This window comes from Cricetulus griseus, chromosome 2 (genome assembly GCF_003668045.3).
Source record: "Cricetulus griseus strain 17A/GY chromosome 2, alternate assembly CriGri-PICRH-1.0, whole genome shotgun sequence".
In the NCBI taxonomy this organism is placed as follows: Eukaryota; Metazoa; Chordata; class Mammalia; order Rodentia; family Cricetidae; genus Cricetulus; species Cricetulus griseus.
Genome location: NC_048595.1, coordinates 399493555 through 399563120, shown reverse-complemented (window position 1 = coordinate 399563120; position 69566 = coordinate 399493555). Strand labels below are relative to the sequence as shown.

General features: G+C 50.8%; 1 protein-coding gene and 1 long non-coding RNA gene across 11 annotated transcripts; one reads left to right on the top strand and one right to left on the bottom strand.

Moving 5' to 3' along the window:
• The first annotated feature begins 15689 nt into the window (after nt 1–15689).
• Nucleotides 15690–30494, top strand: Smug1 (single-strand-selective monofunctional uracil-DNA glycosylase 1). 10 transcript variants are annotated; one of them, XM_027396763.2, is made up of 10 exons: nt 15690–16108; nt 16544–16620; nt 18049–18135; nt 19458–19539; nt 20874–21051; nt 21209–21377; nt 23702–23801; nt 26182–26457; nt 26966–27267; nt 28232–30494. In XM_027396763.2, the coding sequence occupies exons 8-10, from the start codon at nt 26436–26438 to the stop codon at nt 28784–28786; spliced, it is 879 nt and encodes a 292-aa protein (XP_027252564.1). In that variant the 5' UTR covers nt 15690–16108; nt 16544–16620; nt 18049–18135; nt 19458–19539; nt 20874–21051; nt 21209–21377; nt 23702–23801; nt 26182–26435; the 3' UTR covers nt 28787–30494. The 10 variants fall into 10 exon arrangements, with proteins under 10 accessions (XP_027252564.1, XP_027252570.1, XP_027252571.1 ...); XM_027396766.2 differs by lacking the exon at nt 16544–16620 and having other exon boundaries at nt 15694–15832; nt 15966–16108; XM_027396769.2 differs by lacking the exon at nt 16544–16620 and having other exon boundaries at nt 26182–26272.
• A 2329-nt stretch (nt 30495–32823) lies between these two features.
• Nucleotides 32824–40732, bottom strand: LOC118237926. The gene is made up of 3 exons (XR_004768650.1): nt 39156–40732; nt 35637–35739; nt 32824–32932 (listed from the first exon to the last, which is right to left on the bottom strand). It is a non-coding gene; the product is annotated as an uncharacterized LOC118237926 (long non-coding RNA).
• Between the last annotated feature and the right edge of the window lie 28834 nt (nt 40733–69566).

Here is a 69566-nt window from a genome sequence, read left to right as displayed (position 1 = left end):
TGCTTTGGATTTCTGATCCTTTTGTTTCACTCCTCAAGCAGCTGGGATTGCAGGCCTATACTACCAACTCTGTTAGATCAAGAGACAAGAGGGCAGAAGTGCAGTCCAGGCAGGCGGCAGCTCCTGAGCTGAGGAAGGCCGGCAATCCAAGGAGTGCAGGGAGCCTGCGGTCCCCTGACAGAAGGTCAGTGCGCACAAATGAAAAAGCTGCACAGGGCTGCTAGCAGAAGGCGAAGGATGTCTTCAGCCAGAGCAGACACCATAATCTTTGTTCGAAATTCTGGGTAGTCCCTGGAGTTTGGGGGTTACCCCAAACGCATGCACCCCATTTCAGTAGGATAACCATCTACGAGATTGCACCAGTCCTTCAGAGCGAGCACAGGCTATCTTGAAAGACTCAGTGGTGGCTTAGATGTCGTCGGCCTGCGGCTGGGTGAGGCAGACAGATGCCCAGAAGGTGGCGCGAGCCGGTGGGGGCGGCGGCAGTCGGGGCAGACGAAGCCTGCCCCGTGGGGTGCTCATTCGCCCTGCCGGCTCTGCCACCCGCCTACCACGAATTGATGGCCCGCAGCGGAAGGCAGCTGTGCACAGCTGGGTATGCAAATGTATGCAAATGGCACGACGACAGGGCTGAGTCAAAGGATGGGGGATGGAGAGTCGTTGTCACCGCTCTTGCTTGGAAAAGTTAGGGTGTGTGTGTGGAGGGGGGGAGGGTGCATGGTCCCAGTCCTGTTTATCGGGTGACCGTTCCCAGTGACCTGGGCTCGCTCCCACACACTCCAGGCAAAGAGCAGGTCCCGGCCATGGAGGAATGTCCCCACCGCCTGTTAGCTGAGCCTGTTCCTGCTGTACAAGCAGGTGGGGCACGCTAGGCCAGGCCGTAGCAGTCTATTGACAGACCCACACTCTTCCCAGCCCCAGAACCCCCTCTTCCCAGGACCAGGAGATGTCCAGACTGAAGGTCTTTCCTCCTCCACCCCTCCTTCATTGAGACCTATCTCCTGCCTCCCTATCTGAAGTCCTTCCCAAAGTCTAACCACAATCACACTTGCTGTTCCTACTTTATTTCTCCTTGTCATTTGGTGACAAAATCATCCCGCAAGTTCAGGTGGTTGTGTGTTGAGTGTGTGTGAACAGGCTTAAGGCTTCCGGGGTGCAGTGACCTGCTGAGGACGTCGGGGAGTGAGTCCGTATCCCGGGAGAGGACCCCGAATCGCGTCTGGCTCCTTGCGGCTCTCCCTGGTCTGCGCCTCCCACAACGGCCACACGGGGTCTTCCTTGCGCAAGGAATGGGAATTCGCTCGCCCTGCGCCGGTGCGGGGGCCGGGTGCGGGACTCGCAGCCACCCCCCGTCCCCCCCCCTGCGCCCGCCCGCCGTGGCGCAGGCAGCCCGCGGCGCCCCTCCCTCCCCGCTCGCCCGCCGCTGCGCCCAGCCGCCCACGACCTTCAGCTCCCCTACCCGCGTCGTGGGAGCTGCGGGTTCCCTGAGCCTGAGGACGCGGGAGGAAGCCACTGGGAAACTGAGGCTATCCACGCGCCCAGCTTCGTGGGCGAGCAGAAGCAGCGTTGGGTGGCCCGGATGACAAAAGTCGAAGGAATCCAAGATGGGGAGGTGGAGGCCTTTTTCAGGAGGGCAATGGAGTTGTGACCATGGGAAAGGGAGCGTGGGAAGAAAACTGAGGCAGCCACTTTCTCCAGTGAGGCTATAGCTTTTAAGATTTGGCTGCAGCTGCAATAAGAGGAATGGTGGTTAGACACCGGGAAGAACTTCCCCAACGGAGTCAACCCTGGATGCTCAGGGTGAAGGGCTGAAGATGAGATTGGCTGTAACCTGAAACCCCCTTATAATGGAAACTGGTGGAGGAAGGAGAGGTGGGAAACACTGCCAAGGGCGAGGTAGTAGGAGGAAGCTCAGGTGAAGAGGGTCGCCCTTCCCCCACGGAAGGAAACCAGGTGCTCACACGGTGGACGCCCACTGGGACGCCTGGGTGGCCCTGCGCCCAGGCCCGGCTCCAGGCTGGGCGCCTTGGGTGGTCGCACTTCAGAAGCAGGTAGTAGCGTCTGCACGCTCCGCGCTTTTGACCACTCCAGGCGGGTGACGGGCGCAGGTGTCCGGCAGGGGGCGCCCGTGAGTGGGAGGCCTTGCTGTTGACGGCGGTCTTCAGGGCGCCCTCTGCTGGCTGCAGCTCCTCCGCCACTGCAGGCCGCCGGTGCACCCTGATCGTCCGCTGCCTGGCTCCTCTCCATCCATCAGAGGTGTGGGAAGATTTAAGAACAGAGCTCCCGCCCAGTTCCTTCTTCAGCCGTTGGAGACCAGGAGAGTGGGGACCCCCAGCAGCTTGACGCCGAGGCTTCCTGTCCACTGTGGAGGCTTGGAGTCCAATGGACCAGCTAGCTCTCTTCCCCATTTGCTAAGATGCCTTCCACAAACCAGTGAGCATCTCTCCCACTTTCACACTGCCCACGGGAAAGGACAGCACTCTGGCCACGTCGGGCTTGCCTGAGTCCACTCGGCTACCTCTCATGCACATTTTCCCACTTGTCCTGTTCGTCAGCAGCCTAGGCCATGGCTTGGAGTCTGCACTAGTAGATTCCTGTCATTTCTTAAAGGCCACTTCAAAGGTCCACTCTGGAGGGTTTCGTCCCATGGAGTCAGTCCACCGTGACGTCTAACTTGTAGCCCAGTCTGGCTTTGAACTGATCCTCTGCCTCCAACTCTCTGGTGTTGCAACACCACCACAGGCTACACAAATTTTAGAAGCATCTCTGTTTTTGGAGGCTTTTACCCTAGGCTTTCCTGCTTCCATCTAGAACAAGATGGAGTTCTTTTATACACTTAGCATTGCTGGGAGTCCACCTAAGCTCTCTTGCTAAAGCACCCAAGGGGACCACATGGCTCGTGTGTGGTCTCTAGGCCTAGAGTGTGGCCTCTACCTGCCTATAAGACAATGAGACAAATCACTCCTGAAGTAGGCTCTGTCTCCATCTTCACCTCCCAAAATATTGGCAGTCCTATTTCTCTGGTTTTACTGGAAACCCAAATCTAAGGGTCCTGCAGAGCCCAGCTGCAGATGGACAGGGGCCTTGCTCTCTGCAGAGTCCAGAAGTCTCCCTGGTAGTTCTTGGGTCCCACCTAGTCCTCACTCATGTAGGCTGAGGCTTGGGGGCAGAATCATAAATTTGGTAGACAAAAGGAGAGATAAAGATCATATGTTGAAAATGGTCTCATCAATCACGTGCTAGAGAGAATACATACAAGAATTCCCCAAGCCTGGGTGCTCAGAGGCAGGGCTCTTGGCCCTCTTGAAGGCCCTCACCTACAAGTCAATTCCCTCCCTGGCTTGAGGTTGCTGTAGTTTCATCTCTATCCTCTGTCTGTATTCTCAGAGCCCTTTAGCCCTTTCCTCATCCACCTGGGAAGAGTCTTGTGATTTGAGCGAGACATCCCCACCACCAGCCATCCTGTTAAAGATTGTTTTTGAAAGAGCCCGGAGGGGAGATTCCCAAACTCCTAGTTTCTGAGTTTCAGGTTGAGGACAGCCAGATAAATAATGGCTTGCCAAATTAATTAATTATTTTATTAGCCTGAGTAATTATTAATCAGGCCATTAATCACCCAGCTGTGTCCCATGAATAGCAATTAGTCGGGGGATGGGGGTAGTGGAGAATCAGGCCATGGCTGTAAGGTCTGCCTGCCTCCTTACCTTCTCCAGTCCTAGGAGATTTGGGGAGATTCCTATTGCCCCATCTCTCTCTCCTCTTACCCTCACATCCAGGCATGGACTTGGACACTAGAATGGGGTCTGCTTGGATCCCTTGGCTTTCTGAGGTCACATGGGGGCAGGACCGCATACACAAGTGAAAGGAAGCGAAACCTGGGTATGGAGATAGGGCTGGGCATGTGCGAGATGTCGTCCTGACCGATCATGGACTTGTGGAATGGATGATTGTATTGGCTCCAAGTTTTGACCTTAAACCAATGCTCTGAGTGGGGGATGGAGCAATAGCTCAGTGGATAAGAACACTTGCTGTTTTCTAGACGATCCAGGTTCAATTCCCGGCACATAGTGGCTCTCGACGATCTGTAACTCCAGTCCCCGGGGAATCCAATGCCCTCCTCTGGCTTCTGAGAGCACCAGGTGTGCATGAAGTGCAAAAACATGCATGCAGGTAAAAACACTCACATGCATAAGAGAGTGAAATAGTTTTTAAAAACCCGATGTGTTGGAAGCATGGAGATGCTAGGCAAAGATGAGAGACGATGAAGGGTACAGCGAGGAGAGGCTGGGTGGGATGGGACAAAGGGAGGGAGGAGGTGCTCCAAACAGACTGGCTTTTCACCTTGGAGTTGAGAGCCTGCCCCTCCGGAATGGATAGGCTAGACACTCTTTTTCACTTTCTGCTCCCAGGACCTCTGTCCTGACATTAGCAATGGGACCCAGCTCTTGACTCTTACTCCCTTGATACTTCCTGGGGCTCTGTCACTCACCGCCCCATGGGGTTGGAGTGTGTCAGATGATGGACAGTTGGTGAGGTGATGGCCTGGACAGTCACTGCTATGTCACCCCCATCTCTCCTGCACTTCAGGCCCTATGGTGCTTCCTTTTCCTGCACCAGGTGCCTCTTCTGGGGCCGCTCTCCCTTTCTGTTTATGGAGGTTCCTGCTTTGTATTTATAGTAGACCTGCTTGGTTTACAACCTGCCCAGGGCAGCAGTACTGGGTGGGGGTGGGGGGGTGGGGGGCCTCAGGCTCTGTCCCTTGAACTGTGTTTACTTATGAGTGAAGGAGGCTGTTCTGACAGGCCAGACTGCAGCTCAGGGAGGTGGATGGGCTATGGAGGGGGCAGCTGGGACACAGGCACACTGAGAAGCAGAAGGACACCTCCAACCCGCTTGCTCCCCAGTTAGCTGGAAAAGAGGTTGGCATGCCAGGCTGACCTGTTTGGGTCTCAGGCGAATAACGGAGAAACAGTTTGCCTGCAGCCTCAGACGGGGAGGGCCTGTCCACCCATCCCTGCTCAATGTTTCTTCTAGCAGAGCCCTGGGGGTAGAGCCGGGGGTCAGAGGTGGGCAGTTTCTGGCGGGACAGAGCTTGCCATGACATAAACAGGGCCTGGATCCCAGCCTCTTGTTTGGAATTCTTGGTAGCTGGAGTGGTGGTGTGGGAGGGGATGGTTGGGCAGTTGGTGGGAAAGGGAGTGGAGAGGGCAGGGCAGACATCAGGGAGGGTGGGGGTGGGGTGGGGCACAGGTCCATAGACTCTGACATTACTGAAGGATATATGGACCTTGGCTTTCAAGAAAGGTCTACCACCGGAAGTCCCTTGAGCTTGCATGACACCCCCTTTTCTGGAATCACCCAGTGTCTCCTCTGAGCAGGCACATGCTAGCTTGGGTGGGAAATAGGAGGAAAGAGGGGTTCCAAGGTTTAGGGCCTGGGGAAACAGCCCACTGTCCAACATAAACAGTGCTTCCTGCCCTGTGCCTCTGCCCTGGCTTGCAGGGTGGGCGGGAAGGCACAGAGTGGGCAGTGTTGAAGGCCAGGTTGGCCCACTCTGGCATTCACTTCCAGCTGGGAGATGCTGTCTTCAGAGACAGAGCTATACCAAAAGGACTCGGGTGGTTGCTGCTTGGAGAGTCCTGCCCTTGCTAATAGGCAGGTTCTCTACATCTTCCCATCCCTACCTACTGTGTGCACTGGGGATGTGGGCGGGGAGTGGGGTGAGAGGTGCATAGAGGGGTAGGGCTTGCTTTACATCTCTGGTGACCCTGTCCCTAGGACCCCAGGTCCCCAGGTCCCCAGATCCCCAGGTCTCCAGTGGTGTCACAGACCTTCCTGTAGCTACAGTTGTCATTGATCCAGGTTCTTCCTTAGTCAGGGGCCGTCTCAGGAAAAACCCATGCCATCTTGCTCTTGCTTCCTCTGCTGAGCTACCGAGCTATTTGGTGCTCTTGCAGCCCTTCCCCAAGGGCGCTGCTCCACCTGTCCAAGATTTTCCCTAGAACCTGACTACGACACCCAAACCTCGCTTGTCTGCATGTTTGTGACTCTTTTGCAGATTCCAGGGCACCCGGGAACGTGGAGAGGAACCCCCTTCCAGCCCGGGGTTCCCAGACTGTCCGTGGCAGAGCGCAGTTCTCCGCATTGCCAGCAGAGGGCAACACGCACGCAAGTGCGGGCGGAGGGTGCCGTGGGGAGCTTGAGGTTCTCCTCAGTAGACTAACGAGCTTGGCAGTAGGGTCAGCAGAACGTTTGTAGGGCTGCCGAATGCGGAGGGAATCTATGGGTCTTTGCCTTATTTACAGACTCCATAAAGTTAATCATATCAGCTATAATTTGAGGCAGGAAGTTTGTACCTGACGTGTCACAGTCTCAAAAGAACCGTGAGGAGCTATGATTTCCTTTCTCGGAAGAATGAGCTAAAGCCAGGGAAGGTTAAACCACGCGCCCAAGGTCACACAGCGGAGCTAGCAGGGGCTCTCAGGTGGTGCTAGGTGGCCCTGCATGGGGGGTCCTGCCCCTCCAGCTCAGTGTGCAGCCTGCAGGCCCCACGTCCCAGCCTCTTCCTTCCGGCGCCCAGCAGGGTTCAAAGGAGAACTGGGCGGGGACCCCCCACCCCCAAGCCTCCTAGCTTGGCCAGATGCCTTTGGGGCCTGGAGACAAGGGCTGGAGAATGGGGCAGCCATAAACAGCGTCCTGGCTGCGGGTGGCTGTAAAACTAGCCGGGGCCGAGGCTGGAATGCGCAGGGATCCTGGAAGGATTTTCCGCGGGGTCTGGCTGATAACATCTTTGGGGCCCTGGGGTCAAAGGGGAGCCCGCCCTCCTTCCCTCCCCCAGCCTGCAGCCCTCCAGACAGTAGTCTGGAGATGTCGGTCACGTGTCTGTCTCCCAGCCCCTTCGTGCTCTTTCCCAGGGGTAAGGTCCCCATTTGAGCCTGCTGGCTGTGGAGCTTCGGGATTCTCCGCCTTTCGCCCCTTCCCTGTGAAACCGGGACCACTGCGCCCACATCCCTTAGGTCTGCAAAGCACGCAGGACAGGGCCTTGCTCACATTTCAATTGTTTATTCGTTTTTAAATACCACTGATTCCCTGATTTCGTTTCTGTAGAGATGAGGGTCAGTGGAGGAGCGCCGTCTTCGGTCTTCTCAGCCCTTCTGGTACCCAGGAAGGAAGCAGTTGGATAGGGTGAGAGCCTAAGGACCTGGTATGAAGCTCGACAACCTACCTGCCACCAGGCCAGACCCTCAGCCTAGCTCCCCAGGAGAGGCTGCCACGCCGCATTTGGCCAGCAGGGGGCAGAAGACGCCCGGCCTATGGCACCCAGAACCGGTGTCAGCTAACCTGGCGTTGCGTGGCAAGATTGAGTAGAGCAAGGGGGAGACCAGGGCGTTCGAACGGCAAGGTCAGGTTAATAATCTTACCTCCGAACCTCTGTGTGTACAAATGTGAGGTAGGAAAGAGTGCTTTTCTCCACTATGGCCCAGGCGACAAGCCCAGAGGTCGTGTGTGTGTCTTAGGTCGCGTGTGTGCCAACCACCAAGTTAACATCCTACTATGGTCAGAGGTTGTCTGGTCCAATCCCTTAATCTTGAGATGAGGTAGCTGAGGCTGGGAGAAGTCAAGCCGCTTGCTCTTCCAGGCTTGCAGCAGTCTGTGTGTCCATTTCCACTGCGGTTACTGCTGTGGTCGGTGCATCAGTAAGAAGTATCTGTGCACGCCTCCTGCAGCTCAAACTGGGAGCCCACTCCAGAGTGTCTGCTGAGGGTGCCCCTGCTGTCCTACCAGCTCTAACAAACTCTCCTGCCTCTGTCCTGGCCTTTTCCTTATGGCCCAAGTGGCCTGCTTCGTGAAGACAGAGCACTTTCTTCCCTAGGTTCCATCCAGGTGTTTGCAGCAGGGCAGGATATTTGGTAATAAAACTACAAACCTCATTGCAAGTAGTGGCGCATGCCTTTAATCCTAACACTTGGGAGGCAGAGGCAGGTGGATCTCTGTGAGTTCCAAGCCAGCCTGGTCTACAGAGTGTTCCAGGACAGCCAGGGCCACATAATGAGAACCAGTTTTGAAAAAACCAAAGAAGAAAAAAACTAAATAAACTTTTTTTTTTTTTAAATCGGAAGCTCATGATATAGACTAGCTCAAATTCACTGTAGAACTGAAGATGACCTATGTCCTGGGACATTTGACTCTGAATTTCTGGTCCTTCTGCTTTCAGGTCTCCTGCCTCCGCCACCCCAAGTGCTGGTATCACCTATGTGGTATTACCCACTATGCCTATGGTAGAATCTATGCCTAGGATAGAATCTAGGAATTCATACAGGCCAGGCAAGCACTGTACTTATCCTCAGCCTAAAAGCCACCATTATTCCTACCATTATTACAGCTGACATTTGTATAGAGATTATTGCCACACAGTCAGATCATTTAATTACTCTATCCCTCAATAGCCCCACAAGGGAGGCATTTTGACCACTCACCCTCTATACATGAGACATCGAGGCTCAGAAGGGTCAAGGGTCTAGCCTGAAATCACACAGCCGTTCAGTAACCAGGCTGCCCTAACTGAGCACCAAGTTCCAACTATAGTGTGTCCTACACAGCGATGCCATCAACTTAGCAACTGACCCAGGTACCCTCTAGAATGCTTATCGGGTGCCTATCACTTCTCACTCATTATTGCTAAAGCATGTGAAGCATTTTGCAGAGGGATGAATGAATGGAACCTTCAATCAGTAAGCAGAGGGAATGGGGTCAGGGCAGGGATAGGGCCAAATCTCCCAACCTGGTTGTCTGACTCCAAGTTACTCCACAGTCTGTCTATACGAAAGTCACAGGCCACAGTGAAATAGACTCAAAAATGAAACCTGGATTCCTAGAACTGGTCTTCCAGAGGACCCAGGTTCAATTCTTAGCACTCACATGGCTGCTCACACCATCTGTAACTCCAGTTACAGGGGATCTGACACCCTTTTCTGGCCCCCATAAGGTGGTACACAGAGTCACATGTAGGCAACCCATAGTCAGATAGACAGACAGACAGTCAGTCAGACAGGCAGGCAGACACATGCCTGTGTGCGCGCACACACCACACTCCACACACACACACATACACGGGATTCTGGGACTCAGCCCAGTACTCTCTGTTTTTCTTGGGTGGTCCCTGGTATTCTGGGAAGGTAGGCTCCTAGGTGAGGTTGGACACTGAGGTCACTGGAAGCATATTGTCCTCCTTCCATTCTCTTGGGTCTTGGTTTCTCCCTCTGTTTCTTCCACCTTTTCTGAAGCTTGTTGTCTGTCCTCTTTAAGCTTGGGCATCTCCTCTCATCCCTCAGCTTCCCAGCTGGGCTCTAGGCCACCTGTTGCCAGCCTGCCTGCCTGGACCGGCTGTAGGTGTGGCTCTGAATGGCATTGGGCAGTCTTCACGGAAGCACCGCCCAGGCCCTCCTGCTGACCCTGACCAAAATGATGTGTGCACCAGCGTCCTGCAGGAGAGCTGCAGCTGCCAGGCTGAGGAGGCATCTCTCAGGGAGGGAGGGATTACACCAAGGCTGGGAAGGGAATAAAGCAATCAGGCCATGCTGACTGCTCCCTGACTTGGCTGGGGTGCCACCGCCCGACTCCCCAGGGCTCTCCCTGCCCTGCTCCTCACCCCCCAGTGCAGCTTCAGCATCTATCATTCACTAGCCTCCCATGCAGCTGGCCAGTTAACTTTGAAAGCTACAGTGCAGAATTGACCAGTCCAGCTGAGGGAGAACTGAGACCCAGGATGGCCTCCGACCTCTGGAAGCCAACAGATGTCCCCTGGCTTTTCCATGTCCTGATGACATTCCATCCCAGTGTCTGGGAGCCCTTCCTGTACTGCAGATGCCTGGCTGGACTCAGACAGGGCCAAACCTCTGTTTCTGTTACTGAAAGGAGGGAGCTGGACAGGGGCCCCATGATCAGAACTATGAGCAAGATCAGGGTCTCTGGAGCAGGACACTGGGAGACAGGACAGTGAATGTTCCCTCTTTGGCAGGTGGAGGCCAGCTTGGGGACCTGGCCATGTTTCCCTTCCTGTGTCAGTTCAAGGCCACGTGAGTGGTCTAGGGTGACATAATCAGGTGGGAGACATTAAGATCTCGATCCTGGGGGTTCTGAGGGGTAGCACAGGGAGGCAGAGGCCTCTGGATCCCCTAATGCCTGAGGTAGCAAAGGCACCTTCAGCACTGATGCTCAGGTCAGTCCATGTGGGGAAGCCAGTGTGGGTGCTTTTAGGCTATATCACCTCAGGACAGTCAGGGGCCATCCCTAGCCGTTTCCAACTGAGGTACGGCCATGGCTTGTCTATGGCCTTCTCTCTGCTGTGTGTGTTCATTTCTCTTTTTCTGATGAACACAACTCTTCCTTTCCTATCTCCTGTCTTCTTTGTCACGGTCATGTTCAGTTTTTAATTAGCTAATGTATTTTCAGAGAATGTCATCATGAGCCCTTTCTGGGAAGTCCTTTCTGTGGTCTGTCTCAAGTCTCTCTTCCAAAGCAGCCCACATCCGGATTCATCCCTCAAAGGGGAAGAAGACAGCCACGGGTGTCTCCCTGACTGTCACAGTTCTGTCTGGTGCCACCCTGTCTCTCTCCCTCTCCTAGTGTTTACCTCTCTTTCCTCTTCAGAGTTCCAAAATGGTTTCTATGGCTTAATAAAAGTAAAATAATCTCCACAGTGAAGCCCTCTAGGTTAGATATCTGGAAGAATTTCCACATAGCCCAGGAGAGTAGTCCTAAAGAGTGTGGCTCCAGGAGGAAACTGGTCTCTGGGTTAAAGCACCATCCCCCAGTTCCTTCTTGTCACTCACTTTCCACACTCACTGTACGGATCCTTGGCTTCCATCATAAGAGCTGGCAAGTGGTCAAAGCTAATGATCTCCTCAGTGCCCCACCAATGCTGCAGGCAGCCTGCCTTTACCCTTTGTCTCTCTCTGTCCTATGACTTGCATGCTCTCCACCATCACCTCAGAACTATGGAGTGTCTGGGAGAGTCACATGTGTGGGGAGACTTGAGTGTGGGGATGTGCCTGTGGATTCCATAGTGTGGGAGGCTGAGCATGCCTGAGAGGTTCTCACCCAGGCTTCAGCCTCTGGGCTCTGTTCCACCTTGACCCTAGGCGTGGCTGAGTGTGTGGAGAGACAGCATTTGGTGATGTGTCAAGGGGGTGCTAGCTCTTGAGGGTTCCCTGGTTTTCTTCCGTGCTCTTGTGGTCCCAGGCCAGCCTGACTGACCACCAACACACCCACGTGGTGCTGAGCAGACCACTTACAGACCACCCTGCCTTGAAGGCATTGCAGGAGGACTTGAGTCTTCAGGGTCTCTTTGTAATTCCCTCTAAGGGCTCCTGGGACCCTGCAAAGGTCTCAGCAGGGGAGAGGTATAGAGGGGTAGAGTCCATTGCACCCCTGTGGCCAGTAGCTGAGCCCTTACCCTCAACACATGTCAAAGCCTTTTTGTTGTTGTTGTTTGTTCTGTTTTTTGAGACAGTTTTTCTGCTTAGCCCTGATGTTTTGGAACTTGCTCTGTAGACCAGGCCAGCCTCTGCCTCCCAAGTGCTGGGATTAAAGGCGTGCACCACCACCGACCGCCTGGCCCACATGCTGAAGTCTTAACACAGTAGGCCAGATATGGTAGTTTCAGTTGATCATCTCATCAGTTGACGAAAACAGGAGGATTGCAACGAATCTGAGGCCAGTGGCTTCCCCAGCCTCAGTCTCTCCCCCTAGGGCTGGGGTCACGGGGTCCTCCAATGTGGGAATCATTCAAAATCAATTTGATCTCTTTGGATGGAAGAGGAAATTGAAGCCCAACGGAAGATGTGCCAAGGTCTGGTAGCTATGAGAACCCAAGGCGTTAAGCTGTGTCCTCCTTTTTGAGGCTGACCAGACGCGGGGCTTACACCGCAGCAGCCTCTCTGGCAGCTGCCCAGGCCTCACAGCCAGTCTGAGTCAGGCAGCACCATGCGTCCTGTCTTGAGTGGCCACAAGGGGGCTCTGGGGCCAGGCTTTTTCCTTCTCTTGACGGTGCTGTGAGGACCCCTGCGATGCCTGCACGCAGAGCTTCTTTGCACCTCGGGTCACCCCAACTCTTGCCCCTACAGCTGCCACCGAGGGGTCCGCATCAACTCGGATGCTGCCAGACCCATGCAGACTTTGATTTCATTTTCCTATCCCAGAATTCCTCCCATGTCTCAGTCAGTAAGTCCTTCCAGTTGTCTACCCTCCATTTCAACTGCAAAGGAGGGAGAGAGGAGGTGGTGGATGCTGCTTCCTCATCCCTGCCTTACTGGTGCTCCCCTCCTTGTCCTTAGCCGGGCCTTCCTTTTCCTCCTCTCTTCTCGTCTGTTCCCACATCCACTCCCCCCAGCCAAGATTAACAGCTATTCTCTTGCCCACCATCCCTCAGAGCACCAGAGCTCTGCTCTGCTTTGTCACTACTGGGCTTCGAAAACAGAGTATCAAGAAAGATGTAAGCTAGGTACCAGGAGGGACTTCCTCACAGGGCCACGAGCTACAGGGTTTGGCGAATGCAGGAAAGCGGCTTGTCCCTCCGGAGCTAGGCTCTGGTTCTGCAGGGTCAGGGAGAGTATTCTGTGACCCACAGGCCCCCCACCTAAACCCCCACGGCAAGCGGAGGGGCAGTGGCAGGTAGTGGCAGTCCAGTTACCTGCACTGACTGCGTTTCTTTGAGCAAAGGACGACCATGGACACGCCGGCGCCATGAGCACCTGAGCCCTCTGCCAGGGTCAGGGGAAGGAATCAGCTTTCGCAGTCACTCGGTGTGCGCTGGAGGCCCACACGGTCAGATAGAGGCCGGCAGTCAGCCGGGGTGAGGGCTACAAAGCCACGCAGCCGGCCAGCGCACTCAGTTGTCCCGGTGGGCAGGTGACCACCCTCTGTTGCCCCATCTTCCTTCCAAGGTCGGGGATAGGGCAGGAGGGAGATGCATCCATTTCTCAGGCAGAAAAACTGTGTGGTGGTTTGTGCCTGGAGGATCACTGCAAGTTCCAGGACAGCTGAGGTCACACTGGACAACCCCATCAAATAAAGCCCAGACCAAACCAAACTGAACCGAAAAACCAAGGCAGGAGAGACCAGGCCCAGTTGGAACTAAGCCAGCCAGGGTCAAGGCTCACTCCCCCTGACTCCGCCCTCCACCGACCCAGCCCCCAGGGCTCCGCCCTCCCGCCCGGCTCGCCTCTTCTCTTCTTGCTTTGGGTTCTCTGCTCCTCTTCATTTCCTCCCCGACCCACTCTCCCCACGCAGCCCCAGTTTTTCTTTCTTTCCCCCCACCTGGCCCTGCCCTTCCATGCTTCCTCGTGAGAAGGGACCATTCAGGAAACCAGAAAGCGTCCCCCGCGCACCCGGGACCCCAGCCTGGTCCTGGCTCGCTTGGTTGCTATTCCTTCCAGACCTCCTCTGGGGTGTTCCCCTACTTGGTGGCTTGGCACGCTAAGGAGATGTGAGCTGCATCTCTAAGAGGTGTGTTCCGGGAAGGTTGCCCAGGGTGTGCGGCCCCTGCCTGGTGCTGGAGGTAGTGGTGTGTTTAGGAGGAACGTCAGGAAAGGCTTCCCAGGGGAAGTGACTGTTGATTGGGTTTTGAGGGATGCGCTGGAGTTTACCAGGTTCCATAGGAGGCGTGCGGGGAAGACCGTCCTACTTGAGAGACTACCATAGGTCTATAAGTTGTGTAAGCTTTGTGCCATCCTTTGGTGACAGGCCAGACCAGGACACTTTTAGAAGGGCCTTTCAGCATGGAGTGGTCAGCACCTGGGGCTTGTGTAGCCAGAGACAGCTTCATGGAGGCGGCTGACTTCAGTTGGGCTATACTGTGTGTGGGGAGCCAGAGACTGTCACAGAGGACCTGAGACGGTGCAGCCAGGGCTCCCGGGCGGGGGTGGGGGTGAGCTTGTGCTGTAGTGAGCAGTGACTCCCCCAGGCTCCATTAGGCATTTTGCTCCCGCCTGCCCTTCCTCACCTCTCCACGGCCACCCGGGCCTTGCTGAAGTCCAAGGCGGGGGTGGGGGGTGGGGGGTGGACTGCAGAGTCCGAGGGGAGGAATGGGAACTCACACATGCAAATGAGATGCAAATGCGCCCCGACCACACCCACCCTCTGGGCCTGGATGAGCCCATACCCGCGCTTCCCAGCCCTGAGCCTGGCTGGACCTGGGCGCAGTCGAGCTGCCCTTGGCCTTCTCTGGCGGAGTCCGGGGGATGTCTGCTTCCCTGAGTCAGGGCGAAGGGCAGGCCATGAGGTGCGGGGACTGGGCCAGGGTCACAGATAGGGGAGACAGGAGGGCAGGCACGGTGAGCTAGGGGGCTGGGGAAGGACCCGCAGGAAAATGACCAAGATGCAGACTCAAGAGCCGTAGCACCCCAGGGACCCCGGCCACATTCCTGCAGAGCCTTGAGTGACATGGACAGGCGGGAGGGCTCGCTCACGTGCCCGCCGGCGGACGCGCAGCTGTCTCGGCTTCTCGGCTGTCTGCCTGTCCCCAGCCACAGTCCCTTTGCCTGTCCAGCGCTTTGTGTGCTTCTCTTTGTCTGCCCGCCTCTCTCCCATCCCCCTTCCTTCCTACTCTGCCCGCTGTCTGTTGGTCCAGACCTAGCTGTCTGTCACTGCGTTCTGCCTCGGGGGCCCTGTGTCCTGGCTTCGTTTCTTGTTGAGTCTGGGTCTCCATTTCCCCTTTTCTAGTGGCCTAGCCTTCTATCACGTTCGTAAAACTCAAGAGTGTGGGCAGGTGGCTGTAATTGGACTATTAGGGGTTTGTAACAAAGGATTTAAAGCATGTGAGAGGCGACATGGCTCTCTTATCTTCCAAGAACAAAACAAGATGATGCAGCATGAGGCACAATGGTTAGATATTCAGAAGGACTTCCCAGAAAGGGGTGTGTGTGCAGCAAATATTAGAAGAGGTCCACAGAAAGGTTAAACGACCATTATACTTTTCATCAGGAGAATGGGCAACAAAACCTAGCCGCCCTAAGAAAAGACAGCAGGCACTTGTACAGGGCACACCCCCTGTTAGACTGCCACCTGCACAAGCTCTCAGGTGGGGAAGGGGTGTGCGGGCAGCGGCGGTTCCCCACCTCCACCCGGCTTCCTCGCATCTTCAGCTCAAGACCCCAGTCGTCCCCCCCACTTCCCCCCCCCGCCGCTCGCTGCGAGATGGCTGCTGGGGACGGAGTGATGTATGGAACACAGATAAAATGTCAGCAGTTCTAAATGGGTCCGGAGATGCAGCCGTGGGGGGCGCGCGGGGTCCCGCCCCCCCCTCCTTGCGAGCCCCGCGGCCGGAGCCCAAATGAGGTTTTGAAGAGGAGCCGGCGGGCGGGGCGGCGGCCGGGCGGGGCGGCGGGCGCTGATGTATGGCGGTTTCATAACTTCCTCGGTATTAAAGGCGGGTTCACACGGAGGGCAGCGCCATCAATCAGCGGCCTCAATGGGCTGGGATCCTCCGCGAGGCTCGCGGCTGCGCGGCCCGGCCAGCGCGGGGGGCGCGGGGACCCTGGCCGCACCCAGGAGGATGTGCGGGGAGGCCCGCCCGCATGGGGAGAGGGCCAGGCTTTGAACATGAAGTTGATCACATGCAAATAGCATGCAAATATATGCAAGCTGGCTTGGGCTGCGGGGCCCACCTCTCTGCCGTCCTCCCTCCTGGGTGAGGGCTGGGGCGGGTTTGCATCCGGTTCCGCTTGGTGCCTAGGGTGCCTGGGCTCTACTTCAACCTGCCAGTAACGGAGTGAGGGTGGGGCAGTTCTCCACACCACCCTGCCCAAGAGATGTGACCTAAGAGGACATGGAGGTACTGGGTGGCAGGAGAGGCGGCTGACCCGCTGAGCAAGGAGTCCCTGTGGCTTGTGATTTGTGCCTGGTGTCCTCACGAAAAGGTGAAGGAGTGTGTGCCCAGGATTCTGACATTCCCTCCTCCCCTGAAGGCTGGGGAGCAGCTGAACACACGTGGCAGACAGGACTCCCAGACCTGGCACGTTGTTTTCGACACAATGTCTCATAAATAACAACTCACTGTGTAGCTGAGGATGACCTTGACTGCCTCCACCACTCAAGTGCTGGATTTCAGGTGTGTGCCACTATGCCCACTCTGCTATTTTCTTCCTTTCTTGCTGGGGGTAGAACCCAGGACCTGGGATCTGCTAAGTCAGGACTCCCCTCAGGGTACCATCCCAGCCCTGCACAGGGATTCACTGAGCATATACTAGGCAAAAGGCCTGGCTGTGCCCTGAGAGAAGCAAGTGCCAACATCCAGGAACACACGGGGTGGCAAAGCCATGAGCCCTAAAGCACCAACAGACACACTGAACTATGGGTTGGTTCCAGCCTCGTACAGGCAAAGAACCTTCCAATAGGGGAGAATTGGGCATTGGGGTTTGGGGCATGGGAAGAATTCCAGGCAAGGGACAAGAGTGGTGTGGCACTGGGCCATGAGAAAGAAAGGCCAAGGTGGGGAGGGCTGAGAGGGAGGTGAGTCCTGCTGGAAGCACTTTTGTGGTATCAGGTGTGGGAGGAGACTCAACAGTGATTAGCTACTGTTGCTGGCTTCCTGAAGACTGTTCTGTACGCTGTGGAATAGAGGTGAGGAGTGGAGGGGTGGGGGTGGGGGTGGGGCTGGAGGACACCACACAGGACTGGGGCCTATGGGCAGAAAAGGGAAGATAGGCCCAGGGAGGCTGTGGGAGAAGGCAGGTGACAGACAGGGTTAAGTGTGGTCTTCAAGAACCACAGGAGGCCTCAAGTCTTCCTTTGTGACTTGCTGGCTGTGGACACAGGCGGCTGTGGGGGGTGGGACTTAGCGGGGAGGGGGTGGTATACATGTTGGGTCTCACCCTTCCTCTTGGCTTTGTGGCCTCGCTCCCCGGTTTATCATCTTTCTTTCTCTTCCTAGTTGCTCAGCTCAGTGGCAGGAGACATTCTCAGTCTGCAAAATCGAAATCTAACATCCATTTTTCTCACTCCAAGACCTGGGGGTCAGTTCCCCCCACCCCAAATGCTGTCTGTCTGATTTCTGTGTGGTCCCCTCGGGGTAACTGCTCTGGACAACTCTAACACCACTCAGACAGATTGCCCAGCCTCCTAGCCCCGACATCTCCCACCACTGCATCAAGCCAAATTACTCAGCACCCCTCCCCCCAGCCCGGGGCCCTGATGAAATCCGATTAGTGAGAAGAGAGCCTCAGCGAGCTGACGGCTCCTCTGATAGATAATTGCTTCCTAAGCAAGCAAAGCAGCCCACCCCTCTCCTGGGTACCCCAGGCATCTAGAGCCAGGAGCAGAGGACACCAGAGCTGGAAGGCTAGGAAACTGCCACCTGCCTCCAGTTAAGTGGGTTTCAACCCCAAAAGTTGACCTCTGTGGTCTTGGGTTTAAGCCTTAGTCCATGGATGCTCATATTCCTACCTCCTCACACCTTGGGGAAATCTACATACCCATTTCTCTGCAGATAGAGGAAGGCAGACACAGAGAACAGAGACAAGGAAATGGCTTGATAAGACCTCAGCTCCCTGCTTCCCCGGTTCTGGGAGGAGGGTGGGAATGGGGCCTGAGGACCTGCAGGCAGCTTCCTCTATTATAGTAGCCTACCCACCTGGCAAGCTATAGAAGGCTAAATTCCTGCAGAACTGGAGGTACTTAACCTTTGAGCTTTCTCAGTCAGAGACAAGGACAGGTTGCTGGGATGCAGTCCCCCCCCTCAGACCCCACCCTTGGGTCCCCTCCCTGGTCCCCTCCTCTTCACAATGGGCCTGCCCTCCTCTTCCCTAAAGCAGGGCCTTTTGTGGGTTGGTGTTTGACATTTATTTATTTATGAGTGTGTGCTCATGTGCCATCAGGAAGGTAGAGCCCAAAAGACAGCTTGCAGGAAGTCAGTTCTCTCCTTCTATCATGTGGATTCTGGGGATTGAATTTAGGTTGTCAGACTTGGTGGCAGTTACCTTTACCTGCTGAGCCATCTCACCACCAGCCCCCTTTACTGGCTTTTTTTTTTTTTTTTTTTTTAAATGACAGGGTCTATAGGTCAGGCTGGTGCCATACTTGTGACCCTCTTGCCTCAGTCTCCCGAGTGCTGATATTATAGGTGCATCAACCCATACGGTAAGGGGGGGCATTTTATGTGCCTGATAATTCTTCCTTATTGCCTCTGTCTCTCTTTCTGTCATCTCTGTCTGTCTGTCTGCCTGCCTGCATGTGTGCGTGTGTGCGTGCGTGTGTGCGTGCATGCATTCGTGAGTGTGTGTGTGTGTGTGTGTGTGTGTGTGTGTGTGTGTGTGTGTGTACACTAACATGGAATCCAGGACTTTGTGCATGCTAATTTGCAGTTAACCACTGAGCTATACCCTGCCCTCCTTCATCTTTACTGCGAGCCCTTCTTTTTTCTGATCTTTCATCCAATCTTCTCCTGACCTTTGATGACTGAAAGGCACTTTGCAGCCCAGACTCCGAGTCCCAAATCTTACCAGGCAGGCTGTGGTCTCTGATGAACTCTCCAGGGATGAGTTGGTTAGTATTATTGTGTGCTCAGCCCCAGCATCTGCCTATAGGCCTGCCTGTAGCCATAGCAACAATGACTAACCCTCCAGCCCCTCTGAGCCAGGTCTTAATAAAACACCGTGTTGGTTAATTTATCACGAAAGAGATAAATTTCAAGGATTGTCCCATTTTACAGCTGGGGTAACCGAGGCATAGAGATGTGAAGTAACATGCTTGAGGTCCCATTAGTAAACGGAGAATGTGACTGCAGATCTAGCCCTGGCTTGGGGCCATCATCTTTCATTCTGTTTGTTCATGTACTACCCGGCTGGGAGAGAGGGGCTCAGAGCGTGGACAGAAGCTCTAGGAAGTCCTTTGGAGTTCCACAGGGAAGTGGCCAGGTGACACCTGGTACCCAGTAGGCAAAAAACGAGGCCTGCAATCTTAGCTTTGTGCAGCCTGAGGTCCTTGGCAGGGGAAGGGCTTGCTTGGCTTGGAAATCTTAGCAAGGCGAAACTAGCTCATCCAGAGGCCGATAGATGGCGCTCGTGGCCCAACACAGCCCCTGCACCCTGCTGAAACCTGAAAGAAACAAGAAAGCAAGTTAACCCTTCAGAACACAGGAGGGCAGAGTAGCTGCTGCTAGGCCTCAGAGGCGGCTCCACAGCCCAGGGCTAGAGCTATCCCTTGGCCACAGCCAGGATCTTCTGTCTCCCCTGCCTCACAAGACCATCAAGCACTGTCAGCCTGTCCGTTGAAGGCTTCTGGAGGGCACGGCAACTAGGGAAGGGCTTTGCCCATCTTTCATCTCAGGGTCTCATTTCTAAATGCCTTTAGCAGAGCTCCAAGCCCACAGTTTTTGAAAGATAAGAGGGTTGGGGGGATGGCCAGAGGCCATCAGGGTCAGCCTTAGCAGTTCACCAGTACCTCTGTTCCTCTTTTCCTAGGGACTCGCTCTGAGCTTCCAGGGGTCAGTGGACTCATAGGGACAGAGGAGTTACTCAGTTCTACAGAAGTTGGCATTAGGTGGTGAGCATCTTTTTTTTTTTTTCTTTTTTGTCTTTGTTTTTGAGAGAGGGTCTCACTATTTACTCCAGGCTGGAACTCACAGGGATGCTTTCCCCCACCTGCAGGATGCTGGCATTAAAGGCAAGAGTCACCACACCAGGCAAGTAGGGGGACATTTTGTAGGATCTCTGTCTCCCAGATACTCACTTTACTCATAGCTGCTCTGCCCGAGGCCAACTTGGGGTTCTTTTTTTTTTTTTGGTTTTTCGAGACAGGGTTTCTCTGTATTGCTTTGGAGCCTGTCCTGGAACTGCTCCGTAGACCAGGCTGGCTTCAAACTCAGAGATCCACCTGCCTCTGCCTCCCGAGTGATGGACTGGGGGTGGTGGCCCATGTGGGCCTTTAATCCCACTCAGGAGACAGAGTCAGGCAGATTTGGTCTAGAGACCAGGTCAGTCTGGTTTACATAGTGAATTCCAAGACAGCAAAGATGAGAGGAGACCCTTTTTCTAAACAATAACACCCTTCCCTGAAACAGGAACAGAAACCCAGGTGGAAGAGCTGGGCAAGCCAAACAATTGTCGGGGAGAGGGGTACCTGAAAGAGTGGTGGAGCCTATAATCAATTCCTTCCATCAACACCTTTTCTCTTCCTTTTTGGACAAGATTTCACTTTGCTCAGGCTAGTGTCAGACATGATATTTGGCAGAGGATAACCTTGAACTTCTGATACTTCTGGTCCCTCACACTGCAAATTGGGGGCGGGAGGAGAGGTGGAAAACTGCCAAAGGTGAGGCAGTGGGAAGAATCTTAGGTGGAGTGGGTAGCTCTTCCCCCAGGTGCAGCAGACCAGGTGCTCGCATAGTGGCCACCTGCTAGAACACCCTGGTGATCCTTGCCCTGCTCCTCCACACTCCAGGCTGGGGTGAGGGGACTCTGCGGGAGTTACCCTGGGTGGCCGCACTTTTGGAAGCACATAGAGTCTACCCAGGCTGGCCTTCAACTGATGGTCCTTTTGCTTCAGCAACCCAAGTGGTTGGATTACAGATATGTGCGGCCACACCAGCCATACTATCTTCCAATTCTGCCTCTTTGCAAACTGAGGCATCCATCTCTGCAAATTGGGGGCGGGACACCATGGAGACTGGTTTACGGGCCTTGGTTCTCAGATTTTCCATCTCTAAGGCTTCTATCAGAAGCTTCTCTGTAGAACCATTTCAGGTTCGGACTGAACTACAGAGGGCTTTCCTGGTTCTCCAGGCTATAGACAGCAGGTTCCATATGACTTCAAGCATATTTCCACAATACATCTCCTCACATACGTAGAGAAATGATTTTGGTTCTGCTTCTCTGGAGAATTCCAATCTAGGATATAGGCTGGCAGATGTCAAGGCAAAAGAAGGAGCCAGGTCAAAATGGTGAAAAGCTGTGGATTTGGACGCTAATGGTAATGGGATGTTCATTGTCAAAGAGTGGAGGATGAGAGAAACGGCTCCTTGGATGTTATGCACACAGCTCGTACAGGGCTGCAAAGGTGAGGTCTCATAACTAGAGCAGCGGGGTCATTGGGAAGGGTCTATAGTGGATGAGGGATTAGTGATGGCTGGAGAGTCCAGATTGTTATGAATGAACTGGCCTCTAACTTCCAAGACATCATATTTTAAATCATATTGTTAAACTACAATCCCCAGAGACCCGTGGAGTTCGCTTATCGAGCTTTCCGGGGACTTGGACATTTCCGGCGGAAGCGGACGCTGCTAGCCATTCTTCTAATTTAAAATGCTGTTGACTACGACTTCCAGTGTCCTTTGCGCCGGGATGAAGAAAGGAAGCGGAAGCTGCATGGAGAGCTTGCTGCAGGTGAGGGAGTAGGGGGCTGGATCGCAGCGTAGGGGGCTCGCTGGGCTCGGGAGGGGTGACGGCGCTATGACGTGGAGGCCCAAAGGGGCATCTATGATCCCGCTGCGCTGCTGATTTTGGTTTAAATCCTGTGGATTCATGGAGAGCCTACACGGAGCAGGGCTAGCTAGTGGCATGGATTCTTGTTTTTATTTTAGGTTTATTTACTTATGGGTGTTTTGTTTGCATGTACGTCTGCATACCAGAAGAGGGTATTGGATCCCATAGCCTCAGTTAAACTGTTGTGAGCCGCTTTTTGGGTGCTGGGAATTAAGCTTGAGACGTTTGGAAGAGCAGCCAGTGCTCTTACCTGCTGAGCCACCTCTCCAGCCCAGTGTGACTTGGATTCTATTAAACTTCTTGGGGTTAATTTCAGATAGGTCGGTTACGAGTATGAAGTCCAGCCTCGACCACACGTATCTCAGGGTCGCCCTTTGCTTTTAAATATAATCTCAAATGTGTGACACGTTTCTCAAGCATCTGGGTTTTTGCTTTTTGAGAAAAAAAAATCGCATGTAGTCCAAATTGACCTCACCCTTGCTATGGGAGGAATGCTCTTGATCTGATCTTTCTGCCTCTACCTCCTGAGTGCAGGGCCTATAGGCATGTAGGGGATTGAACTCCAAGGCTCCGCTGACTTGCAGCATCTGCCCATTAAGCAAATGGTTGTTGGTGACTTTAGGTAGGACTGCTAGGCTTCCCTTAGTGCTCCTTTAATGTTCTGTCTGGGATAGTAAAGCTCCGATTACACTGTATTTCAGCTTGTTTGTCTGTGCTCTTAGTTCATGGCTTACCCAAAGCCTGTCTTACATTTTATTCATTTTGGAGTTATTCCTCCAGCAAGAGACTGACACGGAAGGGACTCATAAATATTTAAAAGATAAACAAGTTAACAGCTGGTGGAATCTGTGGTTTCTATAGAGAAGAGCCTTAAAATGACATGTGCAAGAGAACCTTTTTAGATGTCTAAGTTGGTAGGGTGCTTGCCACCAAACCTGATGACCCTGATAAAGCTCGAGGGGAATGGAACCTTGGCGGATTCCATGGCAGGCGAGGGTGACCCAGGTGGGGCGTGGGGGAGGACAAACATGCCAGGCAGACAGAGCTTAGTGATAAGTTTTATTAGAAAGGGAAAGCGGGGGAAGGAAAGAGAAAAGAGGTAAAGAGACAGAGAGGATAGAAGAGAAGAGGGATACAAGAAAAGTCCTGTCTGTCCCAGGGGAACAGCAGGAAAGAGCTGGGAAGAGAGCGTAAGTGGGCCGGATCTGTCTTTTAAAGGGGTCCTTTGCACCTGCGTGCAGACTAGTAGTCATGGAACCCTGGGCTGACCAGGGCACTGCCTGAGTGCATTCTGCCAGGTGACAGGGGCAGGGCAGCATAATGCCTGAATCCTTACATTCAGAGCCTTGACTATAGAAGAGAACCAGCTCTCCAAAGTTATCTCTGACCACATGTGTGCTATGGCATGCCTGGTCTCAACAAATAAATAAATGTTAAGGGAAAGAACCTTTTAAGAAATAAAGCCAGGGCTAGGATTCAACTTAGCTGACTTTTAGCCTGTGGTATAAGACTGGACTTTGAAAATTGAACAGTGGAAATTGTCTCTTTTGTGTGTGTCCATCCTTGCTGTCTTCAGCACCTGAGAGCCACCACTGGTGCTGCTTTTTCTAATATTGGTTCCACATAGGGAAGTGCAAAGCAAGCTCCCAGAAATCCCAGTGCACCATACCACTCTCAGCTTTCCAGAATGTCCTGGTGCCTATGTGGACAAATCAGTTCCAGGCCTGGTATGGTGGGTAACACATGCAAGTAATCCTAGCAAGTAATTCATGAAGAAGCCTGTCAGTACCCAGTGGCTTTCAGCCTTCACCAGGGCATCTGAATCACTTTGTTCAAGATACGTAGCTCTTGGCTTCACAGCCAGTTTTCTTGTGTGTGATATGCCAGGCAGTTCATGCTATGATAGATACCTGAGAAAAACAGCATGAGAGAGGTAAGATAGATTTTGGCTCACAATTGAGAGGTTCCAGTCCCGGCTGTTTGGCCTCTCATGGCTACAGGTCTGGACTGAGGCAGAACATCACAGTGGAAAGGTTGATATAGGGCAAAGTTTGCTCATATTATGTTAGCCAGGAAACAGAAGGGGGGTCAGGAAGGGGCCAGGGACAAGATACACCCTTCAGACTCTCTCAAGGCACTCCCCAGGCCCTACTTCCTCCAGCTAGGCTTCATTTCCAATAGCCTATGAAATTAACATCCTTATTTATTCATCTGTCTCTCAATAGTGCCACCAGCTGGAGAACAAACCCTCAACATTTTATAATCATAGCTTGTAGGGTGGAGCAAAGCTTCACCAAGGAGATGGTTTGAGCTGTATCTTGAAGGGTAAGTTTGAACTGGATATGTTGGGTCTCCCTCTTGGTTGACTGCTGGTGGTTGTCCTGGTTAACTCAATCATATTTGGTTGGCTTTGTAAAGATGATCTGTGTAGCTGGGTGGTGGTGGCACACACCTTTAGCCGCAGCACTCGGGAGGCAGAGGCAGGTGGATCTCTGTGAGTTTGAGACCAGCTTGGTCTACAAGAGCTAGTTCCAGGACAGCCTCCAAAGCCCAGAGAAACCCTGTCTCAAAACAAAACAAAACAAGACAAAATGAAACAAAAGATGACCTGTGCAAAGTTTTGGGAGTTGGGGTAGGAGAAGCATTTTGAAAGTGAGTGAAATGGCCAAAGACAAGCTCTGGGTGTGCTTAGCAGTGTGAGAACAAGCTGTTGCAGTTTAGAAGGCTTGCTGCTGTGTTCCTTCCCCCTCTTCCCATTCATAGGCAGCTTTATGAAGTGGGCATTATCATCTTTAGTATTCAGATGTGAAAACCAGAGGCTCTGGCCATGGTTGCATAGCTTGTAAGAGTCTATTCAGAGTCTGGTAATCATCCTATTCACCTCTGAGGATTCTTGAGTGTGGGAAAGAGCTGGGCTGGGGTTAGGGGCTTGTAGAATTAGTAGGGTGGCTGATCAAACCGTCTAAGGCAAGATGGCATGGGTGGTTAAGAGCATAGCTTTGAGTCTGATAGTGTGGGTTCAAATCCCAGCTTCATTACTTGCTAACTGCATGACCCTAGGCAACTTGCTTGATCTCGTTAAGCCTCAGTCTCCTGGCTTGTAACATGGGAGCAATAATACCCACCTCATGGGGTTGTTATGAAGATCAATGAGGTGTACCTGGTGGAGAGCAATTGCTTGCCACCTGGAAGCTGCTGTAATTAGCCCTCCCAAGTCTCTGGGCTGTGGCTGTGCACCTGCATCTCATTTGTCAGCACAGTGTCTTCAGGACACACTCATCCTGGCTGGACTGGTTTTATTAAGGATGACATTGGAGAGCAAGGATGCCGGTAGATGTGTCCTGACAGTGTAGCCTGGTCAGGTTCAGGCTTTAATCTCAGCACTTAAGAAGTGCAGGCCAGACAGTGAAGTGACTCAGTAGGTTAAGGTGTTTGTCACCAAGTCTGAATGAAGACTGAGTTTAGTCCTTGGCACCCACATGGTGGACAGTGACAACAGACTTCTGTGAGTTGGCCTCACATGTGTGTCATGGCACATGTATGCCTAAACACATGCATGAACACACAAATATATACAAATGTAATTTAAAACTGTTTGCTAGGCAATGGTGGTGCACGCTTTTAGTCCTAGCACTTGGGAGGCAGAGGAGGGCAGATCCCTGTGAGTTTGGGGCCAGCAAAACAAGTTCCAGGACAGGCTCCAAAGCTACTCAGAGAAACCTTGTCTCAAAAAAACCAAAACAGCTGGGCGTTGGTGGCGCATACCTTTAATCCCAGCCCTCGGGAGGCAGGGGCAGGCGGATCTCTGTGAGTTCGAGACCAGCCAGACCAGACAAGAGCTAGTTCCAGGACAGCCTCCAAAGCCACAGAGAAACCCTGTCTCGAAAAACAAAACAAAACAAACAAACAAACAAAAAGCAGAGGCAGGAGGATCAGGAGTTTCTGACCATCATCATCTACATAGCAAGTCTGAGACCAGTCTGGGTGACACGTGAACCCATCTCAATAAATAAGTAAGGAAGGGGCTAGAGATTTGACCTAGTGGTTAAGAGCATGCAGTGCTCTGGCAGAGAACCAGAGTTCAGTTCCCAGTACCCATCTCAGCTCACAGCTTCCTGTAACTCCAACTCCAGGGGATCGGATGCCTTCTGGCTTCCTTGACCACCACACATGAGGCATACATTCATATAGCCACACACACACACACACATACACACACACACACATATATGTAAATGAAGATAAATCTTTTTCTTTTGGGGGTGGGTTGACCCCCCCCATAGGGTTTCTCTGTATTGCTTTGGAGGCTGTTCTGGAACTCACTTGGGGTGGGGCACTATTATGGTTGATACCTGATTGCCAGCTTGACAGGACCTGGGATCACTTTGAGGATGAATCTCTGAGAATGTCAGTGAAGGAGGTTTTAAATTAGACTAACTGAGGTGAGGAAACCTAAACTTGAAGAGTGTGGTACCACCCATGGGATGTGCCTGGGCTGTCGTAGGCTTTCTGTTGCTGGGATGAAACACCATTACCAAAAGCAAGTAGGGGAGGGAAGGGTTTGTTTTAGCTTTCTGTTTCACACCACAGCCCATCATCAAAGGAAGTCAGAGTAGGAACTCAATGCAGGAACTGAAGCAGAAGCCACGGAGGGGAGCTGCTTACTGCCTTGTTCCCATGGCTTGCTCACTCTGCTTTCTTATAGCGCTAGAGATCAACAGCCCAGGAATGGTACTGCCTACAGTGAGCTGAGCCCTCCCATCACATCAGCCATCAAGCAGGAAAATGCACCACAGGCCAGTCTGGTGGGGGCATTTTCTTTATTGAGGGCTCCATCTTCCAACATGATTTTGTCTTGTGTCAAGTTGACATAAAAACTAGCCAGCACAGCATAAGAGAGCTCTATCCAGGTAACACACACCTTGAGAACTCTGAGTTCAAGGCCAGCCTGGTCAGCATATGGAACTCCAGGCCATCCAAGGTACATAGTGAGAGCCTGTCTCATAAAACTGAGTGGGTGGAAGAGGAGGAGGAGGAGGAGGAGGAGGAGGAGGAGGAGGAGGAGGAGAGAGAGAGAGAGAGAGAGAGAGAGAGAGAGAGAGAGAGAGAGAGAGTTGAATATAGGCAATCATCACTTTTGACTATGGCTGCAATGTGGTCACCTACCTTATGCTCCTGCAGCCATGGCCGCCCTGATGAGCTCTACTCTCTGAGAGCTGAAATGAATGGTTCCTTCAGTTGCTTTTTCAGGTTCTTTGTTGCAGCAAGACAAGTGACTAATGTAGGATGCTTGATGTATCAGAAAGAGGGAGGACTCTGAAGTGGGGGCAGAGGTCCCTTCATTACCAGGATCTTGAGTGAGTTTGTAGTAACGGTCAGGGCTTCCTAGGATCTCTTCTGACCCAGGAAATGATAGTGAGAGCCCCTGGCTGGTACAGATCCTAACCCTGGGTTGATTTTGAAGGAAATTCTGTATACCTCTTTCCCAGGTGACAGCGGCATGGCTGTGTCCCAGGCGTTCCTGCCAGGGCCTACTCATGAACCTACAGGCCCCTTGATGGAGCCTCTGCCTTGCACTCGAAGCTTGGCTGAGGGCTTCCTGGAGGAGGAGCTTCGACTCAATGCTGAACTTCGTCAGCTGCAGTTTCCAGAGCCCGTGGGTGTCATCTATAACCCAGTGGATTATGCTTGGGAGCCGCACAGTAACTACGTGACTCGCTACTGCCAAGGTCCCAAGGAAGTGCTCTTTCTGGGCATGAACCCAGGACCCTTTGGCATGGCCCAGACTGGGGTAAAGGCCTGTCTTCCTCTGGTGTGAGGTTCTGAGGTGGATGTTTGCCTGGGTGTACCGTGGAGGAAGAACATATAATTGGCTGGGAGGTGGGTGGGCCCCCCACCCATCCCCTGCAAGACATACACTGGCTCCTGTGGTCTCAAGCACTCTCCCTGCTTCTCTGTTCATAGTTAACCAAGCACATTAATGGTAGTTCCGTTTCCTCTGTGAGCTCTCCACTAATTGCCTCTGAGAGCCCTCCCTTCCGCTATCCTGCCCTACACCTTACCTTGCCGGATCTCCCTTGTCCCTAGAGTGGTTGGAGTCAGGAGTGAGGCTGGGACTGCTGGATCCACCAGGAAGACTGGCTGGGGCGGGATGGGTATTTAAGAGCTGCTGGGCGTCCTGGTGGCAAGTCCCTGGGTCTCCAAAAGGTTCATAACAGAGTCAGGCTCAGGTCAGCCAGCTTTACCTTAGGGATCTGGCTGAGTGACTGCCACTCGGTAGGGGTGCATTGCAGGTGGGGGTAAAGAAGCCTCAGGGCAGGAGACTCAATCGCTTTTATTGACCCCAGCTGAGTGATGAAAGGTGATCAATGATGATGGATGGAAATGACAGCCTGAGGCCTGGGACTGGGAGGGTACCCAGAGATCAGCCTGTCCTGACTCCTTTCACCCTGGCTAACTTTCTGTCTCAGGAGATCTGTCTGTCACCAGTATTAGAATCATGCCCTCTGTAGGGCCAAGTATCCTAGCATTCTGCCTGTATATGGTCCTAGTGCCTGGAGAAAGTAGAGGCACACAGTGTCTGCTGGTCACAGTTCACAGTGGGAAAAACTGGAGGGCAAATGGACAGGGCCAAACCACAGGGCAGGGAGTCCATAACACAGACTTGAAGGCGAAGGTGGGGGTGGGCAAGACCTTCACAGCAGCCTGATCATCTCCAGCTTGAATCCCCTTGTGTCTATCTCATTCCCCCACAGGTACCCTTTGGAGAAGTGAATGTGGTCCGGGACTGGTTGGGAGTTGGGGGCTCTGTGCGGACCCCTCCCCAAGAGCACCCTAAGCGACCAGTGTTGGGACTGGAGTGCACACAGTCGGAGGTGAGCGGAGCCCGATTCTGGGGCCTTTTCCGGGCCCTCTGCGGACAGCCCCATGTCTTCTTCCGACATTGCTTTGTCCACAATCTGTGTCCTCTGCTCTTCTTGGCTCCCAGCGGACGAAACCTTACCCCAGCTGAGCTGCCAGCCAAGCAGCGGGAGCAGCTACTGATGATCTGCGATGCAGCCCTCTGCCGGCAGGTTCAGCTACTTGGGGTGCGGCTGGTAGTGGGAGTGGGGCGGCTTGCAGAACAGCGGGCAAGAAGAGCTCTGGCAGGGCTGAGCCCGGAGGTGCAGGTGGAGGGGCTGCTGCATCCCTCTCCTCGAAGCCCACAGGCCAACAAGGGCTGGGAGGCAGCGGCCAGGGAAAGACTCCAAGAGTTGGGGCTCCTGCCTCTGCTAACCAGTGAGTGCCCAGCCAGGTCTAGTACACCTTAGACACCCAGGCTTGCATAGCAGGTGACTACACACAGGGTTTGCTGGGTTCCCTGGTGGAGGAAACGTTTTCACCCCTGTGGACTGTCCTCTAATGGCCAGGCAGACTCTGATCTCAGGGTGGGCAGCTCTCCTGCCGTCTTCCCATTCCTTGAGCATCACGCTTGTGTCTTCAGTGGCTTGTACTGGGCAGCATCAGCAGAAGGTGGGCCTTTTTACTCACGTAGTTTCCTTGGGAGCCTCTGTGTGCAGAGGGTCCTAGATAGGGATGCCTGAGGTTATATTTGAAGTTGTGGAGGAAAGATCATTTTAATTTTAATCTTTCCTCTTTTGTTTTTTTTTATTGGCATGGTTTTTGGCACTGCCTCATGTACACTAGGAAAGCTAACGCTGATCTACCTCCGCCTTTTTTGACACTAACTGTGCATATTAGTGGGGTTCAGTGTGGTGTTTCCACACATGCATTAAGTGTACTGATGGAGTCCAACCTCCCTTTATCTGTCCTCTCCACACCTTCCCCTCCCCAGCCAGAGGACAATCTTTCCAGGAGCCCTACTTATCCTTACAGAACACTTCCCTCCAGCTGGCTCCTCTCTTCCCAGGAGCCAGGACAGACATCATGTTGAGAATGAACTTCTTAGCCAGGTGTCCTGGCACACCCTTGTAATGTCAGCACGCAGAAGCAAGAAGATCAGGTTAGGTTCTGTCTCAGAAATAAATAAATAATAAAAATGTAATTTCTTCAGGGAGGCCAAGGTTGGGTCTGAGGGAGACTTCTATGTGGTAGACTAGGAAAGGTCTAGATTTTCATTCCCCTCTCCCCCATGAGGTCTGTGAACTTAAAACAAAACAAAACAAAAACCCTCTTTCAGCCAGGCAGTGGTGGGACATGTCTTTAAACCCAGCACTTGGAAGGCAGAGGCAGGAGGATCTCTGCATTCAAGGCCACCTTGGTCTGCAATGTGAGCTCTGGGACAACCAGAACTACAAAGAGAAACCTTGCCTTGAAAAACCAAAATTCATGTTTTATTTTTGTTACTGTTATTTATTTGTTTTTAAAATTTGAAGCAAGGTCTCATTGTATTGGCCTGTAACTCATAATGGAGACAAGATCCCAGTCTTGATCTTGATTTCCTCACAGGAAATCTTCCCGCCTCTGTCTCCTGAGAGCTGGGACTAAAAGGATGTGCCACCATATCCAGTTTCCTTCTGGATTTTGAGACAAGGTCTCACTGTGTAGTAGTGGCTGGCCTGGTACCCTCTCTGTAGACCAAACTGGCCTCAAAGTTGTGGTGATCTTCCTGCCTAAATACTGGGATTACAGGCATGTGCCACCCTGCCTGGCCTGCTTATGGACAACCTCTCTAAGCCTCAAGATCCTCTGTAAAATAGGAGTTTTGCCTCCTGGCACTGGTGAGAGGTGTGAGGACTGAGGGAGCACTGCAGAGTACTCTGCAAAGGGCCAGCACATGGTGCTCACTACAAACTCTTCCTGTTAGCCTCTCTCTGAGCTGGGAGTATCATTGCACTACAAAGGAATTCCCTGTCCACTCTGAAGACCTTTCCTTACTAGGGAAGGACCAATGTTATGAAATTTCCAGCCTGTGGTTTTTCAGACTAAGCATTAAAGACTCGTAGGCTTTCTTGTGCTGGTTCTCTCTTCCCTTCCCTCCCTCCCTCCCTCCCTCCCTCCCTCCCTCCCCCTCCCTCCCCCTCCCTCTCTCCCTTCTTTCTTCTTTCTTTCTTTCTTTCTTTCTTTCTTTCTTTCTTTCTTTCTTTCTTTCTTTCTTGTTTTTCGAGACAGGGTTTCTCTGTGTAGCTTTGGAGCCTATCTTGGCACTTGCTCTGGAGACCAGGCTGGCCTCAAACTCACAGAGATCTGTCTGCCTCTGCCTCCTGAGTGCTGGGATTAAAGGCATGCGCCACCAATACCTGGCTCCTCTCTTCCCTTTCTATACACTTCATTGGTGGGAGAATGTTGCTTTTAGGATGTTTCCTCCCATTTCTTCTTACCTATTCACTGTTTGCAAAAAACCTCTCTTGGGTAGCTTGGAGAGGGGTGGGACCTCTAATTGTCCTAGCCAAGCTGTGGGTTTTTTGGAAGGGGGTCTGTCCTCTAGTTCCTCAGGTACTTGGGGCACTGTTGGAGTTGATGGGGAGACTGGTGTCTCCTCTGTCTTTTGAATGGTTGGTTGGGTGATCTGTGATAAGAACTAGAGAGTGACCCACAATGGGAATAGGACTTGGGACCACCTTAATGAGGAACATGTGGTCTCCTTATCTCCTGGGACACAAGTCATCTCCAGCATTCTAAATATTAGTAAGATTTTAATCAACCATCCCCAGTTCCTGAGAGGGAAACTAAATCTTTGAGATTTCCTCAGTGATAGCTAGAAGTGTCATTATTGTTCATGTTGGAACCTCAGAGCACAGCAGGATTTGTTAAGCTTTGACTCATGATGAAGGCCAGATCCCTAGAAAAGACCAGCTTTATGCTTTGAGGGTTGGGTTGGAATTTTGAAGGGCGATCAGCCTGAGTGCCAGAATGGGACAAGGCTAGACATTGAGTTCAGTCGAGTGGCCCCTGATCTCAACCAGTTATACCTACACAGTGACCCTGACCAGAACTCTGGACACTAATTTCTGCCAAACTTGCTGATTGGTGAACACATATATGTTGGTTTCTTTTTGGGTAGTTGGTGCTGGTTTGTGAACTCATTCATTTATAGTCTCTGTGTCACTTTTGAGTTCTGGGGCTTGAACCCAGGGTTTTGTGGATGTGAAGTGTGCACTGCTCTATCACTGAGCTACATCCCTAGCCCTTGATTTGTACTTGTGAATAAATTGTAATGAATAAATACAGTGTTTTTATTTCCTGAGTTTCGTTTTGCGAATTACTGAAGCTGAAGGGTTTCTGGGAGTGCTTGAGTTTATAGCTAGGTGGGCAGAAACGCAACAGGTATCTGGAGTGACAGCAATGACGTTGGGGAACCTCCCTAAGCTGGGAGTTTGTACAGACTCCAGATCATCCGTCAGAACCACTTCACAGCCTCACATGTTGTGGTCTCCTGGTCTCTCTGCAGCTACTGCTAAGGATGGGTCATTGTGGTAGCATTTTGAAAACTGCAGAGGTGAAGCTGTTTTATGCTTGCATGTTTAGCTGAGGGGGGAGGAGAAGCTTTGGTGGGGGTAGTCTTGAAGATTCGGAGAGTGAGAGCTTCCAAGGGATTAGTGAAGGCTTGGCCATGTTGGAGAAAAAGTGAGAAAACAGAGCCAGCTCATGTAGGGTCTTGAGCACTAGGCTAATCTTTGAGAATTTAGAGTCCAGTGAGGAGAGTTAGATGCATGGGATACATATGCAGAAATACCTAATAGAAGCCCTCAGATGAAGGAACCCCACCAGGCAAACATTATCATAGAGCTACATCCCTAGACTGGAAAAAGTTTATTTGCTCACATTTGTGTATTTCCATCCCACGGACACCTGGCTGTGTTGCTTCTGCCATCAGTTGCAGAGTCTATCAGTGTTAGTTGTGTATGGCAGAAGAATCCTGCTTTCCTCTTGGCGCCGGTAAACCAAGAGGTAGGGGCTGGAGTCCTAGTATCCCTCCAAGGACATACCCAGTGACCTCACTTGCTCCCATAGGCTCTGCCTCTTAAAGCCTCTCTCATCTCCTTGTAGGGCAATAGGCTGGTGGCTGAGTCTAAAAGGCATCGTTTCTGGGGAACATTGAAGACCCAAACTTCAGCAAAGGAACTGAAGGCAAAGTTGCAGTAGGGAGGTGTGGGAAATGAGGGATTAACATGTAGTGAGACTATGCAGGTCTAGGGGAAAGGCTGACCCGGCATGCTTGGCTGGTAGAGACCAGTATGATGCCTCAAAGGCCTTCCGTAGGCAGAGCCACTACGTGATCTCCTGTAGTGAGCTGTCCCCCTCGATTCCTCCAGTGTGACTTGTCAGGGTCAGGGTCCCAAGCCTGCTGGGGTTGCCATAACAAAAACACCATAGTCTGGATGGCTTAAACAATGGAGTTTATTTTCTCAAAATTCTGGTCACTGGAGGTACGTGATGACAGTGTTAGCAGCTCAGGCTCCACTGAGGCCTTTCTTCATTGCAGCAGCTGGGCTCCATCGTGTCCCCCTTCTTTCCTGGAAGGATAGCAATCATCGGATTATTGCTTTACCCTCAGGATTTCATTTAACCTTTCTTTAATGCTTCTTCATTTATTTAAAGGATTTATCTCCAAATATTAGGGCTTTAGCATATGGATTTTGTGGAGCATAATTCAGTTCATAGCAGCAAAGTCATTTTATCTCTCATCAAGGTTAACTTCAAATAAGATAGTGTACTCAGGAGAGCACCTCCCCCACCCCATGATTGGAATCCGGTCCGGGTGCTTATCTAGCTGTCCAGACTTAGTTCCACCGTACTGGCTTTTATCAATTAAATCAGAAGAGCTTTCCTCAGTGCAGATAAGAGTATCCTTAGGGGAAGGAGGCTAATTGCTGTGCCCTTAATCCCAGTGTGGAGACAAGATTGCTGGAGCTTGCTGGTCAGTCTAGCTGGATAACGAACTGTGTTTTCACTGAGAGACACGGTCTCAAAAATAAGGACAGTGATAGAAGTAGACATCTCTGGTCTACACAGGTATGCACACACACATGCACTCACATTATACATTCACATACCCATGGAAACCCAACACCACACATACACACACACACACAGACACACACACTTGCACAGAAGTGGGGAGGGCAGCCTAGGAAGACACCTGATGTGAACCTGTGGCACACACGGGCATATAGGCATATTCATGCACACACATGCACAAACACACATATAAAACCTGTTATCATGAGAAGTGAAGTCTAAAATCAAACTGGGGGTTGTCCAGATGGCTCACTGGGTAAAGGGGCTTGCCACACAAGCCTGGCAATCTGGGTTAGATCCCCAGAACTCATGTAAAAGTGTAAGGAGAGAACCAACTCTGCAATGTTGTCTGCTGATGTACGCACACTCACTCAATATATACACATCCATCACACACATACAATAATAATTTTTTTGAGACTGGGTTTCTCTGTAGCCCTGGCTGTCCTGGAACTCACTCTGTAGACCAGGTTGGCCCTAAACTCAGAGATCCACCTGACTCTCCCTCCTTAGCATGGGGATCAAAAGTGTGTGCCACCGTGCCTGGTCTTAAATTTTTAAAAATAAATAAGATGGAGCTGGGTGGTGGTGGCACATGCCTTTAATCCCAGCACTGTGGGAGGCAGAGGCAGGCAGATCTCTGTGACTTCGAGGGCACCCTGTTCTACAGAGCAGGTTCCAGGACAGCCAGGACTACACACAGAGGAACCCTGTCTCTAAAAATAAAAATAAATAAATAAACGAAATGAAATGGGGGGTGGCTGGAGACATGGCTCAGTGACTAAGAGCATTTGTTCTTGCAGAAGATGTGATTTCAATCCCAGTACCCACAAAGCAGCCCACAACTGCTGTAACTCCAGTTCCAGGAGATTTAAAGCTCTCTTCTGACCCATGGGCAACAGACAGACATACACAAACATCCAAACATCCAAACACATAAACAAATGATTCCATAAAATAAAAATAAAATGTATAGAATTTAGGGTCATCTGGAATTTTGTGGTCTGATACAACAGTCAGTAGCTATATATAGTCTATTTGATTTATTGATAAATAAATCTCATGTGTGGCCCAGGCTTGGCTTGAACTTGCTATGTAGATGAGAGTCTCCCTTTTGAATGCTGGAATAGCAGGCATGCACTTCCACACCTGGTTTTATATAGTGCTGGGAATAGAACCTAGGGTTTGTGTATGCTAGGCAAATGAGCTGCATCCCCGACATTCTGTGTGAAGTCATTAATAAGAATTAAGTAAAATTTCCTTCAATTCACTAGCCATATTTCAGGTGGTCATTCACTCATGGCTGGCAGCGCTAACAGAACAGCACAAATAAAAGAACCCCCATTAATGCAGAAGTCCTCTTGGGCAGCTGGAAGGCAGAGGTCAGTGGCTTGCAACCCTGCTGTGATTCAGGGAAGTTCAGGAAAATTCAAGTCCTGCTTTACTTCAAGAGATTGTGATTTGAGAGATCCGAGGAGCCTCCTGCTGGGGCTTTAACAGAGTCTAGGTCTCTGTGTGCTTCTCTTATGCAATCTAGGTTAATTCTCCAAGGTACTCACAGGGCCCTGAGGGCCAGGAGGTTTTTTGTTTGTTTGTTTGTTTGTTTTTTCCTGAGACAGGGTTTCTCTGTGGCTTTGGAGGCTGTCCTGGAACTAGCTCTTGTAGACCAGGCTGGTCTCAAACTCACAGAGATCCGCCTGCCTCTGCCTCCCAAGTGCTGGGATTAAAGGCGTGCACCACCTCTGCCCTGCAAGAAGGGTTCTTATATCTCTTTCCTCCCCATGCCTAGCACAATGTAGGTGCTCACAGGAACATGCTAGTTAAGCATGGACCTGATTTGGGAGGATCCATGTGCCCATGAATTTATTTTTTGCGTGTTTAGGTTCTGATTTGGAGGAATGATGGAGGCTTAGAAGTTTTTACTCTAACACACACACACACACACACACACACACACACACACACACACACACACACAGGAGCAAGGGCACACAACGAACACACACGCCTCAGGCACTCACACATTCACGAACATACTCACTCCCTAGAGACCAAAGCTGTGCTTGGTTGGGGTGGTGATACTTCTGAGATTGAGGAGTAGGGTAGGTTGGGAAAGAATCCTCTTACCTCCATTCCCTTCCTTCCCAGACAGAGCAGCTTAAAGGGAGACCAGTGTGTGGGCTCTCACATTTTTCTCACCTCAGTAGATAATGGTGCTGTGTCATTGTCCATGCTAGGCACCGCAGGGAGTGACAGAGGGGAATGAGATGATCCTTTATCTTCGCGGTGTTCATGTCCAGTGCTAGGGATACAAGAATACACATTATAGGATAGATCAAGCTGAAAGCATGTTGTGAACAGGTTGTCCACACAGTATTCCAGGCACCCCTAAGATGGATGTGAGTGTGTGCTGGTGGAATAGGTCAGGTACTCTCAGCTCCAACTGCCATGGGCTAGGAAACAGGTTGAGGGGAATCAGGCAGGAGTCAAAGGTCAGGCATATCTCTGTGGAAGATGGGAAGTAGAGTTTGCTTTCTATAAGCAGGCCTTGTTCAAACAAACAGCTTCTGGAAAACTGCAGGACGCTGTGTCAGGGATTGTTATGGCACTAGAGCAAAGGTATCAGGAAATGGGCTGGCCTGCAGCTCAGTAGAAGAGAGTGCCCACTCAGAATGTTCGCTCTTCGACCCCCCCCCCCCCACCGTGCTTTATAAAAACAAGACTGGAAATGCAGCCTGGCCATGGCTGAGGCCATGAGATACTGGTAGAATTCAAAAAAGGAATAGAGATTAGAGGTTGTGGCCTATCCCAGACCAACTCTCTACTCTTCTAATATTCCTATTTAGGATGTCAGTCTCCCCAACCCCCTGTAGTTCCCCAGAGAAGCAAATAACTTCAACTGGAGCATGAGACATTGAGGGTAGACACATGGATAAACTGTCCAGCTATGGCCATCAGGTGATGCAGAAATAAATTGCTTTGGGGGAAGCTGAATTGCTTTCTTTTCCAGAAACCTCAATGCCAGCCTGGCCTGTGCCTGTGCTTAGCAGTCAAGGTTGAATTATCATGTCTGTGGGGACACTTTCTCCTCTTTGATTGGACCCCCACACTCTCAGACACAATGCAAGCAGGCCAACTGCAATAGGATACATATATTTTGCCCACAGCCAGCTCAAAGGTCCCCAGGCTGATGTCATTCTCTGGGCCCTGCTTGCAGAAGGGATGGCTGAGAGCCCAGAATGGTCCTCTATGGTGGCCTGTGCCAAACCAGGTTGCCATTTCCATTTTCATTAATTGAAGTGGTGTGACCCTGATCATCTAAGGCCAGCAATTTCCTGTTGCTGGTTGGGAGTATGCGGAGGGCATGCTTCTGCAGGACATGCTGTCCTTCTGTCTACCTCGATGGTGCTGACCCCTCATCTAGCTTCCTACTGCACTTGAGATGGGAGACTCCCACCTCATACAAATGCCCAGGCCCTCCTGCTGTGTGTCTACCCTACTTGTGATTTGGACTCCATTTGTTTCTTTGTTTAGTTTAAGGAACTTCCTTACAGATGCAGTTGCCTCCTGAAGCCTCTTGTGCAGTGGTTTGGGAGAAGGACAACATGTCACTGAACAAAAGGTTTAGCTTTCCAACCTTGAAAAGGCAACGGCAAGGTGTGATGGCGGATGTGAGAGGGAACTGCAGGCTTCTCTCCTTACATTGGGGAGGGTCTCTGCCTCACCCTATGAAGTCCCTGCTTTGGCATCTCCTTGTTCCCATGCTTGGCAGTGTCACTTTGTGAGTGTCGTTATTCCGGGACAGGTCAGGTGGTGTGTTGCATTGTTTCATGAGCTTCCAGTGTGTTAACGTGCATTTGTGTACTTCTGTGGTACTGGCAGAGCTTTTTTGTCTGCCATTCTTAATCTTCCAGATGGACACTCATGCAAACGTGTGTAGTCAATTTCTGTTGCTGCTGTGTCTTTGTGTGTCTGTGTGTGTGTGTGTGTGTGTGTGTGTGTGTGTGTGTGTGTGTGTGTGTGTGCGCGCGTGTAGCCTCTGAGTTTTCAGTCTTCATAGGCCCATGTCTTTCTGAGTGTCCTCTGGCCGGGAAGAGAAGCGTCGTAGGCGGGTGGGTGGGTGGAATTGGGCGGGAGGGGGTGCGCGGCAATCTGTGACTCGGAAAACAGACGTGCGGTGCGTGCGGGGCGGGGGCGGGGGCACTCTGGCCCCCAGCTCCTCCGCAATCCAATTAAATAACATTTAAATGCATAACCAGCCCGCGCGCCGATGAGGCTGGAGATTGGAGCGGGCGCGGCGGCGGGCCGCGCGGGCGGCGTTTTGTGGAGCTCAGCGATTCTGGCGGCAATTTCCCCGCGCGGCGCGGCTTTTACGAGCCCGCTCCCGGCGCCCGCCCGCTCCGCTGAGCCCGCCGCCTCCGCCCGCCTCCGCCTGCGCGGCCCGGCAGCGTGTGGTCCTGCTGCCCGCACCGCCCGCTCCTCTTCGGAGCCGCTCCTGGCCCCTTCCTCAATAGCAGGTCTCCTGTCAGTCTGTCCCTCTAGGCAGGGCGCCTGCTGGCTGCATTCACCTCTGACGTGGACCCCTTTTGGCCCAAGTTATCCCGGTCTCTCCCTGGGTCACGGATTCCACACAGCTTGCGGTTCTCTCTGCCTCAGTTTTCCTCTCTCAAGCCTCCTGTGCCCTTTGCCCCAGCCCTTCCCTTTCCCCCTTGAAGTCTGCCTCCTAACACCAGAGTAAGAGGCCTGAAGAAGGAGAGGTGGGAGGTAGTGGGAACAAGTGCATGATTGGAAGATGGCCTTTTTGCATCCTTTAGGGGCAGAAAGGACTGGGCTGTCCATTCAGGGGCTTCAGACAGCTCCTGTCTGGAAGTCCTGAGACTGCTAGAGAGATGTGAGTCTGTTAGCCATGGGATGGGAAGGGGACAGTAGCTGAAGAACCAGAGCAGCCCCACCCTAAGCTCCCTGAATTTCTGAAGACAGTGTCCTAGGAAGACAGAAAGCAAGACAAGGCATTTCATGTTTTGTGTGGGACCCGACTCTACTGTTTCCTCTTCCTTTTCTGTCCCTTGCTTATCTGTGTTCTGGCCCCCAGCATACGGAGTCTAGCGTTTACCCACGCGCAGTTAGGGAAGACCGTTCCTGCAGAGAAACAGCAAGGGTAAAACCCCCCTGCGAGTACAGCCGGGAAACTGGGGAAGGGAATGAGCGGTGGCTTCTAAAGAGGTCACAGGAAGTTGATCACGATCGTGTAGGGGCTGATGAGTTATAGCAAAACTTCCACCTACACTCTGAATAAACGGGAAGCCACTGAAGAGTCAAGGCCCAAGAGTGACATTCATATTTCCCTTGAATACTCGATGCTGCTGTGTAGATGATGCAGTGGGAACCAAGGACAGAAGGAAGATGTCCAAGAGAGCACTGTAGCCGCAAGGAGGGATGGTGGGGCCTGGGCCAGGAAGGCTGCAGTGGACGTGGGAAGCATGGTCTGGATGAATTTTGCGGTCATCTCTCTCTCTCTCTCTTTCTCTCTCTCTCTCTCTCTCTCTCTCTCTCTCTCTCTCTCTCTCTCTCTGTGTGTGTGTGTGTGTGTGTGTGTCTTTCTGTGTGTGTGGATTTGGGATGGATCAGAGGGAAGAGTGGAAGCAACACAGTCAAGGATAAACTAAGAGGGTTTTGTTTTGTTTTATATCAGTGATCAGAACAGGAATTTGCCATTACCTGGTATCATGGAATACCAAGGAGCTGGCTTCAGGGGACATGCTTTGAATACATTAGGTGTGAGATGCCTGCTAAATATCCAAGTAGAGGAGCCTGGTGGGTCTTAGTTTCCCGAGAAGACCAGGTGGGCAGGAGTTAGAGACTTAGGAGTCTTCAGTGATGTGGGATGAGATCCTTCAGAGGGTAGAAGCAGATGGAAGCCTCAGGTGACAAGAGGAAGGCACTTGAGCACTGCAACAGAATGAAAAACAATTCTGGGGAGGATTTGGGGAAGGGATATGGGGTTGGGACTCTTGACTTTGTCATTCTCATCCTGAGCAACCCTTGTTGGTCCTTATCTAGGTGGTCCTGGCTACTTGCCGGCTCTACTTCATTCCCTCGGTAACTCCACACAACAGCCACATTGGTCACCCTGTGCCACTCTTGACCAGGGCCTGCAAGGATTTATAAGGTCAACATTCTGGCCCCAGAAAAACACTGGAGATCACTAGGGTCTGAAATCCTGACTCATCTTTACTGCTTTGCCCATAGGGAAACCGAGGCCTTGAGAAGCAGCTTGCTCAGGGACTCAGCCAGCAAGTGACCAGGGCTCCTGGAGCAGAATTGAGTGTTCTTTTGATGCAGGCAGCAGAGGGTGTCTGAGCACAGGACTATGTCCATCCTCGACAGTGAGGCTCGAAGGAGACAATGGAAGTTCTTACGCTTCAGAAATTTTCACAAAGGAGTCACCTGCTCTTTCTTTTCCCAACTCTTCACTTAATCTTGGTGACTTCCCATCATGAACTCTCCCCTCTACCCTAGTCCTTTCAGTCCTCCAAACCTTACTCTGACCTGGTCTTTCAGAGCCAGTCCTCTTGGATCACTGAGCCTGTTAGGTGACTCAGGCTCCGAACCCAACAGCCAGTCATCTTCTTCCTTACTCTTGGGTTCTGAATACCCAGGCCAGTAGGTAAGTCTTCAGCCCTATTATCAAATGTGACATAGCTCTGAGTTGTGCTCTTCACTGTCTCCAGCGGAAGAATTTCAGTTGAAGCCACATTTGCTCTTCTGTGTTGTGACTGCGGCAAGCCCCTAACTGATCTCCCTTGCTGGTCCCATTCTGCAGGAGTCACTCTCACCCAACCTGAGTCTGTATGTTCCTTATTTTTCCTCCCGTGTTCTTCAACCAGTCCTCTCTCCTGTGCTCACCCTGTTAGGTGCAGCCTGTCTTCACTGTTACAGCCTCTGGGTTACAGGGCCCTGGAGGAAAGTGACTTGATTTTATCTACAGGAAGTGTCTGTCAGAAGACCCCTTTTGTGGGAGGCCATCTGACTGAGAGTTGAGTGGCATCTTGGAGGGGGTCCTGATAAAGAAGTCAAAGATTGGGGTATAGCTCAGTGATAGAGTACTTGTCTAGCATGCCTAAGTTCCTGGGTTCCATTTCAGCCCTGGGGGTGGGGTAAGCAAGCTAGAACGTGCCCCTGGAATAGTGGGGGCACATCCAGGACTTTCTATCTTGTCTGTTTCCTTGTGTTCAGAGTTCTCCCCTCCTAATCTCACTGCTCCTAATCCTGTCTGCCTTTTGATACAAGGATGGATCTCATCAGGTTGAGAGATTCTTCAGTCAAATTAGCCCCTTGTTCTTCAGAGCTGGGAAGCAGGGCTTAGACAACCAGCTGAGAACAGACCTGTTTTCTCAGCCTGGCCACCCAGACCTAGTCATCCACAGTTATTTGTTTGTTTATTGATCTAATGTGTATGTCTGGTGCCCATGAAGGCTAGAAGAAGGAGGAGGGGGAGGAAGAGGAGGACGGGAAGGAGGAGGAGGGGGAGGAGAAGGAGGAGGAGGAGGAGAAGGAGAGGGAGGAGGAGGAGGAGGAGGAGGAGGAGGAAGAGGAGGAGGAGGAGGAGGAGGAGGAGGAGGAGGAGGAGAAGAAGAAGAAGAAGAAGAAGAAGAAGAAGAAGAAGAAGAAGAAGAAGAAGAAGAAAGTGTAAGCTCCTCTGGGGATGCAGTAACACATGGCTGTGAGCTACCATGTGGGTCCTGGAAATCAACCCAAGGTTCTCTAGAAGAACGACCAGTTCTAACTGCTGAGCCATCTCTCCAGCCCCCAAGTCATTCACAGTTTTATCTCCAGTGCCTGGCATTTTTCACTCAACAGGTGCTTATTTCTTATTTATCAAATAGGAGCTTTAATGAATGAATGGCTTGGACATTCTACCTTCCTGTGGGGCCTCTGGTCTGCCTTTTTGGATGTCTGGTCTGTGGCCTTCAACTCTAATGTGTTCCTAATCACCTGGGGGTCAGAGCTTTAGCACTGGGCTGAATGGGTCTGGAGTAGGGCCAAGAGTCTGCTTGGACTTCTGGAGACACAGATGTGGTTGCTTTTCAGATTACAAGGTCCCCGCAGTCTTAGACTCAGAGATTTCAGACTGAGGGAAAGAGACACAGAGAGAAAAGCCAAAAAAAAAAAAAAAAAAAAAAAAAAGAACAAAAGAAACTCCCAGGCCCCCCAAACCCTTCAGAAATCCCTAGCTGTACAGTTTCAGGAAGGCTGGAAGCATCCATAGCATCTCACCACTAAAGCCTCTTTCTTAAAGGCCCACCTATGATGGGGGAACAGGCTCTTGGAATGACTGCAGGTCCCCCAGTCTCTAGTTGGCCTCCTTACTCTGGGAACCCTGTGAGTCACAAAATGAGAACTGAGCTGAGAGCAGGTCTGTAGTTTTCATTTTGGTGCTCAAGTGTAGCCCAAACTGTCTTTCAACATGAGGCACAGAGTGAACTGAAGACAGGCTCATCCCTTGAGGAGGGAGAAACTCAGGGACCAAAGTAGGGTTTGCAGATGTAGGTCATTTGGTAGAGCACCTATCTACCATGCATGAGGCCTTGGATTTGATTCCCAGCACTCCACACCCTGGGTTTAGTGGTACATACTGTAACCCCAGCACTAGAGAGGTAGAGGCAGGAAGATCAAAAGTTCAAGGTTATCTTGGCTACATAATGAGCTCTAGGGCAGTCTGGGTTATGTAGGCTGCTGCCTTAAGAAAATAATATTGAGGGGCTGGAGAGATGGCTCAGTTGGTAAGAGCATTGGCTACTCTTCCAGAGGACCCAGGTTCAATTCCTAGAACCCACAAGGCAGCTCACAACTGTGTGTGACTCCAGTTCCAGGGGATTTGACACCCTCACACTAATGCACATAAAATAAAAAAAATAGTAAGAAAAAATTGTGAAAGAATGAGAGAAGTGGAATTTAAATTTTGCCTTGGAGAAAGATGAAGAGAACACTGATGAGGGTGTGGGATGGTGAATGGGAAACAGGTGGTTCACGGTATTGTCTTTTGAACCATGAAGAGACCAATAGCTGGAGAGTGGGGAAACACACTGGGGCTGTGCTTTCGTGGAGGGTTCTGAATGCCAATTGGAAGAAACAGTACTTTGGTGTAAACACAGGTTCAGTTCTTTTGTCTGTCTGTCTGTCTGTCTGTCTGTCTGTCTGTCTGTCTGTCTGTCTCTCGTGTGTGTGTGTGTGTGTGTGTGTGTGTGTGTGTGTGTGTGTGTGTGTGAGCTGTGCACGAGAGTTTCAGCAGGACCCAGGTGTGTTTGGAGGGGAGCGTCTGAGAAGATTCTGTATCTGTTGGCTCACCAGCCTGCAGTTGTAGGTGCTGGGGAGCTTCCTACCTCAACTTCAGATTGCTTTGCCCAGGAGCTTCCCATGAGAACCAGTTATGACAGTTTTTGTTTCTTTAAGACAGGGTGCATGTCTAGTCTAACTGATCTAGCACACACTCGATGGCCCAGGCTGGGCTCAAACTTCTGACAAACCAGAGGCCGATCTTTAGAGTGAAGCAGCCTCACTGGTCCAGGTTGGCAAATGCTTCTATCTACCTGCACTTTCCTCCAGTAACCCACCAGCTGCTCAGATATCCTTCAACTCAGCGTTTAAGGCCTTGGAGAAGGCGCCACTGCTCATATGTTCAGTGCCAGAGCGCTTTCCATGTCTAGATACCTCTGCCAGTCTTTCTAGGAGCCAGTTTAACTTTAGTATTGTGTGTCACACACACATGTGTGCAGGCTGCTGGGGAAGGGCAGCATCTTTCTGACTGTGTGGGAAGGAGCTGGGCTTGCAAGTCTGGCTTTTCTATGACAAGGACTCACTTCTTTTCCCCTTCCTGTCTTCTGCACCTGACATCACTTTCTTTTCTTTTCTTTTTTTTTAAAGATTTATTTTTATTTTATGTGCATTGGTGTTTTGCTTGCATGTATGTCTGTGTGAGGGTGTCGGGTCCCCTGAATCTGAAGTTATAGACAGTTGTGAGCTGCCATGTGGGTACTAGGAGTTGAATCTGGGTCCTCTGGAAGAGAAGCCAGTACTCTTAACCACTGAGCCATCTCTCCAGCCCCTTCTTTTTTTTTTTTTTTTTTTTTTTTTTTTTTTTTTTTTTTTTACACCGGGCGGCTGTGGTGCATGCTTTTAATCCCAGCACTTGGGAGGCAGAGGCAGGCAGATCTCTGTGAGTTGGAGACCAACCTAGTCTACAAGAGCTAGTTCTAGGACAGCCTCCAAAGCCACAGAGAAACCCTGTCTCAAAAAAACAAAACAAAAACAAACAAGCAAAAACGAAGAAGAAGAAGAAGAAGAAGAAGAAGAAGAAGAAGAAGAAGAGGAAGAGGAAGAGGAAGAGGAAGAGGAAGAGGAAGAGGAAGAGGAAGAAAAAGAAGAGGAAGAAGGAAGAGGATGAGGATTTATTTAATGTATACAAGTGCTCTATCTGCATGTACGCCTGCACACCAGAAGAGGGCATCCCATCTCACTACAAATGGTTGTGAGCCACCATGTGGTTGCTGGAAATTGAAATCAGGACTCTTGTAAGAGCAGCCAGTGCTCTTAATCTCTGAGCCATCTCTCCAGCCTATGACATCACTTTCTTACTGGTAAGATTTCCTCCTGTAAGCTGGAAGTTGTGCCTTCCCGTGGAAGGTGTGGGATGTTATTTTCATTTGATTTGTTTTGGTTGCCACTGATCCTCATACTGATCAGAAGCAGCCAGGGGCTGCAGCGTTGGGTAGAAGGTAGAGAAACTGGCTGACAGGGGCCATTTGAGAGTGTGTGTGTAGGGGCTTGGAGGCCGGAAACCCACTGCAGGACTGGTACCTTCCTTCCTGGATTTGACTTCTCTGCTCTGGGAGGGCTTTGTGGGACATCATGGCTTCTGTCTTCTCCACCTCTCTCAGATCACAAGCCCAGAAACCTTCCAGTTCCATAGCAAATATACTCTGCTTCACATGTCAGGAAAAATCTAGAACTTATATAGTGATAAGAAATCCTTGCTGCTTCCCTGTGTCTCTTTACCTCTTTTCTCTTCCCTTCTCCCTCCCTCCCCTTTTTAAAAAACTTCTCATCAAGCTCAAAAAAAAAAAAAAGAGAGAAAGAAAAGAAAGAAATCCTTGCTGTTGATCACATTTTTTCTTATTTATTCTTTAATTTTGAGAGAGGTTCTTTCTATGTAGCCCTGGCTGGCTTATAGCTTACAGAAATCCTTCTGCCTCCGTTTCTCTAATCCTGGAATTGAAGGTGTTCATCACCACACTGAGAAATCTTTAAAAAATAAAAGGTTTATTTTTAATTATGTGTATGTATGTGTCTATATGTAGGTGTGTGTAAAGGTACCCACAGAGGCCAGAAGAGGCCATTGGATCCCCTGAAGCTGGAATAAGAGGTGTTTGTGAGCCATCCAACATGAACTTGCTGGGGGCAGAATTCATGTCCTCTGCAAGAACAGTGGCCACCTTTAGCTGCTGAGCCATCTTGCCAGGCCCTCCTTTCATTGGTTTATTGTTTGTTTTGTTTTTCAAGACAGGTTTTCTCTGTGTAGCTTTGGCTGTCTTGGAACTTGCTCTGTAGACCAGGCTGGCCTCAAACACACAGAGATCTGCCTGTCTGTTTCTGCCTTCCAAGTACTGGAATTGAAGGTGTGTGCCTCTATGCCCTGCTCCATTTTTTAAAATATTTATTTCATATGTTTGAATGTTTTGCCCAAGTATGTCTGTGCACCACATATGGCTTGGTGCCCTTGGAGGCCAGAAGAGGGCATCAGATCCCCTGAAATTGGAGTTATAAATGGTTGAGTCACCATGCTGGTACTGGGGATTGAACCCAGGTCCTTTGCAAAAGCACTAAGTGCTCTAAACCACCAAACCATTTCTCTGGCCCTGTTTTTGTGTGTGCATTTTTCACCTTTAACTTTATTTATGGGTTGGAGAGATGTCTAAGTGGTTAACAGCACTCACTGCACTCATAGAAAACCTGAGTTTGGTTCCTAGGACTGATATGGTAACTCATAGCCCTCTGTAACTCCAGTTTCAAGGGATCAGACACCCTCTTCTGAAGGTGTCTGGATTCACCTTCAGAAGGAACCCAGAAGGACCTGGGTTCAATCCCCAGTACCAGCATGGTGACTCAACCATTTATAACTCCAATTTCAGGGGATCTGATGCCCTCTTCTGGCCTCCAAGGGCACCAAGCCATACGTGGTGCACAGACATATTCGGGCAAAACATTCAAACATATGAAATAAATATTTTAAAAAATGGAGCCAGATATGGTACTCCATGGGTACCAGATATGCACAAGGTATACATAATACATACATACATACATACATACATGCAAGCACTCATACACATAAAAGTAGATACATCTTTAAAACTTCTTTATCATTTTGCTTATGTGTGTATACACATATGTATATGTACCAGGGATCTTAGCACCTTTACCCACTGAGCCATCTCGCTGGCCTTGTCTGATCATGCTTTTGATGCTTGGCAAGGAATTGGTCCTGGGAACAGGTAAGGGGGACACTTATTTATTATTCAAAACAGAATCTCATGTAGCCTAGGCTATCCTGGAACTCATGTATCCAGGAATGACGTTTAACTCCTGATCCTCCAGGTTCCATCTCCAAAATGCTAAGACTTCTGGTGAATACCACCACCATTTCTGGCTAGGGAGGGTTTTTTTTTTTTTTTTGCTGCTATTTGGTTCCTTTTCTTTTTATGTTAGGAGTCTGAGGTTCCTCTTTAGTAGCTGCACATTCTTGACTTTTCTTGGCTTTTCTTCCCAGGAACATTTCTCACCCCACTTCTTTATTTGTTCTGGTTCTATCATGGGTGGGTCTTGGATGGTAGGTCATCTCTGATCCTGTGGAGTAGAAAGTGGGGAGATGGAGGTCCTGAAGATACTGTCACCTGTCACACTGTGCTGCAGCTTCGTGTGAGTTCTTTTGGGTTGTCACCTTCCAGCCCATTCCCAAGTGAAGGGGCTCCAGGTTGTATGTAGACACACCAGATTCTGCTGGGAATGCCTGAAAAGTGAGCAGAAAGCCAGTTTGAGATTTGTGAGATGGCTTGATAGGAAGAGAGAATCGAAGATTGGACAACAGAAAGAGGATCAAGGGAAGCAGCATGGTGGTGCAGGGGCATGGAATCTTCTGAACTCATTACATCAGGCATTAACTCACATCTGTGAAATGGGTATGACGGAGCTGTTTCAGGAATCAGTCAATACCCATAACATTCTGGAATGTATAGTGACAATAATGGGTAAAGTAATGTTGTCTGTTTTACAAGGTTGTTTGAGACTGGGGCTTGAAGATGTGAAGCCGTTGTCTTTTCTCTGCTGTGGAAACTGCTACCTACATTCCTGGGGTCAACATGCTGATGAAAGGGGTGCTGCCAGGAGGAGGAGGCTGCATATCTGCTTTCTGCTCTGCCTTGGGACTCTTCTTCCTCTGTCATCTGGTAACCACAGTCCAGGTGCCCCATGCTCCTTACTGTCCTCTGCCCTGTGGCAGGCAGGCTTGGTGCATGAAGGTGGAGGTGGTGGGAAGGAGGCTGAGGGAAGCCAAGCTGAAAGTGAGAGCTGGGAGGAGGCTGTGCTCTGCAGAAACCTTGCAGCTTTGCCTTTCGGGTTCCCTTCTTTGTCGGAAGCCTGTTCTCCAGGCTCTTTCATCTCTCCGCTCCAGGCTTCCTTTGCTCTCAGTACATCTACAGCCCCTGGCTTCTCCCTCCCTCTTTGCCTCCACAATTGCGTCTCTTGGTTGCTCCTATGGCTTCCCCATCCCATCACTATTTTCTACCTTGCCATCTGTTTCTAGTCCAAGGGGGATCCTCTTTTTTTTCTTCCTGGGCTTTCTCTTCTGTTCCTCCGGCCCCACCTTCCTTCTCTCTTTCTCGGCTGTAAGTCTGCCATCTTTTCTGTTCCTGTGCACGCCCACCTTCCTCTTATGTTTTTGTCTCCTTATTGACCCTTCTACTTATCTACACAGCCTTTCCCATGCCCCCCTCTCCTGACTTTGGGTAATGGGTAGTGGCACTCCATTGTTGGTCACACTATTGGATCCAAGGGGCTGTTGGCTAGATTCACTTGCTAACCTGGTGAAATTATAGTAACAACAAGCCTAAAGTTAATGAGTACTCACTACAGAGCTGTGTACAGTCTCATGTAATTCTCACAGTAACTCTGGAAAAGGAGTCTTATTGTACTAGAGTCTTATTGTATTCTGTAGATGAGAAGGGCAGGTCTAGAGAAGCTAAATAGCTTGCTGAAGGCTTTTCATTAAATCATATTGGGTAGGCAAATGCAGGCTGCCCTCTTAACCACAACCCTGGGTAAGGCTAGCTTCATTCTCCCAGTGAGACTAAGAGTATCAACCTGAATCAGAGTCTCTGTCTCTCTCTTTCTCTGTGTCTGTCTTTCTCCGTTTCTCTCTCTATGTTTTCTGTGTCTCTGTCTCTCTCTCTCTGTCTCTCTCTCTCTCTCTCTCTCTCTCTCTCTCTCTCTCTCTCTCGTGTGTGTGTGTGTGTGTGTGTGTGTGTGTCTGGCATTACAGCATTGGGGTTACAGCCATGCCTGGGTTTTGCATAGGTGCTGGAGAGCCAAACACTTTCTTTCTTTTTTCTTTTCTTTTCTTTTCTTTTTTAACCGATTCAAATGCACAAGGCCAAACACTTTCTTATGCTTGCACAATAAGTACCTCCAGTCTTCCAAGGGTCTTATGACTCCTTCATCCTTTGCACATTCCTAGGTTGGCCCTGAAACTTTGTTCTGTAACGCCAGGTACATGTCTAGGCACTTTATCCACTGTACCTCATTTAGTCATAGTAATCCCAGGAGGTGCCTGTTTCTCACCACCTTACAGATGATGAAACAACGGCACAGGGAAGTCTAGCAATTTGACTGGGGTCACACAGTGAGTGGTCGAGCAAGGTTCTGAGCCTGGCACTTTTACTGCCTGGAACTTGCTCTCTCATTAGAGACACCACTTTGCAGAGTAGTGGCACCTACTGTGACTAGCCAGATACTTTTAAGCTGTTCTTGTAGTCCACTCCAGCCCTTGGCTACAGCCTGCTTCTGCCAGCACTGCCCGCTGTGGAGTCTTCTGTGCCACCAGCACTGAAGTCTGTCCAGAATGCTGGCCCTAATGGGTACCTGAGGGGATTTATAGACAGCTATCCTCAGAGAGCAGGGACAAGTGTTTTCCTCTCCAGGCCCACTGTGCAGCCTCCCAGCCCAACATCTCTCTCGTTCCGGCCCATCGCAACAGCTGATTTAACTCAGTGGCTGGGGGATTTAGCTGCTGCCCTGGTTTCTACTATAAATCCCTGGGCAAATAACGAAGTTGTGCATCAAAGCTGCCCAGGAGTGAGTGGGAGCAGATGGCTGTATGGCCATGGGGCGGGGCAGGTGGGGAAGGTTTCAGACCTTACCATCCATCCCTGGTCACAAAATCAGGCCACACAATGTTCAGGCCTACCGTCCAGTCAAGTCTGGAGGGCTTACCAGCTGCGTGTCTCCATCCTTCAGGTGCAGGTTCTGGCAGAGTCTGATGTCTGCCATCCCATTTGGAGTTTGTTCATCTGATCCTGCTCCCCCTGCCCCCCAAATGACAAAACTGACTGCTGCCCCAGAGTCTGGTCCTGCTTCCCAGTTGGGCTTTGCTTAGCCTCCTCTAGAAGTGGCCTCAACTACCTAGTTGGCCAACTTAGGCTCAGTGGGAAGGGGTGAGATGCTTAGAAGATAGGGACTAGAGTTGGAGCTGAGGCAAATTTACAGACTAGAAAAGGGCAGATGAACCCCACAGGGTAGAGGCATTTCCTCAGAGCGAAGGAGAGAGGGATGGGTAGCCACAATTGGGTTCCCCAAACTTTCCGCACTTTGACCCATACCCAGAAAGGCAATGTGACCTTTGTGGGTCTACATGGCTCTGGGAATGAGGTGGCATTGGGTGGGATCACATTCTGTCATGTCTGCTAGCTTTTCTGATGCTTCTGATACCTCTTGACTTTTTCAGTGGCTCCTCCTTGCGGCTCATCCTTGCCTCCCCCCCACCCCCCACCCCCGTTGGTTTTCTTGTTCTTTTCCACAGCTTTCTCCCTCCATATGATGAAAACACTCTTCCCTGGGCTGACCAGCTAGTGGTGATGGGATCCCGCTGGAGCCCTGGTTCTGCTCCCTAGAAACCCCCTCATCCAGAGCCTGTCCCTGGTGTTCTGCTATTTCCCTCCTCATTTATCTTCCCCGTTCCCCTCCCCGCCTCCTCCTGGAAAATTACAGACACTGAATCAGCAGCCCTCACCAGTGTTCTGCTGACAGGGGACTTTCTGCCTCTGAGGGCTCCTGGGTGAGACCAGGCTTCCTCCTGGGGCCTGCATACATGGAGTGGGGGGAAGGAAGGAAAGAAGGGAAGCAGGAAAACTGGTGGATGGAAAGGGAGACATGAGGGCAGAAAGGACCTTGGAGAGGCAAAAGGAGAGGTGGAGAGGGGAATTGGAAAAATATGGGGCAGTTGTGGTGGTGGATGCCTTAAATCCCAGTAGAAGTGGCAGAGGCAGGCAGATCTCTGTGAGTTTGGGGCCAGCCTGGTCTCCATAGAGTTCCAGGACAGCCAGAGCTACATAATAAGACACTGTATAGGGGGGGGGAAACCACAAGAAAAATGGGGGCTGGAGAGATGGCTCAGTGGTTAAGAGCAATGGTTGCTGCTCTTTCAGAGGATCCAGGTTCAATTCTCAACACCCACATAGCAGCTCACAACTACCGGTCTATAACTCCAGTTCCAGGGCTTCTTACACCCTCACACAGACATACATGAAGGAAAAGCAACAATGAACAGAAAATAAAAATAAGTAAAATTTATTTATTTATTTATTTATTTTCGAGACAGGGTTTCTTTGTGTAGCTTTGGAGCCTGTCCTGGAACTCACTCTGAAGACCAAGCTGGTCTCAAACTCACAGAGATCCACCTACCTCTGCATCCCAAGTGCTGGGATTAAAGGCACATGCCACCACCACCCGGCAATAAAATTTAAAAAGTAACTCCTCAACCTATTGACAGAAAAGTAAAGGATAATTAAAAAAAAAAAAGCCAAGAGTGGTGGTACCCATCTTTAATCCTAGCACTCATACCTTTAATCCCAGAACTCTGGAGGCAGAGGCAGGTGGATCTCTGTGAGTTCAAGGTCAGCCTAATCTACAGAGTGAGTACCAGGATAGCCAGGGAAACCTGGCTCAAAAAGAGAGAGAGAGAGAGAGAGAGAGAGAGAGAGAGAGAGAGAGAGAGAAGAAAAAGAAAAGTGATACATGAAAGATGGAGAACAATGCAGGAAGAAGAGATGCAAGGATGAGGATGAGGAGAGGGAAGAGAGGAAGAGTGGAGTATGTGAGCCCTCCACCCCCACCCCTGTGCTTGCCCCAACCACCCTTGGGCCCAGCAGGTACCTTGGAGGCCCAAGTTCACTGGGCCTGGGTTGAGGGGTGCAGGCTGGGGCCTAATGGCCCTGGGCCTGGGTCTCTCCCTTGTACCTCCCGCTCTCTCTTTCACGTGGTGGTTTGCACTTCATCTTGTTTGCGGGGCGGCTGGGCCTGCTCTCGGGGTTTAATGATCTGTGCCATTATTTATAGCTTTGCGCGCCGAGAAACACACTGAATTTATCGCTTGCTTCTATAAATAACCCTGGCAAACGGGTGCCCAGGGATGAGGGAGGGAGAAAGAGAGAGAAGCAAAGAAAGGAGAGGTAGGGGGTAGGGCAGGGGCGGTCTCTGTGGACTCTGTCCGTAAAATGGGGTGATATGCACGCACAAGGCCAGCAGAAGCCGGAGGGAGAGTGGGTGTGTGTTTAGGAGCAAGTTAATATGAGCAGGGTGTCTTGTGCCTTTGTGAGGGGGAAGCAGATGCCTGTGTGTTTCTGAGAACGCTCGCTCGTGAGTTGACTGTTACTGGTTGTGTTTGTTTCTGGTGTCATGTTGGTGACTGTGAGATTGAAACAACACAAATGAGTCCCCGAGAAATGGCTCCTTTGCACATGGCTGTGTACAAGAGGTGGGGGTAGGGAAAGGAGAGTCTGACTCCTTTCTCTATAGTTGGGGTGACAGACCGTGGGACTGTTGTTTTTCTGAGTGTTCAAGGCCATAGGTGGGAAGAAGTGAGGCTGGAGAATGCAGGCTAAGCCAGTAAGAGGGAGGAAGCTCCCAGTGTCCTATGGGGCAGGGCCCAGGGTCATCCTCCACAGGAATCTGAAGGACCACAGCATGTGGGCTTTCGGGGTGGAGAGAACAGTGTACTTGGCTTTCCTCCTGCTGGTCCTGGTCCTGAAGGGAGCAGTGCTGTTGTACTCGATCCAGTCTACCCAAGCATAGCCAAATACCCCACTGCAAGACTTCCAGTGGTAGAGGCCTTTGGTTGCCTGCCCACAGCTGCCCTTGGTCCCTGCCATAGGCCCCTCTCCAGCCCCCTCCTGACGCCTGCACAGGATCAGCTTCAGGGATGGAGAGCCCTGGCATACCTCTTCTGCCCACAGTCCCTGCTCAGCACTTCTTCACAGCAACACTGCAACCATTAGCTCAGGAAGTGCTCTGCATTGCTAATGAGGACATTTGCATACGTAATGAAGACCCTTCACAGGTGTTGGAGAAGTCCCCTCCTCTTCTCCCTTTCTTCTCTCCTGCCAGCTGCCACTTTGACCTGTGGCTCTGGGGATGAAGAAGGGGGGTCCTCATCTGGTTTGGAGATATGCCAAGGGGTTTACCAAAGCAAGTGAGTAGTAGGGTTTCCCTTACCTGGGTCAGACATAGTCAAGGTGAAAACCCATTGTGTTAGAGTACACAGACAGGTCCAGGGACATGTGACTGTGAGCCTGTGCACACTCACAGAAATACAGTACAAGGTCATTGTGTCCAACTCTGCCTTGTGCACTGCGGCACGTTAGGTAATGTGTTCCATCGGTGCATGTATTCAAAACACGTCCTGGGCTGCACCCATACCATATGCACAGCCGCCAGCTCACACTTCTTCTTCACACACTGGCTGGCATGGCCTGGCATGGCCTGGCATGCCCGCGAGCAATTGGGGATTACACCTTCATTGGCGTTTCCTCCATTCAGTGCTTCTGTCCTTTCCTTTCTCCCTCATGCAGGCGTCAGTGGCTACCTAGTCAGGCCAGAAAACTGTCTCCTCATTCAGACTAGGTAAGCACACAAGAGGCCATTGTCCTTTTAAAAGAGAAAGAGGAGTCCTTGGACCTGAATCAGTGATGTGGAAGGCAGGAGAAAATGCTAGAGCTGGGAGGTGGCTCTCAGGTGAGGAGCTGAAGGAAGGATGTCTGGGGAGACAGGGCATAGCCAGAGGCACTAAAGTCCCTACAAGGTCATTCTCAGGTTACCCCCAACAGCCCTCGACTCTCCGATTTCACCCCAGCCAATCCCTAGCTCAGAGACTTCCCCTCACCCTCCTATTGGCCCTGCCCAGTCATGTGACCCTTCCCATCTCTGGCAGCTGCCCTTGATGATGGATGCTGCTGCTTAGCTGTACCTGTTGGGGGACAAGGACTGCACAGCTCCTAATTACCTCCTTCTAGAACGAGGGTTGGGGGCTGGGCAGCGTGAGGCAGCTTTCCCTCTGGGGCCAGGGCTGCCATCCTGAGCTGGAGGCAGGTGTTCCCCCAGTGCTCCCGGTGATGGGGTTATAGGAGCATTGGTCAGGGGTGTGAAATGAGGGGAGCGCTTCTGGAAGGCTTGTAGAATGAAAGCTTGTCAAAGTCACAATGCTAGTGACCTGGTATACCAGCATAGGGCTTTAAATAAATGGCCTCACCCCCGCCCCCCGCTGTGTTCTACCCACAACGGGCAAGATCAAGGACATGTGTCACAGAAAAATGCCTGGTAGCCAGGGTTAAGATACATTTAAACAAAAGATAAAAGTGAGGGACTAGAAGCTCGGGACACTTCTGAGGAGGTGGATCTCCTTTTCTTCCCCAGTGGGTCTCCTGCAGGCCTCGGCTGCAGAAGTATTCTGGAGTTAAAGCAGGAGGCATGAGGGAAAGCCTGGGATCATTGCTTGGAGGGTAGGAGTGGGTGACACTGACTGGCAGTTTGAGAAGGGTGTCATGTTGGTGTAGGTGACTCTGGTCTAGGTTAGCTTGGGGAGGGGGGAAGACCTCAGGATTGAAAAAACGTCAAAGCTCCTACTGACCCTTCCCCAGGGGCATCAGGTCTCAAGGGTCAGAAGCACATATTCAACAACTCCCCAGTGTCCACAGCTTGAGGGGCAAGCCTATAGATATGGAGGAGATGGGACCTTTGCAAACCTTGCTTCTGAGCTCCTGTGAGCCCCCAAGTGTCAAGAATGGAGGCAGGGGAAGGGTGAGCACAGAGCCGGTGGACAGCACCAGGCACTCAGCCTGTGTCTGTTCTCTGGGTAGCAGAGGCTATGATGAGGTATCCATGATAAATGTTAACCACTGTTAATTGAATCCTCCCAGGATTTACTATTTGCAGTCACCTATCTTTAAGGGTCTTGGGTGATGAAGGAAGGGTAAGGCATGGCCCGAGTACCTTGGCATCCAGGGCACCCCAAAAGGACAAAGCAAAATAGCTGTCAGGCATGATGGTATGGTGGTTCTTGTGGCCACAGTGCCTGACAATCAGCTGAAAGGAAGAAAGGTTCATTTGGGCTCATGGTTTCAATCCCTCATGGTGAGGAAAGCACAGTGAATCAGCTTAGTTCACAGTGGTAGGAGTGCTTGGCTGAGGTGGTTCACATCACAGCAGACTAGGAAGCAAAGAGGTACTAGATCTGCCCCTGGTGACCTACTTCAGCCAGCTAGGTCCACTTTCTGTGTGTGTGTGTGTGTGTGTGTGTGTGTGTATGTGTGTGTGTGTGTGTGTGTGTGTGTGTTTATATTCACGTGTGTGCAGGTGCATATCTGCTTGTGTGTGTGCACATGAGTGTATTTGCATGTGGAGGTGAGTGGTCACTCTCAGGCGTTACTTCTCAGGAGCTCTCCACCTTGCTTTTTGTGACAGGATCTCTTTGGTCAGAGCTTGCGGATTAGCCAAGGTCAGCTGACCAGTAAGCCATAGGCATCCTTCTCTCCCCATGTCCCCATTGTTGAGGTGACAAGTGTGCACCACCACACTTGGCTTTTTACTTGTGCTCTGGGCATTGAACTTAACTCCTCACGCTTGTGTGGCAAGCACTTCATCAACTGAGCCATCTTGGCATCCCTGGCAAGGCTCGCCTTCTAAAGGTTCCAAAGCCTCCCAAAATAACATCCTTAGCTGAGCGACAAGCGTTTATACATGAGTCTGTAAGGGACATTGCAGATTCAAACCATGCCAGCAGATCTCCCCAGACTTTAGTGAGGAGTGTAGTGAGCAGAAGGGAATGGGCAGGGGGTCCCCAGTGCCCCCCACTGATTCCTCTTCTGGATAGTTTCTCAGATCTACTTACATCTTTCTGGGGTGTTGGTTTTCAGTTATGTCCCTACCTCAGAGTTTCCATGGGTCCCCATCAGTTGGCTTGCCCTCATCAGCAATGTCCCTCCTCCTCATAACTCTTCACTACCCTTTGGAGCTCATATGGCTGCAGGATGGTCAGTCCCCATTGCATGGCCTATTACTAGTGGCATTAGATTTGGGGGCATTGCCAGGTGGAGGCATGCTCACTCTTGTTTCTAGCTCCGTGTGTGTGTGTGTGTGTGTGTGTGTGTGTGTGTGTGTGTGTATGTGTGTGTGTGTGTGTATGTGTGTGTGTACACGCACAGAAGTATCTGCAAAAGTTCACTGGAATTAGAACAGGAGGTTGAGGGAGAACCTGGATACACACGATGCCTGGGGGAGGTGGCTACATTTTTGCCCAGCCAGGTGGTTAGGAGGATGAGGAGACAAAAGGGGAAGGGAGATGATGACCCATTATCTCCCGACCACAGAAGGCTGGGGCAGTTTCCTAGACTGAGCATCAGGCTTGTGGTACGCACGTGTCTGTGAGAGCACACACTCACCTCCAGAGACAACATTCTCATTGCTTCAGGTTTTCTTACAGGCGGTCTGTCCCGTGAGCTGCTTCCAGGGCAAATTCTCTATGCCTTTTGCATGAGACTCCTTTCACTCCAGATGGAAACCTTCTGTAACCCTCCAGTACTGATGGAGAACAGTTAAGACTTCCAGTAGGAATTCACAGCATTCTCTGATCTAGTCCCAACTTGCCTCCAGCCTTATCTCATAAACCTACAATGAAGACTCTTTATTTACATTTGCATTGCCCCTGATCCAGTGACCAAAGCTGCCAGAGTCACACTGTATCACTCAGTAGCTGCGGAATTGTGCTCATCTCCTCCATGAGGCATGGGGACAGGGACAAGGACAACTATTGGTGTCATTTCTCAGGCTACCTCCACCTTTAAAAAAAAAATATATTTCTTTTTATTTTACGTGTGGGTGTTTTGTCTGTGGGTTTGTCTGGGTACCACGTAGTACCTACAGTGACCAGAAGAGGGCACAGAATCCTCTGAAACTGCAACTATAAAAGGTTGTAAATTGCCACGTGGTTGCTGGGAATGGAGTCTAGGTCCTGTAGAAGAGCAGCTCTTAACTGCTGAGCCATCCCTCTAGTCCCTCTCCAACTTGGTTTTTGTTTGATTAATTTAATTTATTTATTTGAAGCAGAGTCTCACTATGTAACCCTGACTGTCCTGGAAGTCATTGGGTAGACCATGCTGGCTTCAAACTCATAGAGATCCACCTGCCTCTGCCTCTGCCTCTCAAGTGCTGGGATTATAGGTGTGCACCACCATGCCTGGCTCTCTCCATTTCTATTTTTTGAAGTGGGGTCATGCCACTTCCCTCACTCTTGAGGGCTGGGATTACAGAACATGTCACTATAATTGGCTCAAGAGGTTTGTTTGTTGGATGTAACCCAGGTTGGCCTTGAACTTAATATGTGACTTAGGATAACCTTAAACTGCTGTTCTTCTGCTTTTATTTTCCAAGCATCAGGATTGCATTTGTCCATAAACTGGTTTATGGCCTCATACATCGTAGGCAAAAACTTTACAGACTGAGCTACATCTTCAGCCCTCAGAGATCTTTTTGACTGTTCTTGCTTAAAGAAACTTCTTCCTTAGGCATTGGTGCTTTGCATTTGGAGGGTAATTTTTCTGCAGGTTGATGTGGAAGGTCTCCTTTCCTTGCTGAACCTCAGAGGTGGGGCTTCTATTAATTTTCATTTACTTGGCCTAACATGGAGCCTGGCATCTCTGTGTGTAAATGACTGAGAGCCTGGAACGGAGGATAGCATCCTGATGAAATGGTTCAAGTCCCTGTTCTGGCTCTTCTAGCTCTGTGACCCTGAGCAAGCAGTTTCTCCTCTCAGTTTTGCAGGTGTGCCATGAGGTGCTTGGGCCTCCCTCCTCTGAGATTTTGTGTGTCTGTATCGGTAAGACTGGAGCGAGGCTCAGCTGCACACTGCTGCGCAGACAGCCACTTCCTAGAGGGAAGGGAGGCTGGGTGGTAATCCATGGACAACAATGAAACTGAATGGGAAGAGTTCTGGAACCAGAGAAAGCAGGTGAGTGTGGAATCTAGGGACATCCCCACGATAGCGGGTCACTTTTATTGCTTATACTTTCAGTTTATTTATACTAAAAATGCAATTAGTGTTACTGGCTGCTTTTGGAGTTTGGAGATGGTTAAGAAGGTAAGACAGGCTTGGTGGCACATATCTTTAATTCCAGCCCTTGGGAAGCAGAGGCAGGTGGCTCTCTGAGAGTTCAAGGTCAGCCTGGTCTATACAGTGAGTTCCAGGACAGCCAAAACTATATAGAGAGACTCTGTCTCAACAAACCAACACATGAACAAACAATCAAACTAGGGCACCAGATTTGACAAGTTGTGTCTGGTCCCCTCTTTCTCATTCCTCACTTTTGGGCTCTGCTCTATTTTTCTTCCTCTTGACGACAGCTAGGGAGAACCCACACTTACCTCCTCTAGAATCATCCTGGTGGGTTGGAATCAGGCCTTCCCAGGGTCCCTCAGGAGAGGCCTGGGCTGCAGAGGCCGGGCAAGTTTCCAGTGGGCGCCCCGGCTAGGTTTCCTCTGCTACTGCTGCTACCTCGGGGACCAAAGTTTCCCATCACCCAGGGTTCCCATATTCCTGCCTCCTGGCCCATGGCCAAGACATCCCGCCTTCCATCCCTGACCCTGACCTCTGCGGCCCCTCTCAGCCTGAGAACAGGCCCCCTTGCTTTATCACCCTTTCCTGAGAACACAGGATGGGATTCTAAGAGACAGGAAAAATTCTTCCAAAGTGCGAGGAAGGGGGAGGGCTCCCAAGTGAACAAGACCCCTATCCTATGTTTCCAATTTTGGCTGGCCCTCATTTTCCCACATCACCCCTGGGAGAGGACTGGGTGGAAGCTCCAGAGAGTACCCCCAAATTTATGAGCTTCACAGATCTTACAGACAGGAGATGTTCCTTGCAGGGAGCTGAAGGGGAGTTAGTCCGCGTTCAAGGTACCCTAGAGTCCTGGCCATCACATCTCCCACTCTCCTGTGTTCCCTAAGGATCTTGGATATATCCAGACCCAGGAGCAGCTGCCTCTCAGTCCTGCTCTAGAAAGCAGAGGGGAAAGGCCATGGGAAAATCCACGGGGTGGGGGATGGGGAGCTAAGATGTTGAGGGGTAGTGGCTCCCTCCTTAGAACAGCCTAATAAAATTTACCCTTGAAGAAGATAGGAACCCAGGGGGTGAAGTTGAGGACAGAGGAGGGTCTGTGGTTGCTGGGGGCTAAAATTGCTCTTAGTAAGAGCTGGCAAGATCCCAAAAAGGAAAATGCCAGAACTCTGTGAGTGACATTTGGCTGTGAATGTGAATATCAGAGTATCTCATCTTGAGTAGGCGTGAGGGCCCTAGGGGGGCTGGAACTGAGTCACACAAACATTTCATCTCTCTCTCTCTCTCTCTCTCTCTCTCTCTCTCTCTCTCTCTCTCTCTCTCTCCCTCCCTCTTTCTCCTTTGAGACAGGGTTTCATTGTGTAGTCATGGCTATCCTGGAACTCACTCTGTAGCCCAGCCAGGCTGGTTTCAAACTCACAGAGATCCACCTGCCTTTGCCCCCAAGTGCTGGGATTAAAGATGTGTGCTGCCACCACTGACCAGTGAACACACATTTCTCATTTTATGGAGGGACCGATCTTTGCTTACAGGAAACCAAGGAGGAAATAGATCCAGTCAGTTACATAGCAGTTGTCTGCTCTTCATGGCTCTCATGTTCCCAGCCACTCTTCATATAACTTGAAAAGTACATGTATTCTCCACACTCAGCAAATCCCAGGCTTATTCCAAACCCTCTTCCTCCTAAATAGTTACATGTGAACTTTGACTTCAGGAATCCACTTTGGGGAGAGCATAGTTGAGAAAGCATGAATGAGGCTCTTAACTCCCAACAGTGTGTAAACAGTCTGTGATAAATTGTCCCTTCAAAGAAAAATTAAAGTAAAGTCTGTTTTATGGCATATTGTCTTGGGCTGTAGCTAGGGTGGAGTACAGGCTCAGGACTGAGAGGCATGTCAGAGTGCAACACCTGGTCCAGCAGAACCTGACACAGCTGTTCCCAGAGGTTGTCAGCTCTACTTCCTGGCACTCCACTGCCTGTCAGAGTAGACAAGCCCAAAAAACCTACCCCAGGAACTCTTTCCTTTCTGGGGCCTTTTTTTTTCTCTCCCAAGAAGTCCCGGAGAGCCCATGTCCTTCTGGGGTCCACCTCCTGGAGCATCAGCAGTGGGAATTCTGAGACCACACTGCTAGGGTCTAAGCCTGGGGTCTGTGATACCCGAGGGTTTTTCTGACAGGCCACTGGGGTGGAGGGAAGAGGACCCTCAGTTAGACTCCAGGCTGTCTTGCTCTTGGCCCTGCATTGTTTTCTTCAGACAGTCAAACCATTTTTCTCACTTGTTTACTTTTTGTGTCAGGGTTTCATGCAGCCCAGGCTAGCTTGGAATTTGATATTTAGCTAAGGATGACCTGGAATTTCTGATTCTCCTACCTGAGTACTGGGAACATAGGTATATGCCACCAAACCTAGCTTATATGGTGGTGGGGACTGAACTCTGGGCTTCACACATCCTAGGCAAGCACTTTAGTAATTGGGCTGCATTCCCCAGCTCCTTAATCCACCTTTGCAGTGGGATTCAGAGTTAGTTATTTTTTTTTCCTTTTCTTTTGCTTTTTAATCTCCAGGGAGGTCTTTTTGCAAAGAGGATCTAAAGTGATCACCCTAATAGAACGGTCATATGAGACAGAGGATACCACTGTCTGCTTGTTATGTTTTTTTTTTAAAGATTTTATTTATTTATTATGTATACAACAATCTGCTTCCATGTATACCTGCACACCAGAAGAGGGCAACAGATCTCATAACGGATGGTTGTGAGCCACCATGTGGTTGCTGGGAATTGAACTCAGGACCACTGGAAGAGCAGCCGATGCTCTTAACCTCTGAGCCATCTCTCCAGTCCCCTGCTTGTTATGGCTTTAATATGAAATGTGCCCCACAGGCTTACATGTGAAACAAATTGGTCCCCAGCTGGGGGTGCTGTTTTAGGAAGTGGTGGAAAAGTCAGGAGGTGGGGCTTAGATGGAGGGAGTTAGTTGGGGCATAATTCTGAGGGGTGTCATGTGCCTTTCTCTCTGTTTCCTGGCTGCTGAAAGGTGAGCAGTTCTGCCCCATACACCATCTCAACTATGATGCTCTGTGTCACTGGACACAGCACTGCCCTAGCTAAAAGATCCGGAACTTGAGCAGAGACATGGCCCTTTAAGCTGTTCCTCAGGCCTTGTCACAGTGACAGGAAACTCAACAGAACCCCAGATAAATTCTTCATTGTTCAACTAAGAGCAGGAGCATGTCTTGGGGAAAGGTTCTGGCATTGGGTAAAAGGAAATCTGGATTCGGATTGTGACCCAAGTCTTTTTTCTGTGGGCCTTCGTGTCCTCATGTGTAGGATGTAGAGCTGGTATTCCGTGACCTTTAGAGGTGGATGAAAGCCTAGGTAAATGAACACATAGTAATGATAATAGCCAATGTATTTGACCCCTACCATGTACTGGGTCCTAAGTGCTATGCATTTCCACAGGTCGTCCTATTTAACATTCAACCACATGATGACATAGAATTATGTCTATGAGGAAACTAAGGCATGGAGAGGCTGTAAGTGGCAGAGGCAGAATCAGAACCTTGGCAGCCCCTGTCTAGGGCTTGGCTCTCCATCACTGTCATACAAGGTGGGGATCCAGGTCTCCTAACCAGGTCAGAAACCCAGTCCTGCTGCCTGTGGGACAGTGTTCCTTCTACCTGGTCCAGCCACCTGCTCAGCCAGGACAGTGCAGACCTCTAGCTTTCTGGAGCCCACTAGGGTCTGCTGAGCTCAGGCTTGGGACAGAGTGTTCCAGAGCATGTATTTAAGAAAAAAGCCTCAGGGCAGCATGGGGATTCCTTTTTTGATTTGATTTCTTTTCTTTTCTTTTCTTTTTTATTTTTTTATTAGTTCAAATTAGGAACAAGCTTGTTTCACATGTCAATCCCTTCTCCCTCTCCCTCCCTCCCCCTGATTTCTTACTTTGAGACAGGGCCTTGCTGTGTAGTCCAGCCTGGTCTTAAGCTAGAAATGCTCCTGCTTCAGCTTCCTGAGTGCTGGGGTTGCAGTCATGTGCCCCTCCCCATCCCCAGCTCTAGAACATAGCTGCTTGGAGGAGACCTTGGAAGGTTGAATGGAGCTTGTAGCTTTGTAAAGAGGGACTCCAGGAAGCTTTGAGGGTTCTTGGTGAGAACATCACATATATAGTGCTATATAAGATCTCTTTCCCAGGCTGGGGAGTGTAGCTCGATAGTAGAATACTTCCCAAGGATCAGTGAGGCCTTAGGTTCAACTCTAAGAACTGAAAACACAAAAGTTTTCTCTTTAGCCAAGCGTGATGGCATGCATCTCCAATCCCAGCACTTGGGGTCTTAGGCAGGAGGATTACAAGTTTGAGGCTGGCCTGTGTTACATAGTGAGACTTGTTCTGCAAAAGAAAAAGTCCAAAGTTCTCTGCCCTTCATTCTGAGCCAGCAGCTCATGTGGCCTGGCCTACAGAGTCCCTCAGCAACTGCTCCCATCCCACCCCACGCCACACAGTTCCTCTTCCAGTGTGGGTATTACCGCCTCTTCCTCAGGGCTGTGCTGCTCAAACTCGTGTTGGATCTGGCTTTTTCCTCAGAAGGCAATTTATGGCGACATGTCGGAGACTCTGTTTTAATGAAGTTGCAAAAGTAGGTTAATGGGCTGTGGGTGTTTTTCATCCCCTCCTCCTGCCCCATCTCTACCCCTGGGCAGATGAGTGATGCATCTACCAGTGAGAGGCAAAGTCGGGCTGAGGATCCAGCCTGGACTCACAGGCTCACACATCCATCCTTGGCCTCCCACTAGGCTCCTCTGCATCAGCCCTCTCTACCACGAGGTAGGTGCTCTGAATGTATAGCCCTAGTCCCTCCTTCTGTAGCCAGGGCCCAGAAGATGCTCAGGTGAAGTTTTCTCTCCTGCTCGAGGGAGGAGCAGGTCCTAAGTTGAGTGGCAAGGCCAGGTGCTGTCCCTGCCTCTCAGATTCTTCTCTGCACCTCCTAATCCTATGCCTGCAAAGTGGCTGCTGTTACCATGATGCGTAGGAGCAGGAAGATCTTTCTCTACCCAAAGTTTCCATCCTTGCTCACCTCTGAATGGCCCTTAGCTTGCTGCTCAGACTGTTCCTACCCACCTCCCTACCCATATGTTCATCCCAGGAACTTTGACAGCAGGATTAAGCTGCGGAAAACTTACCTTTTTGTTGGCCTGGAATACTATGAAGTTTTGTCATCCCTGAAAGTTTGGGGTCTCCTGGGAGAAGGCTCCATATCTCCCCCATGGACTCTCCCTGTCTCATTAATACCCAAGGCAGGGCTCTTAGCAAGAGGTGGAAGCTCAGAGCTTGCTTGGAAACACACATCCCGGAGGTCCTTGCTGGGAGCCCCACCCCTCTGCCTAGGACTCCTATGGCCACACATGCACACATGCATGGAGCTGTTGGGGTGTGGGTTTGTAGGGAAGGGAGCAGTAGTAAAGACTTGGGTCAAGGGGAGCAGGACATAGCAGGAGACCTGGGCCATTCTCTCGTCATGTCTGGCGAGAGAAAAGACTCACATCTAGGGCCTGATTTAGGAATAGCTCAAATGGGGTCCAGGGAAAGACAGGAGAGTAGAAACAAGGGTTTTAATTCAGGAGGGCTGCATGGAGGAGAAATGCTGGTCTCTAGTTGAGAAGGAAAGACATCAACCAAAGGAATTTCTGAGGCAGAGGCAGGCACATGAAGCTGAGACAGGAGACTTTGAGACTGTTGACTATTGCTCTTTTCCCTTGTTTGTGAAGAGGGGATAAATGCATGAAACATTTCTGATTTTATTCAAAAAAGTTCTCTCTCTCTGAGTGGTGTGTGTGTGTGTGTGTGTGTGTGTGTGTGTGTGTGTGTGTGTTGTCTGTATGACAACTGCTCTAAAGAAAGTTACTTAGGCCTGAGATGTAATAGATATACACACTTCAGTCCCACCCTGTGTGCAACAGAGCAAGCATTAATACAGCTAGCATGGCTGTCCAGTGCTAGCTCTGCCACAATCCAGTCCCTTCCTCAGGCCTCAGTTTCTCCTACATCAGTCTCACATGATAATTTATAAAATTCAAGGTCTTATGGCTGTGTTTAGGAGATCGTGGGTCCCAGGAGTCACTGGGGGCTCTAGGGAAGGGTGAGGGTTCCTTGGTGGGAAAATGGGGGCTTTGACATCACTGTGGGTCTCAGTCTTTCTATGCTGAGACCCATGGGAGAGAAATGGGCATGCACCCCTCCCACAGCCCACACACCAAGGCTCCATTCCCTTCCTCCTTCCCAACCAACTCAGGACGGAGGTGGGCAGAGGGGGGTGGGAGCCCCCTCCCAAGTGGCTTCGAGCTGGAGCGCAGCAATTACGCAGGAGGATTTATGTCCCTCAGCCTTTAATCGGAAACTCCGTGTCAAGAAGAAAAATCTGCACTGTCCTCTGGCCCAGCTTCCTGCTTTATCATTATTATTGCAGGAAGGTTGATTTGGAAACTTAAAGAAAAGTGGGGGTGGGAGCCACCCAGGAAAGGGAGGTGTGGGGCACAATGATGGCCTTCCTACTGTTGGCCCTGGCTTATCTGTCTCTATTCCAGACCCTCATTGCCAATAGATGAAGCTGTGGGCCATGGTTTAGACTCCAATATCAAGGCAGTCTGGAGCAGGGCCTGGCTGCCTGCAACCTCCTTGTCCCCTTCCTCTGGACACCTCTGTCCTCTGCTCTAAGCCTCCTAGCCCTCTTACTGCTATAGTCCCTTCTCCTAGGAGATCTCAGACTTTCAGAGACGACAGACTTTCCTCATGGACCTAGCCAAGCAAGCAGAATTCTTCTGCAGCTGTTTCCTCTGTGCCAGGTGGTGGGCTGGGCTGTGGCCCTTTGAAGTAAAACCCCAGAACATGAAAAGGGACAGGGGGTAATGCAGCAGCTGGGAGTTCTGGAGGGCAGGTTAGAAATTTAGAAGGACATTACCAGGGCAAAGTATCCCAGGAGGCAGGACATCAGGAGCTAGGGCACACTGAGAGGGAGGGGGGGCAGTCACAGGAGACAGCTAAGGCAGGAGGATCAGGGGACATGTTATAGGGAAGGAGAAACCAGGTGCTGCAGGAGCTCTAAGTGGGAATGGAGAAGGTGGATTGACCAGAGGAGACAGATGGAGGCTGCAGCGAGACAGAGAAAGAGACAGAGACAGAGACACAGAGACAGAGACAGAGTGGGGAGGTGGGGATGAGAAGAGAGGGTTGGGGTCTTCAAAGGAAGGGGTATTCAGGGAATGATAGAGGAAGAGGCAGAGACCATAGGGACAGCAGGTGGGTGGCTTGGATCAGGAACTCTGGAACTGGTTGTTGTTCCATACAGCTAGTATGTTCCACTAAGAACTCTCCTGGTTGGTCTACCCAGAACTCAGGTGTCTGGGTCTCTATTGAGAGGGGCTCTACTTTCCTTAAAGCACCCTCCACTTTGGAAACTGTCTGTCTGGGTGACTGTGAGAAGTAAGCCCCAGGAGAGAAGGTCCCCTTCAGTCCTCCTGTCTTCAGGGATTTCAGTCTCACAGGTGGGAAGGGCAAGGACCGCCCATCCTTTGGAGTCAGTTCTCTGACACTGATGCCCTGTACACACTACTCAGGGCCTCAAGTTTTATGCCTCTGACATGATAACAGTAATAGTTACACGCCAAGGCATTATGGGGGGGGATAATTGTATCCAGCTATGTGCCCTCCAAATACACTGCACCCATCTTTAGACTGTGTGTGCCCAGTACCTGTACTAAGTTATTTAAATAGTGGGGTGAGTTCTTCCTCCTCTGGTTATTACAACTTCCCAAGGGGGCCTGGACAACTGCCATCCTCATCTTAGTGATAGAAAGCATGCCACAGAGGAGCTGATTGACCTTCCCAAGGTCACACAGCACATCCCAGGAGCAGCCAGGTTAAAGCCTGAGGGGCTTCAGGATCTTCCTTTGGTTCACCTTCCTCCATCCAGCACTGGGATGAAGGGTTAAGTTTGGGGTGTAGGAAGATCGGAAGCTGAGCCACTTCTGAGATCTTCCAGCGGCTCGGGCTCTGTGCCTCCTCCCCAGCTCCTAGAGGTTTTATAGCTGTTTATGAGCAATTTCTGCCCGTATATCACTGGAGATATATGGCCAGGCAAATATTAGGGACTAGAGTGGAGGTTTTAAGAGGCACATTTTATTGCTGCTGAAAGTAGGCATGATAGACAGCCCAGGGAGACTCACCTTCCCTCCTGCCTGGCAGCGGCCGGGTGGTGGCAGCATGGACTGGGATTCGGCTGAGAACCCTCTGCCATGCTCAAGTGTAATGCTGGCACTCAGGTGCCCTAGGTGATACTCAAAGGATACACTGTGTCCTTCAGGGAGTCATGAAAGTGGGGGCAGGTGGGCAGGGAGGTCAGAGGGCTTGAACAGAACACTCTCTTCAAACCCAAGCGGGAAGACACTGAATTCCAGAGGATCCCATTCACAGAAATGCAGACTGAGTCAAGACACACTTGTTGGGTGGGAGGTGTGTGTAGGGGGTTGTGCGCCTTTAATCCCAACATGTGGGAGGCAGAGGCAGAGGCAGGTGAATTTCTGAGTTCAAGGCCAGCCTGATCTAGAGAGCAAGTTCCAGGATAGTCAGAGCTATACAGAGAAACCAGGTCTTAAAAAATCAAGTTTCAAAACACAAACAAACAAAAAACTTCAAAGGAGAACTCCCAGTAAGTCCATCATTCCCCCCTCCCCGTGGGAAGGCTACACCTTTATCTTCATTATTTCCACTGAGAGTCTCTAAGACTGTTATCTCATTAAAGAGACCCCTGGCCAGAGATGGCTGGGCTCTATGACCACGTCTGTTCCAAATGTCCACTCAAGCAAGCCTGCCCTGTTCGGGCTGCACATGCTGGGGAGCAGTAGAGGGGCAAGGAGAAGCTTCTTGGCTTGCAGCATATGGAGAGAAGATGTCCCAGGGAATCCTCATTTCTGATTTAAGCAGCTCCGACAGCTTTATGGTGCCTCCTCGAGTGAGCCCCCAACGTTGGCCGTTTAACTTTTTAGCGTCGTTTAACGCTTAGGCTCCAGCGGACAGGCAGGCCTCTCGGCCCCAGAGGCAGATGCACTAAATCAGGACACTCTGAGGCCTCGATAAATAATTTTTACAGGGCATACAGCCCATAGATCACCAATGGGGGAGGGGGGAGGCTGTGATATTTCAACCAACCGTCATATGTGACTACCCCATGCTCTGACTCCAGATTGTCCACACAGAGGCTGGCTTCATACCCAGGAAGGGTATAGGGAAATGGACTTGCACAACCTGTCACCCTCATGGCCTGGGAGTAAGGTGTGTCTACTCAACTTGAGGTTAGCCCAAAAGCACCAGTAGCCAGCCTTCTGAGCCTCCATCACGTGGGACAGGGAGCTTGAAGCATAGTGCAAGAGAGGAAGAGAATAAACATCCTGCAGCCAGAATGCCCCTTTTCATGGCGTACTGCCCTGTCATCTAATCAACTTGGAACCTAAGGACTCTCAAGAGACCAGCACAGTGCATGCCACTGGAAGGAGAGCCACACCAAACCTGGCAGGGAGGAAAGGCGGTACTGACACCAGGGTGGACAGAGACCAGGTAGGCTCCTCACGCTGTTTAAACCTCCAGGGAGAGAAGCAATTGCAGAGACCCAGTTGGGAGTGTGGAAGGAAAGGGACAGAAAATAGAGATGGCAAGATGCATGAAGACTAAGAGAGAAAGGACAAGGGGGAGGGGAACCAGCAGGGTTGGTGCCAATCGGGAAAGAGAGGGCTGCGGCTAAGCCAGGCTGCCCCGCTGCACCCCTCCAGGCACCCTTCTACAGCTCCAAGCTCGTGTGCGGCTCTGTTTCAGATGTGTGTTGCCCCCTCTCCTCCCTCTGGTGCCCTTGCCCTGTCCCCTCATCTGTAAGATCCTGGGATTTGCTGGGACACTTAATCCATATGGAGCTGATTCATTCCCATCTAAATCATCTCTGCAAGCTTCTCTAAGAGCCCTCTGATGTGCCAGCCACCATTGCTCTCCCTGGGCAGCAAGCAGCAGGTTGGGGGCTGCCAGTAAACAAACCTCAGCCGCCACCCATCCATCCTGGCCCTGGCCATCAGTCCTGCCAACACCATTCATCTCTCCAGCCTGGCTGCCCCCCCCCATCTTTCCATCTCCTGTCAGTCCCTCTCTGGGTTCCCTCCTCATCAGGGCTTGCTTAGAGTCTCCTCCTCACCTCCTTGTTCCAGGAGTTGTTGAGGGGGTCATTTTGGTCATCCTGCTTCCTTGCCCATGGCTCCACACACAACAGTGACAGTGCTTGGGAGGTTTTTACTGGAATGAGTAACTTGGAAGGCTGGACCTGGATCTCAGGAAGATCACAGCGCTTCCATTAACTGTGCTTATAGAAAATGCAGAAGAAAGTCTCATTTCTGACCTGCCTTTCAACCTTCTATTCCATTTATTTTCTCTTTTCTATTTCTTTTCTTCTTCTGAGACAGGATCTCACTGTGTTATCCAGGAAGGCCTTGAACTGGCAAACTCATGGTGATCCTTCTGTCTCAGCTATCCCAAGGGCTAGAATTAAAAGTGTCCCACTATGCTCACTTTATTTCTCTTCTTCCCCATTTCTCCATTTCTTTGTCTCTAGGGCCTTGAACATGCTAAAAAAAGGCCTCTACCATTGAGCTCAAGTGCCCCAAACAGCCAGACTGCAGGCACCAGTATTGACTGGGTAGCATGGAAGGCACCATGCTCCTGCCCAGATCCTTGTCTCTTCCCTGCTCTGCAAGGGGATGAACAGGGTTCTGGTAGCCCTCAGGAAAGGAGGTGAAGGTGTGTTTGTAGCCTCAGATTAAGATCTAGGACCTGAAGGACAAGAGCTAACCTGGGAAGTAAAGGAGGCATTACAGAGATATGTGTCCTTATCTGAGTTCCTTGGAATAGCAAATGGGAGAGGTCAAGGAAAGGGAGGGACACAAAATGTCCAGATACTCCACTGGCCATTCCTTCCATGGAGACACCAGGAATACTCCTGACCCTGGACAATGTTTCACTTTGTAGCCCAGGCTTCCTAGAACTCACTATGTAGTTAGGACTGTCCTTGAACTTGTGAGCACATCTGCTTCAGTTTCCTGAGTGCTGGGATTACAGGCATGAGCCATCAAACTTGGCTGAGATCTCTGGCTGGGCATTTACCATGCCCTGGAACTGAGGAGGTCAGGTGGGGAGCTGCACTGCTAGAGTCGTCCCCTTCTTCTCTCGATGTAGGTCCCTTGTAGAAGTATTTTTGAGTACACAGAATAGGTGGGGCCTCCAGCTGCTGCCCAGCTGTGAGGGTCCCTTACGGGCCCCTGTTCAGAGAGAAAAGAAGTATGGGGAGAGTGGGGGTGGGTGAGCCTGGCTTAAGAATGATGGGGTGTTTTTTAGTTCTCAGAGCTCAAGACATATGGGGTATATAAGACCAGGCAAAGTGAGAATTATTGCCTACTGAAGAGGACGTGGGGGAATATGAAAACATTCAGGCATGGGAACCCTATTTCTTCCACCCATCACTATACCACCCAATCCATCTACACTAGGCTGGGGCACCTGAGAACTGTCCTTTAGGACCCATGTGATCCCAAAATGCGCCTTGTTGTGAAGATGCACAGAGCATCTTGTGGAATGAGGGCATGGAGCCCTTCCCACCTCCCTGTCAGCCCAGCGCCCACCTCCTTCCAACATCTGGTTATGCCTGATCTGGTGCTTCACTCACTCACCCACTTGCTGTTCAAGGTTCCCCTAGTGCCCTTACATCTGGGTGGCTCTGGCCTATGTTCCCTCTGAATTCCTATTCTTGTACCATATCCAGGCTGCTTTTCTCTCCTCCCAGGTTCTCCCTTAAAAAAAAAAAAAATCTACTTACCAAAATTGACGTTGATGACAGGCCTTGGGGTCCATTCATGGACTGGTGCCTCTGTGCAATTGCCCTCAGGATTTTTCATCTGTCTGTCTGTCTGTCTTAGTTTCATTGTTCACATGTCTAATTTAGGCTTTTATACCCACAGTGCAAGTAGGACCCTCGAGCCTATGAGTTAGTCAGTCTGACAACCCCCCCAATCAACAAGGACACCAGAGGTCCTCAAGGACCTGAGTGGGACCCACACTTTAGACTGGACAGTGGCAAGGACTGATTTATTTATTTATTTTAAACTTTTATTGATTCTTTGTGGATTTCATGTCATGCATTCTGATCCCAATTATCCCCGCCCTCCCAACCACTCTCTGCTCTTGCAACCTCCCCCAAAACAATACCAAATTTAAAAGGAAAACCAAAATAAAACAAAGAACCAAAACAAAACTTAAAGGACTGGTTTCTTAAAGGAAAGATTTCCAGGAATCCAAGGGAGTTCTTGGGGAAATAGGAATTAATTTGATCCTTTCAA

What these genes read in the sequence shown, in the direction of transcription:
- Smug1 (XM_027396768.2), top strand. Translation starts at nt 26,436, where the DNA reads ATGGAACTCCAGGCCATCCAAG. An exon ending in GGAACTCCAGGCCATCCAAG is followed by an intron (nt 26,458 to 26,965) that starts GTACATAGTGAG and finishes CCTCTTTCCCAG; the next exon opens with GTGACAGCGGCATGGCTGTG. An exon ending in TTGGCATGGCCCAGACTGGG is followed by an intron (nt 27,268 to 28,231) that starts GTAAAGGCCTGT and finishes ATTCCCCCACAG; the next exon opens with GTACCCTTTGGAGAAGTGAA.